At 37.8% G+C, this 50929-nt stretch overlaps 3 protein-coding genes across 6 annotated transcripts; 2 read left to right on the top strand and 1 right to left on the bottom strand.

The window, feature by feature from the left end:
- The first annotated feature begins 2304 nt into the window (after positions 1 to 2304).
- On the top strand, positions 2305 to 10640 carry LOC131775785 (RNA-binding protein 4B). 3 transcript variants are annotated; one of them, XR_009339495.2, is made up of 8 exons: positions 2305 to 2650; positions 3103 to 3186; positions 3798 to 3862; positions 4402 to 4428; positions 4794 to 4997; positions 5905 to 5961; positions 7925 to 8039; positions 9234 to 10640. XR_009339495.2 is itself a non-coding variant. In XM_059091915.2 (7 exons), exons 1-7 carry the CDS (start codon positions 2375 to 2377, stop codon positions 6843 to 6845), a joined length of 720 nt encoding a protein of 239 aa, XP_058947898.1. In that variant the 5' UTR covers positions 2305 to 2374; the 3' UTR covers positions 6846 to 7270. The 3 variants fall into 3 exon arrangements, 2 of the variants coding, with proteins under 2 accessions (XP_058947898.1, XP_058947897.1); XM_059091915.2 differs by lacking the exons at positions 7925 to 8039; positions 9234 to 10640 and adding an exon at positions 6839 to 7270; XM_059091914.2 differs by lacking the exons at positions 7925 to 8039; positions 9234 to 10640 and having other exon boundaries at positions 5905 to 6013.
- Positions 10641 to 11587: 947 nt separating this feature from the next.
- Positions 11588 to 18745, top strand: LOC131775764 (26S proteasome regulatory subunit 4). Its single transcript, XM_059091888.2, has 13 exons — positions 11588 to 11684; positions 12212 to 12265; positions 12731 to 12827; positions 13207 to 13331; positions 13923 to 14108; positions 14409 to 14537; positions 14878 to 14974; positions 15615 to 15703; positions 16344 to 16444; positions 16666 to 16762; positions 17387 to 17441; positions 18068 to 18222; positions 18531 to 18745. Exons 1-13 carry the CDS (start codon positions 11682 to 11684, stop codon positions 18663 to 18665), a joined length of 1323 nt encoding a protein of 440 aa, XP_058947871.1. The 5' UTR covers positions 11588 to 11681; the 3' UTR covers positions 18666 to 18745.
- A 311-nt stretch (positions 18746 to 19056) lies between these two features.
- On the bottom strand, positions 19057 to 42887 carry LOC131775763 (thyroglobulin). 2 transcript variants are annotated; one of them, XM_059091887.2, is made up of 31 exons: positions 42736 to 42887; positions 41374 to 41431; positions 41198 to 41216; positions 40527 to 40655; positions 39749 to 39916; positions 38856 to 39047; positions 37641 to 37841; positions 36453 to 36602; positions 35429 to 35665; positions 34868 to 35023; positions 33838 to 34062; positions 32579 to 32734; positions 31126 to 31281; positions 30651 to 30851; positions 29874 to 29909; positions 28945 to 29106; positions 28214 to 28450; positions 27434 to 27577; positions 26975 to 27133; positions 26391 to 26582; positions 26067 to 26258; positions 25511 to 25699; positions 24344 to 24529; positions 23819 to 24022; positions 23303 to 23315; positions 23099 to 23170; positions 22797 to 22860; positions 22381 to 22473; positions 21921 to 22133; positions 19813 to 19854; positions 19057 to 19483 (listed from the first exon to the last, which is right to left on the bottom strand). In XM_059091887.2, exons 2-31 carry the CDS (start codon positions 41416 to 41418, stop codon positions 19466 to 19468), a joined length of 4251 nt encoding a protein of 1416 aa, XP_058947870.2. In that variant the 5' UTR covers positions 41419 to 41431; positions 42736 to 42887; the 3' UTR covers positions 19057 to 19465. The 2 variants fall into 2 exon arrangements, with proteins under 2 accessions (XP_058947870.2, XP_058947869.2); XM_059091886.2 differs by having other exon boundaries at positions 19057 to 19435.
- Positions 42888 to 50929: the final 8042 nt, after the last annotated feature.

Here is a 50929-nt window from a genome sequence, read left to right as displayed (position 1 = left end):
TTGTTCTTTTTGAGATCGTCCGTGCTTTTCAAGATTTCATTACTTTCCTCTGTGTACGTGAAGAATCGATATTTATCCAGTCATTTCAGCTATTGAAAGGAAATAAATGAAAGGAAAACAGAAAGATAATCAGTGTGCTAGTCTGGAGTGGGCTCCTTTGTCAGGAATAAGGACAATAACTTGTATATGGTACCAAAGAAAGAAGCACCCCATTCCTCATCTAGAGGTCTAGGCCAAGATTTAATAGAAAGAATTAAAAATATAATGTTCAGGTCTAGGAACAAGTTTATTTGTGTGTAATTGGGGAATAACAGGGAAATAGGACCAAAAATGGGAACCCCACTTCCCATTAAAAACATGGTCCATTGTTACGTGTACAAAGTGCAAACACTTTATACAGACAATCATTGACAATAAAATTTTGAAATCAACCCACACCATTTGGACTTTTAGTTTTCTGCCAACCATTCAGTGTATACTGTTAAGTGGATGATGATAAACATGAACCCCGGAGAGTCCAGATGATCCTCCAGAGTGTTCCCATCTCAAAGAATGCAGGATGCAGGGCAACAGCAAGTAACCAGTATATTGATATCCAGAGGTTTAAATCCCTGACATCAGCTTCTTCTAATGATGAGTAGATTCCACATCTTCCCTAGTCAGATTTGAAGTCTTTGTTTTAGAAATTTCTGACATCAAGAAAATTAACTTAATAGAACTTAAAGGATTAAAAAAAGACCACAGAAATTAAAAGCTGATATAAAGTAAAGATTCCAAATATGGCCAGACTATGCTTTCAGTAACATATCTCAAAGAACAAACACTGTAAGTGGGAGCATTTGGGGTTGATTAGGTTGATGAAAGAGTAAAAAGCAAAAACAAAATAAATTTACTTGCATGGAGATTTTTAATCCCTGTAATCATTATCATTTTACATTTAGGGTATCTTGGTTATTTTATAACTCCTGATCTTTCTTGGGGGACTGGGCACTACCACAGGTATTCTCCCACCAAAGAAATTGTTGCTTATCTTTGATACTTGAGAAATGTCTGCTACTTGCATACTGAGCAGATTGTTTATACACTGTTTTAATGCCACTGCTTTACTTTGAAGTAATGGTCCACTTTTTAAGCTACTAGCATCATTAAGAAACAAAAGGGGGCAGTTTCCAGTAGTAAGACCATCCAGTAGAAGATGAAGAAGATCCAAGAGCATTTCACCACAGTCTTTTTCACAGCATAAGAAATTGGACATGAAGTAACACATGAGTAAATGCTTCAGAGAAAAAGTGTCACAGATGCTTATACTAGCAGAAATAGATGTGTGTTCACAAGCTTCGACAAAATGAGTTTCATTAATCAGTTTTGCCACACGATAAACCACAGCAGCTTTTTCATTTTCACTGAAAATATATTTCAGCATAGTTATCTCTGCTCTGGACCAAGAAATTCGCCAAATAGTTCCAACCTTTGTAACTGCATGAAAGCCTGAGCTCTTAATTTTATTTTTGATCAAGAGGGCTGGATGACCTTCATCAATTAAACTGTCAAACATTCCAGACAGCAAAGGCCATCCTTTGCATTCTACAGCCACACATAAATCTACAGACACCTTAAGATGATCTTTCCACAAAAGATCTACTTTTTCTGAGGCTGCAGTTTGCATGGCTCCTCTTAATTTCAACCGATCAAAGGTAAGACCAGTGGAAGAAAGCAACTTTATATTTGAAGGCCAGGTTATCGATTTAAATGCCTCTCTTAACAAGGAAAAAAACCTCTGCTTCAGCATGCTACTGTCCAAACAAAGAAAGGTGTGGCCATCAGCAGTAGGAGCGGTGTCGAAAGGATCAACAACATTGTGTACCTCCTCGCAAAGTTCTGACCATGAATTACGTATTTCATCCTCGTCAAGAGTTGGAATACGCAAGTAGATGTAACGCTGTTTTCTATCCTTATAAACTACATCACATTTTCCCGCAAGTTTGGAAAGGCACACCATAAAATCGAACTCATCGGCTTGCTTGATTTTTGTACCCTCGTAAAAACTACCTGACGGCTCAAGTTTGCTTTCGAATCTTGGATCATTAGAGGCCACATTTAAAAGCAGCAAGGAAACTGTTTCCTCTATGGCCTTTTGGATATCTTGAATCTCTCTGTTATCGGGTAGTTTGGCGTAATTTTTGTCCAAATACCCAATACACTCATTTAAACTCATTTTCCGTTGCCAGTAAACAATTTCTTTCAGGTGGTTACCTACTTGGTGCCAGTCTTTCCCGTTTATTCACTAATCGCAGAGTCTGACGGGACGGCTTGGTTCCATCACATGTTGTCTACCATATTGTCGTTCTTCATCTAAAGTATATGTTCTCGAGATATGGCCAGTGAAGAAAGCACAAATAATGATGCTGCGGAGGTCAGTAATGAACAGAAAGATGAGAAGACAGAAGATAACGAAGCTACGACGTCGGAACCCAAAGAAGATAGCAATGACACCCAAACCACCGGAAAAGATAGTAACGAAGACGAGAAAGAAGTGAAGTTGTATGTTGGAAATCTTCCAGACCGCTGCAGACGAGCGTCTCTGCAGGAATTGTTTGAAAAATACGGAAAGGTTTCACAATGCGATATAGTAAAGAATTTTGCATTTGTGGTGAGTTTGAAGTTAAGGATCAATAAATATTTGCACGTGACATCTGACTATATCTGTATTAGTGGTATAGACAATGGAAAGTTGGCCACACTAATGTTGGTGGTGCAAAATTGTATAATTCTGAGTCCTTTGTTTTCACTTTAAATCAGTTGATATTTAAGGATAGGTAACTGTTAACTTTTGTGTGGCCCTTATTCCAAAATTCATATACAGATTTAAGTGATAGTGTAGTCTGATCATCCAGGTGAGAGTAGTCCTGAGAAGTGACTGACGTTTCAACAACCTGAGCAGAAGTCATCATTAGATTCAAGTGCATAGTTGTTGTTAGTCGAATGTTCTAAGTCTGGTTCGTTTTTTTAAAGACTGCAAATTCAATTGTTACTCTTGGGGTCACACCATGGACTGTTCACTACCTATTTGATTGCCAATTTCGTTTTTTTATTTATTTTCAGCACATGGTGGGTGAAAAAGGTGCAGAAGAGGCTGTTAATAAATTAGATGATTCAGAATTTTCAGGAACTCACATACAAGTACAAGTAAGACATTAGAGCAATCTTTATTTATATAAATGACCTTCAACCACTGGGAGTGGTGTCATTGAGATTGAAAAGAAAATTAAATGTATTTGGTTAAAAAAATGGGGACTGATTTTTTGGTAGACTAAGGAAAACTGTAACAAGGTTCTTATCAATAGAAAAGGCATCTTCTTCATGAGTTACATGTTAAATACAATTTGACCTTTTCCATGGAAAAAATTGATCATTTTCTCATGGGTTCAACGCACTTATTGTTTAGCATGAGCTTTCAGGGAAGTAAACAATTGAGAAGGTATTGCTAAATTTCACCTTACTGTAAGGCCTACTCTGCACACCAGATCAAATAGATTGTTTGCCAAAACTACATCCTTGGGAACCACTCTGCAAATGAAATAACTTGAAAATGCAACTGTTGCATTTTACTTTTATTACATTTTCATAAACCTTTTTGTTCACAACTTTTCGAAACATCTTGGTTTTACTAGCCAACATGATAGCTCTTCTCTTAAATTAAAATTCTCATGAGTTAATTTTATATATGAGTGTCATGCAAGTTGCTTGATTGTACATGTTTTCAAATTATTAGTCATGTGAGCACTGTTTATTTGTAGTATGCAAAAAGTAAAGGGAAGCCATCTGAGGATGAGTGCTTTCAGTGTGGTAAACATGGACATTGGTAAGTGTGGATGCTCCTGTGACAACATATAACTTAAACCCTCCTCAGTAAGATTGTTACAAGAAATGAAATGGTGGACAATGCAAGAACTTTTGAATGTGAACAAATTCTCCTTTTCAACTCCAAAAGAAATGTAAAGAGAAGGGTATGGAAAATATTATTGATGTTGTGGTGTAAAGGATTAACTCTCATGGGTGACCTAGACAGGATTTTCCTTACAATATGAATACATTAGCAAGATAAGAGTAAACTCAAGAAAAATCTAAACAAGGGGACTATTACAAGTTGATCCAATACCAAATTCTCAGAACTAACTTCAGTACAGTACAGTACAGCAGACAGTAAGGAGATTTACTTAGTTGCTCACACATTATTTTGGATTGTCTGGGGTTGAATATCAATTGGGACATCGTCCTGTTTTCTTCTCCAGTTGCCAATACTATTCTGCACATGTAACAAATTTCAATAAAGTAAAGTATTTGTATAGTTGGTTATAAGATTCATTGACTGATGTTTTCTTCTTAATTTTAAATCCACAGGGCAAGGGATTGTCCAAAGAGGCGAAGGTACATGTCCAAATTATAATTCATAGAGATACAAAAATTTTTGTGTGCGAGTTATTTTTACCATCAGCCTAAGCACAACATTTCTTTATCAAGTTACAAGAAAAATAAACTTTACAGCTAAACTAAAACATAGTGTCATGACTACAAGTACCTTTTTTCTGATTTTCAGTTTAATACCAGTGAAACATCTATTCCTTGGGAACAAACAATGTGGCATCTCACATGCATAATATTCAGACTTTTTGACTAGTCAAGCTCTCTCAGATTTTGAATAGATTTAAAATTGAACTACACTCATAATATGTCTAATTCTGTTTGCCAGTGATACTACATTGGTTTTATAATTTGTTTTTGTTTTCTGCTAGTACGTACAGGTATGATGATCGCCGGGACAGATACGACTATCGTGGATACGATTATGGACCTCCCAGAAGAGGACCATATGACCGGCCCCCACCAAGAGGGTATTATGACCCCTATATGGATAGACGCCCTCCCCCTAGCAGAGATTATTATAGTGGTTATGGTAATTATTACAGAGGTCGCAGCCCTCCAAGGTCCCCTCCAAGGTATTGATCAACCAAAATATTTGTACCCTTAGCCTTTTATTTAGACTGCAACACACAAGCCTTGAGAATGTTCATCTCATGCAGTGCAACAATTGTTTCCAGGGTGGTTTACACAACAGGGACCAATCAGATTAAAGGAAAGTGCACTGAATTCCACCTCAGCTGTTGTGTCCTTAGTTTGCCATTACTCTTTAGTTAGAATTTTTGGAGTGATTGCTTATTTGTTGAAAATGTGGTGGACTCAAGGTCAAGTGGTCTAGGTTGGAGACCTGGCTAGGGGACTTTGTTGTGTTTTTTGGGCAAAACTCTTTACTCCCATAATGCCACTTCCCACCTAGGGTGGATTGTTCAAAGCTGGGTAAAGATATCCAAAGGTTATTATGAAATTTTATTTCAGATCTGAAAGCTTTATAAGAAAATTCATTTCACTTCTTTTTGCCTACAATTTGATGATTGGATATTCTAAAAAGAGTAGAGAAAATTATTCCAAAAAGACTCTTGAATAGAAGAAGAAAGCAACCTTGATTAAAATTTAACTGTGAGTTAACACTAATTGGCCTGCAAACAACTGGGCCCAGGAGTTTAAATGGGTACTGATTACCAAGGTACCAATTGTCAGGGAAGCCTGGTGAAATGCTGGGAGATTGCTCATCCACGAGGGGGAAGTAACACTCTTAGTCACTTCATACTATGGAAACTGGGATAGGCTGCAGCTAAATGGGCCACATGGCTCAACTACAGACTACCAATGCATTGCATATTTCCTGTAGTGCTGATTAATTGAGTGATTTTGTTAAATGACCTAATTTCAATTAGTCATCATTGAAGCTTTGAAAAAGCTATAGTGTAACAAGAAAGCTTTTCATTCAAACAAGTTTGTGACTGTCAGACCTTTTTTTTTTCACAGATATACTGGAGCTTATGAAGGTTACCCAACACCTCGCGATGGGTATGGAACTCGCAGGTACACTTGCTTTCTTTATTTAACTTGTCTATGTTGATTCTCTTGTGGCAAGTTCTTCCTAAGAATAAATGAAAAGGGAAATGTACAGAAAAATCTAACTTAAAATGCACATGTATTGGTTTTTTGTTGAAAATATTTTGGCTGAATCACACAACCTTTAGTTTGGCTTTTGGAGTGTAAATGGTTACACAGCGTTGAATTATGTAACCACTCCTTCAAAGGGCCCTCCAATGGGAGGGTCAAAATATTTCCAGGAAATTCAATATATTCCAGTCAGCTTCTTGTACAGAATATGTTTTTACAGTGTGGAATGAAAATTTTGCTTCTAAAAAAAGGTAGCTCTGACTTTTTTTGAAACAACATGTGCAATAGCTGACTGGGAACCTGCTAGTGATATAAAAATTGCATCAAAACAAAAAAAAAACTGCGAGTCTATCTGTCTGTTGTTTGCAGTCGTCGTTAGTTAAGGTGTCTTATCCTTCTAGTATGACAAATTGAAAGTGAAAATTTGAGGCATCTTAACTTCCATTTGAATTATATCATGTTTTCGTCAAATCTGATCTGTTCACGATCTGTTTGTGATCCCGAAAACATTTGTTCAAATTTCATTGAGGTTTTTGTCTGTACATGCGAAGGTTCATCTAATTTCTTGATATTTGACTTGGTGTGGGAGAATTTGCCACAAAGAAGTGTTGAAATTTTGTGTCCCTTACTTTGTTAGGAGTCATGAAAAAAAGTTAAATCTGTCACCGAAGTTCGACCAATGAAATGGGGGAATCTTTTCTTTCTCACATATCTACAAAGCTACCATGGCTATGAGTTAAGCAGATTCTGTGCTCCGTTTGCAGATTTTCCATAGGTTTCTTTTCTTTCTCAGGTATTAAGTGTCTGGAATTCCTGGGCGGTTGACGGAGCAATAATCTTTCGTTGTGCGGTCGGTTTTGAAGAACCTGTATGTCTTGGAAAACATCTCTGAGAGGATCGTGCAGATTGACTGTTACTCTTTTTTTACGTTCCCTTATAATGCAATTTTTTTAGAATAATTTTTTAAAGACACTGTCAATTACCCGCCAAAAAGTGTTTAATTGTAACTGGTTCGAGATTGGTTTTTCTTGAGTTTCTGCCGTGTTTTAATGTCTTATGTAAATCCTATTTGCGTTTAATTCAATCTTTGTTAGTAACATTTACTATATCTTAGTAAGGGACAATATTTACGGATGCAAATTGTAGAACAATTTTCAAACCTGTCTGAAACAAATATTAAACTTCACTGGCAAGAGTGTTCTTTTGTCTAAAGTCTATAAGAAAATAGATGGAGAACTTTTAGATGATCCTTGCCGGTTTCCTTCTCTCCTCTACGTTGTCCAGTACTTACAGGATTATTCTTCAGCATTTTCCTGTGATATCAATTACTTGTGGAATTTCAGTGATCATCATTTCAGAATCGTGAGGTTCTTTCCAGCGTTTTCCTACGGTGGATAACACTTGTGCGGCATTCCCGTGATCTTCGAGTCAGAATCGTGAACATTCTCTGAGGCGTTCTACTGGCGTGGATTTTAATTGTGTGTGGCATCCCGTGATCATCGTGTCAGAATCGTAACCATTCTTTGAAGCGTTTTCCTGCGGTGGATATTAGTCGGGTAAAGCGTTCCAGTGATCATCGTGTCAGAATTCGGGAACGTTCTTCGCGGCGAGACAATGTCATGTCATTATCGGCAGCGAAAGCGTGAGTAATCGTCTTGTCGCACGGAATCAATCTGTTGTGTTTCTCGTGAACCATGATTCGCTATGAAAACGTCCATCCAAGGTGTTCTGATGACAAACAGTGACAAAAATGATCAATTTTTCTCAGGATTCCTCTACGTTTTTCTTCCTCTAACAGATCTTTCTTTCTCTGGATATAGCTCCAGCTTTATTTTGGTCCTATTTGTGGTAATGCAATTTTTCCTCACTTTCATTTCAGATAGTTTCTTTGAAGCACAGTTGACAGACTAAGAAATTCATGGCCATCCAGTCATCATCTGATCCATTGGCGGAATTGTTACCTAACCATTAGTGATGCTGGTTCAGCCTCTGAGGTAACTCTCTTGTGAATATTTAGATACAGAGACTTCATTTTATGTACTGTAAATCATTTATGGACTCTTGTGTCACTCGTATGAAATTAACCCTTGAACTCCCACGAGTGACCAAGACAGAATTTCTCTTCACAATCTTAATGCAATATCAAACAGACAAATGATAAAAACAAAGAAAAGTATCAGTAAGGAGATTATTAGTTGATCCAGTAGTAAATTCTTCTAACTAACATCACAAGAATTCTATGGTAGACAGTAAGGAGAATTACCTATGAAATCTTGGGTGTGAAAGCGCTAGGGAAAAGGGGAAGGGAATGAGGCTCTTACTGATTTTTTTCCTAAATCGTAGCTAGGTACGATCATTTTTTTTTAATGCACAGAAGTTGTGCAGGCACAACATTATGAGGGTTGTATTATTGTTTGAAGCTTTAATTTCAATCGAAGCAGAGTTGGGACTACTTGTAATGAAGAGTTAGGCTAGTATAGTGCAAATGTGTATGGGTGGGTGACAGTGATGTAACACGACCAGTACAGTTGAACTCCGATGACTCGAACCCTCGGTAACTCGAATTCTCCGCTAAATCGAAGCAAAACTGATTTCCCTTGGATTTGCCTTACATATATTTACTTTAATTCTAACCTCTATAACTCAAAACTCCACTAACTCGAAACGATTTTCACTTCCCTTTAGTTATGTTTGTTTGTAATTTTACCTTCGATAACTCGAAGTCGATTTTCACTAACGAGCCGTAACATTTTGCACCGGAAGATTACATTTAATCTCGTCCATATGTTATGACAAAGTGACCTTTGTCGATATCACACGTTTGTATGTCCGTAAACATAGTCCTGATATTTCTTCCCAGTGAAGAGAAATAATGGCGCGTAATCTGGAATCGATATGTTGTCATTACTTTTCAATCTTGCCCAGTTCATCCTTGAGAACAATGACACGTTTCTTCTTCCCCTCAAAGACAAAACCCCTATAACCGCGATAACTCGAAGTAATTTCAGTTTCCCTTGGCAGTTCGAGTTACCAGGGTTTAACTGTAAAATTTTCGCTGTGTTTTTGTGGTTGTGGAAGTCGTGCTTTTTGTAAAACCTTTGAGTAGTGGTAAAACCATTGTAATTACATGTATCCAGCCAGAAGTGTGAGAGTAACTTTCCTTACCATAAACCCACTTTCTTTTTCAGATGTGGGATAGAGTATCACTCTGTCGTAACTAGAATGGTCGAGATTTCGAAGAGGCGTTTTCCCTCACAGCATTTCCCTCCAGTTTTCATAGTCTATTATGGGAATTAAGCAGTGGACGTTCCACAAGGGGAAAGTGGATTCCAGCGAATCGAACACGAGCCACAGCGGTGAGAGGCGAGCGCTCTAACCTCTGCGCCATCCGCGCTCCCCGAGTCTCTTTTATGTCTCCTAGTGGCTTACTTTCTAAAAATCTCTTTCCACTTGACTACTAGTAAATCCCACTTTAAAGCGCAAAAAGTTGGAATGGACAAATAATTTTAATCATTTAAAAACGCTGCCAATAAAAGAAAACATAAACGAAAGCGTGCGAAAATATTACAAGCTCAAGCTGGTGGCTTTTCTCCCTCGCCTTAGGTCTTTCACTGACTAGATCAATGAGAGATTCGGCGTAAGTAAGACGGCATGTTGCATGACTTTCAAACAAATATGCACGAACAATTTTTTTATTCTGATTACATAACTGGGTACCGTCGACTCCTGTAATTGCGGACACCCTCCGGAAGGAGAGTTAGTGTTCGTAATAACGTGAGTCCGTAATAGTGGGGTACGAGAGAAAAAAAATTGTTTTACTCCGGACATATGAAGTAATATGTACCTACACAAACATTAAACTTCTAACGTGACCTCGCGAACGGGAAAAAGATGCGACCGCAAGAAGGAGATTCTTTTGACCTATTAAAGAATGGTTTCTTTATTTTCCTTTATTGTAATGTAGCTTTATATTATGTGAGTCGGGATCTTTGACGAAGTACTGAAGTGTCCGCTATAGCGAGAGGGGGGGGGGGGGAAGGGTACATGAGAGTGTCTGCATTTCCGTATTAACGAGATTCCGTAACAATAGGAGTTTGTTTCAGATATTTCTTAATGCGTTTCGTCGGGGGGGGCACGCTCTTGTCTGCAACGGCGAGGTTTCCGCTGGGCGAGTCGATCGTTGCCTATTTCCGTCCCTCAGTCTGTAGACGGGGGCTGTAGAGGAGCAGAGCAGAAAAAGGTGGAGCTCTTGGATGATCTCGAACCAAGATCTCTTTTGATTGAAATGTACCTTCCTTTGCCCTGGTAATGGTTGGTAGAAGATCAGGCTTAGGTCAGGATGTGACCAGTACAAAAATGCGCTCACTCTGCGCAGCTACACCGCTTTGTTTGGCACGTGCCCCATTTACCAAATAAACCTCTAGAATAAGCTAAGTTTTGTAATCGTCAGTCGAGGAGCGAGTTATGATTCTCTCTTTCTTTTTGGATTATTAGAAGCCGGATCAAATAAAAACTTGTAACAATTCTATCCTCATGAAGTTTTCCTGTTCCTTGTTAGGGGGAAAGGATCAATGTTGGCCTATTTCTAACAATAATAATGACCCAAATCTTGGGAGGTTTTTCAGAAAGGCCTTTGTTACTAATGGTGTAGACCGATTTGTTTAAAACGAGTCAGACGGGCGTAACCTAGCCGCGCTGTATGCTGGTCTTTTCGCTCCCAAAATCACTTAAACTTGCTTTGTGGCCCATTGTACTGGAGTTTATCACAGTTTTATTCAGCGCGAAGTGATTATTGTATGACCAATCTCCCAGGATGAGATGTAAGTTGCAGGTTATCCCTAAACATTTCGTTTTATTCCCCTAGACAATTCGCTATAGTCCGTTTACTTTCCACAGGAGAGAGAGAGAGAGGTTTTGTGAATTTGAAGTGTCTCGCGCAAGAACATCGGAGCCAGACCCCAGTATGAGCTCGAATAAGGACCTTTTGACTCTGGGTCTGTCACGTGCAAACGGTAAGGTCACATTACACATGTTCCCCTGGAAATGAGACAACAGGTAGAAGTAGAAGGGAAGTAATTTATTCCCTTCCATACCACAAAGCAGGAAATCTCATTCCTTCCACGTAATATTAGCCTGAAAGAGGAGGCAGGGTACTCCGTTACGATCCATTAAAGAAATTCACCCCCGTACATTTAATTTTGTCCCTTGTCACGTGCTCTTGAATCGATTAAGAGTGACATCAATAATTTTTCTAACCTTTTTCGGGATCACATCTGACCAGGTCTTTAAATTTTTTAAACCTTCAAAGGTTTGTTGGGATAGCCGGAGCCGGACTCACAATTTCTAAATGCTTGTCTGAACTTTGCGTAAGCTTTACAGACACACTTTTCGTAAGGGCGTTTTCTGTGAAAGAAGCTTGTGCCGAAACGTTTACATTATTCAAATTTGCGATAAAAATAAAAAAGTATCAGTTGGAAAGGTGAGGTGAGTGTCAAGCCAGCCGCTGTGTCAAGCAGTACTGCAGTGAGCATGAGGAGACGAGGAGCTCTGGGCACTAAGAGTGAGTCAGCAACAGACTGCGCATGACCTCTTGCTCAACATGAGCCTGCGATATCTAGCAGATCTTCGGAGACAAAATGGTGAGTTCTACTGAATCTTCCTCGTTTCTTTCATCATGAATGATGAGAACCTTCGGAAGGTTTCTTTTTTTAATAGTATAGAAAGTTCCTTCACGTGACTTTTATTGTTTGTGTGATACGATTTACCCTTAAACTCGCCAGATTCGACAGTAAACATCACTTAAACGTTTATCTCGTCACACGTTTTCTGTCAAAACCAAAGTCTTTCATGCTATTTTGAAAAGCAAGTCCAGTAAGGACTTATGGCTAAGCGATAATGTAAGTCACAAGTATTCATGCTCTGTGATTTGTAATGATTAGAGTTTAAGAATGGAACACTGAGTTGTTGAAGCAAAATTCGCAAACGTTGTTTTTCGTTAACCTGATCTATTTCATTAAATTAAGCTGACATAAGCTTTGCTGTATCTTGTTAAGAAGTGTATTGTGGAGGATAAATGCACATTATTATCTGTGGAAGAATGATTGTGTTATTGTAATTTTTTTAAATTTGAATGTAATATTTACTAAAATCGTGATTTGTTACACAGGGTCAAAATCAGTCTGGCAGTGGGGGAGCTGGAGGAGACAAGAAGGGAGACAAGGTGTGGAACTAATGAAAAATATATCAAGACTCGTTTTTAAATGCAGTTGTTTGCCACTGCAGCTCATCTTTGTCCTTAATTCAAATTTTGTTGTACATTGCCAGTACAAAACTGTATCAAACATGTTTGATCAAATAAGATTTGAGCTCCAGAAGTAAGCATTATTTATATATACAAGTATTTATATATACAAGTAAAAGAGCTAGCTAAGAGCATTTCTTTTTGAAAAATATGTTGAACAAAATTGTGTTGAATAATTTTTTCTTTTGGATAGAGTACCAATTCATGCAACTTTAATTATGTGGAAGATTGAGGGAATTTAATTTTGAATCTTAGTTTTTCTTAGCATTCATTTGAGGCAGGCATCTTAGTGGGCTGGTTCCACCATTTGTTTGATAAGATACACCAACGAGAAGGCTTCTGATCACTTGCTATATGTTTACATGTACTGGAATCTTTTTCTAGGACAAGAGAAAGAAGTATGAACCACCAATTCCTACTAGAGTAGGGAAGAAACAGAAGAAAACCAAAGGCCCTGATGCAGCCAACAAATTACCTCAAGGTATTAAAAATCCTTTCCTGTACCAACTCACTCTTGCTTTGTTAATAAAATTAGCCAGTGTTCTCCCTTATTTGAAGCATGATAGATAAAATAAATTTTCAAACAGGTAGAGCGATCCTTTTACCTTATCATAGGCAGTCATAAGAGTTACTGGTAGTGGTACATTTTACTGGTTTTCTAAGAAAACTGTCACCCAATTATATGTACATTTTTTGTTGAGCTTAGTGCAGATCAGACAAAGTGCTTATAAATTATTTCTCTATACAAATAAGGCTATGTTTTCCGTGAATTATTTGAAGTTTTAGAAATAAAAATCTTTGCAGAATTATGACTTGGAGGCATTAACAAACAAATTCTTTGATATTATTTTTTTTTAAAGTTACTCCACACAGAAACTGCAGGTTGAAGTTGTTGAAGTTGGAAAGAATAAAAGATTATCTACTACTTGAAGAAGAGTTCATCCAAAACCAAGAGAGGCTCAAACCTCAAGAGGAGAAAAATGAGGTTCAGTCTTCTGTAAACTTTATTCTGTAATTAACCCTTTACACCCCAACAACAGTATGCATATTCTCTTTTTTAACCTCTATGCATTTCCTAAGGTGCTGACTGGGAGAGTTTTTAGAACATCGAGAGCTTTGTTTGATGGTGATCGTTTTCTTTGTTCTAATTACCTTAATGTTTGATTCAGGGGTGATATTGTAAAGAGAAAATTCATGCTAGTAATCTAAGGGGTAAAGGTTTAAGGAAGAAATTGGAGTGACAGTTTGCCCAGTATAAAATTGAAACTTTTTGTAAATGTATCTATGGTGCATGTATATCTCTGTAACAGATATTCATATTTGTAACCAGTCTCACAGATTCAAACTGCTTGAATTCAGGTGACTGATTGCAGAGACAAAGATTTAAAAAAGATTCTTTGAGTCACTGTAGACTGCAACTTGTCTCCACAACATGTTGCATTGTGTCTCTCAGTTGTCAACCTGCATTTATGTATCAACCTAGTAACAGTTCTTCAGTTAATATGGCTCTTGGAGGAAACAAAATCACTCAAATATTATTCACGCAATACAAACATTGATGTAAATTTGATTGTAGGAAGAGAGGTCAAGGGTTGATGAATTACGGGGCACTCCCATGTCAGTGGGAACTTTAGAGGAGATCATTGATGACAACCATGCTATTGTATCCACCTCTGTTGGTTCAGAGCATTATGTTAGTATTTTGTCATTTGTTGATAAAGATATGCTGGAACCTGGCTGTACTGTATTGCTGAATCACAAGGTAACTATAACATATTTTTATATGCATTTCTCCACTCGCTTTTATTATATTTCTAAGAATCAAGTGATATATTTCTTAAATGCTATGAACTTGAGATCCATGTAATTGGCAACATAAAGACATGAGAGAGGTAGTTGTCTGAAACACATTTAACAAAAGAATACAAGAATGGCTACACTATTATGTAGTTCACTCTTCTCTGTCAATTGCCTGGAGCACTTCATTTGTCTGATGCTATTCTTTAAATTGTAGTCAAAGATTGCAGTTGTGATGGAAGAATAATTGAAATGTTTTGTTCAGGTGCATGCTGTTGTCGGTGTGCTGTCTGATGATGCAGATCCCATGGTAACTGTGATGAAACTTGAGAAAGCACCACAAGAGTCATATGCTGATATTGGTGGACTGGATCAACAGATACAGGAAATCAAGGTACTTTGCAGATAATTCTGTACCCCTGTCTTGAGATTCATTTCCAAGAGATTTTATCAAATGTCAACTTTAGATTTTCAAGCCAAAATTTAAAAAGTGTTTTCAAGTTGTTCATATGGCTACTTGTGCAAGTAGTTTTCATCATAGGTTTTAACATCTTATATTATCAATAATACAATACTATCCATAGTATTAAAACAGTGAAATTATTTAATCTGGTTACTGTATGACCACCCATCTTTTCTAGAATTTCCCAAGGTTTGATTGAAAACTGTTTTTGAGATAATTCCAACATTCTGTGAACAGTGTTCTCCTGATGGAGTTATGTCATGTTTTTTAGGAATCTGTAGAACTTCCATTGACTCACCCAGAGCTGTATGAAGAAATGGGGATTAAACCACCTAAGGGTGTTATATTATATGGCCCACCTGGTACAGGTGAGTTACACAATCCAACCAAATGTAAGAGAAGCATTATATTTCTAGACAGGGAAGTTATTATGCTGAGATGTAGACAGATCTGAGTCCTGATGTGGGCCATTGGAGACATCAAGTAATCACAACAAAGATTGCTAATCAAGAATTAATCACAAAATGACCTTCAGTTTTCATTAGAATTTTGTCTGTGGCTTACCATTTTCATTGTCTTATGGTGTTTGACTCTACATGAATACTGTTAGTCTGGCTACGTCCATCAGGGCTTCTGCTGTTAGGCAGAAGATAAATATTAATGAAACATACAAGTTTTAAATGCTCATCCACAGCCATTGCCCTGCAGGGGAAATCTTTTGTTTTACCATGTTCTCTGTAGAGCTGGTTTGGTGGTATGTGAAGGTCCCTTTAGTGTTACATTATATTTAAAATAATGGAAATCTGTAGCTGTCAGGAAACCTGATTTTTGGGATTACAAAGCATTTTTTTTGCACACAGATTCAGAGTACTAAGCAACAAAAAGTTGATTACATTTTTAGTTACATTGTGATTTTTCTGTCAATCTTTGGACTGTCTCAGCACTTAATGCATGTTCTCACTCGTATTTGTTTTACTCACTAAAGTTTATGTTTATTCATGATCATAGGAAAGACCTTGCTAGCAAAAGCTGTAGCCAATCAAACAGCAGCAACCTTTCTCCGAGTTGTGGGATCAGAGCTCATTCAAAAATATCTGGTAAAGGAAAAAATCTTGTTTCTGCTTCTTCCTAACAACTTAATTTTTTTTTAGATTGATCAAAAAATGATTTTAGTAAAGCAAGGGTAATATTGACTTTATGTGATGTACAATGTACTGTTGCTTTCTATGTGGAAGAAGAGTATGGAAAATGTTGAGTTTGAAGCTCACTCATCAAGTAAAGAAATCTCTCTTTTCTTGATGAAAAAACTCAAAATGAATCATCCTTTATCTGCTGTCTTCACTCAAGAAGACTTCAACATGGTTGAACCTACACTCTCAGACATCATATGTTGGGACACTTCTCCATTTATGATGTTCTGTCATCCGTCTTCTCCTTCCAGTGTTAATTGCCAGTGTGTCTATGTCATCTTGCAGACCAACATTGAAAGGGGCAGGGGAGGTAGTTATTATCCCAACAAATGTGTCTGGGAGTGTAGCTGCTTGCAAGATACTTGTTGCAAATTTATCTGGTTAATGGCCAAATGAGCTGGCCAGCAAGTGGTCTGCAACTCAGTTGTTAGAGCATCTGATGACAAAATAGAAACTGGGTAGGATTCAAACTCTCAATGTTATCTTACATGATCCATGCCTCCTTGCTTTTTTTATTTACCTTTCACTGTATTATTTTCTGTTTTAGGGTGATGGTCCTAAGCTAGTAAGAGAAATGTTTCGAGTTGCAGAAGAACATGCCCCGTCAATTGTTTTCATTGATGAGATTGATGCTGTTGGAACCAAAAGGTGTGTTATGCTAATACAACTTACACACACTGTTCTTGCTCATCTAATAACTTGTACAACAGGATATAAATGATCACATCCCACGAATGCATAAACTTTTTATTAATTAATTTGTTTGTTTGTTTGTTTTGCTTCTGAAGTCCAGAAAACAATGGTTTGCTGTGTTTTAATGGCATGGTTCCAAAATATTTTGCATCATCTCTCACTATTGCTCTTTCTAGGTACGAGTCTAATTCTGGGGGTGAGCGAGAAATTCAGAGAACAATGTTGGAGCTTCTCAACCAGTTAGATGGATTTGATTCCAAGGGGGATGTCAAGGTAACCTTTGCAGCTTGTGTTCAAATCTGATTGTTTCTATTTTTTAATTTTTTTCCATGTTCTTTTGTCCACCATTGTTAAGTAACCCTTTGTACCCAGCATTAGCATTCATTTTCTCCACAGTTCTCTTTTAAATTCATATGGTGCTGAAAAGGATAATTTGTTTGACAACTAGGTGCTTTTTAAATTAGTGATCATTTCCTATTTTCTCATGACCTTAACTTCTGGTTCAAAGGTAGCACTATAAGGAGACGTTTTTTGATCAGTCAGTCTCAGTGGTATAAGGGTTAACATTCAAGTAGAGTTGGTAACCTGCTGGTTAGATGATATAAGGCAAATTTACTTTCATGTCATTCAAAATGTAATCAGTATTAGAGAATATTCTGTACCTCTGACATTGAAACGTGTCTGCATAAATTATAGTAAACAATCTCTTTATGGTCAAGTATCAGGTCATGTGACCCCATAGCAATGTCATACATGGTGTGCATACAGACTCTAGCAAAATCTTGGGGGTCTCAACAGAAGTTATCTAGGATTTAAAAATGTTTCAAAACAGTAATTTTCAAAATTATTTGTAGCATTTAGCTTATATTGACTGAATGTTGGCCCTATTGTTTTTAGGTTATTATGGCCACAAACAGAATTGAAACTTTGGATCCTGCACTTATCAGACCTGGTAAAAAATAGTTCTTTAGAGAGAATGTTATTGTTGTTATGTACTTGAGTGAGTGATAGGGCTAGACAGAAAATATATATGGCTAGTAGTCAAATATTTGGCCAGAGGTCAAATATTTTCCCCATCAGATCTTTATGTCCTTTAGTCAATAAGCAATTTTATCTCATGAGTGTTGTTCTTTCTTTTTCTCCCTTTCACAACTGGTAGGGCTTTACAGCTTTGTATGGCCTTGCTAACCCCATTTTGTACAGCCTTATGTGGGGATCTCTGTGTACCGTTTTTCACTGAGAACTGAAACACTCCTCTTACTGCATTTCCTATGCCTGTAGAACTGAAAAAAATTATTCCTTTACCCACTTTGCACACTCCAAACTTTAGTTAAAACGTGCTGATGAGCTCGTAAGGCTGACTGGCTAGCACTCTCTAGTCACCTGCACGAATGCTGGAGAAAAGGTACGAGCCTGAAGGGACAAAGATGGGAATAAATGGAGTTTCATTTGATTGTAGTTTGGTGAACTAGGAAAATGTCAGCCTCCTGCTATGATTATTATAAGAGGAATACAATCTCAGCTTTTTTATTTGTTGGGTCTTCTCACTGACAAGTTCTTTTGTATAACCCTCCAAAGGTCGCATTGATCGTAAGATTGAGTTTCCTCTTCCTGACGAGAAAACAAAACGTCGCATATTCACGATCCACACTGGTCGCATGACACTATCAGAAGATGTCAATCTGGAAGAGTATGTGATGGCCAAAGATGACCTCTCTGGAGCTGACATCAAGGTGAGAAGGCGATATCAGTTGAAGCTAGTTCACCACCAAGAAGTCACCTCTGGTAAAAATAGTAAAATGTATTGTGGGCAAATTCCAACAGCTGACAGTCAACCTTAATTGCCATGGCCGCGCCTCGGCAGAAACGAGATCCTGAGGACGACATTTGAAGAGACCACAGATCCAGCCTAAACCAGGGCTGACGTAAACTTTGTCTGGATGATTATTTCTTTAAGTTGAATGATCATTTCAATTCACCTACATGCTGCTAGTATTAATATTGAGATCAAACTAACTTGTGAATTGTTTAAATCACGCAGGCCATTTGCACAGAGGCAGGTCTGATGGCTTTAAGAGAAAGGAGAATGAAGGTGACCAACGAGGACTTTAGAAAATCCAAAGAGAACGTGTTGTACAGGAAGAACGAGGGCACACCAGAGGGGCTCTACCTTTAATTTTGGATTTCGTCTTTTTTAGTAACAATCTGTTGAGAATTCTTTGTGTAAAAATTAATAAAATCGATATCAGTAACAAATTTTCTTGTAATGTGCTCTGATAGGTATTCTTAGGGAGAAAATACGGGGAAACAAAACCCAAATTACTGATAGGTGTGACCCAAAGATAATTTTTGTTTTGTTTTGTTTTTTTACAGCTAGTCACCTTTAGACACGCTGTAGGCGAGAGAGGGCCGTGGGGAAGGGAAAATAGGAAAACTTCTTATCCTTTCCCATCACACCTAGCGCTCGTGTACCATCCGTTGTATGCCAACGACTTTCTTTTACCGAGAAGTCGCGGTGCCTTGAGCGAAAATCCCCACGCGAATGTTAAAGACAATAATCAACAACATAAAATGTTCGTTATTTATTTGTTGTAAAAAATATATCTTATCATTTCTTCGAATTAATTTAGTACAAAAAAATGTTTTTTCAAGTAAAATTCCAATGTACTGATCAAGAACGAAAGAGTATTTTCGTCATCCTTGATTTTTCCCAGAACATTGGGTATGGACTTGTAGTGTCACGCAATCACAAACACGTTTATGACCGAAATTTCATCAAACCCCTACGCAACGTTGTAACCAACCTCCTTGGAGAAGGTAGATCTTTACGTTGTACAAAAATAATCAGCAGTTGAGACACATCCGGTTCAGAGTCGAGTCCAAAATTCAGGCATCTGAGAGTGCGGTGTTCATCTCAGCGCCTCCATCTTTGTAAACAAAGTTGGCCTAGAGGTAAGGATGAGGGGCACCTCAGGTTTAATTCAAAAGGTACCGCTGGAAAAGGAGCCACATGTTAATGACATAATACGAACACACGAGACAAGGTAAGTCATCGTTTGAATTCTTAGAGCCGGCTAACGTCCACACCGCGGTTTTACGCGATCAGGCCTCAGGCTCTCTCTATAAGAAGATTGATTTAATGAAACTAATGTTCTTCCAATATGAGTTTTCGGCCTTCTTGACACCGTTCACAAAGATAAATGTTCAGATAAAAGGTTCAGCTGAACTGAGGATTGTTAAGGACGCTATTTTGTTAAACTACGGCTACACTTTGTTTAAATGATCAAACGATGAAGTTCCTACTCTCAAAGATCGTTACTTACCCTCTCCTCCAGACCGGAGCTTCTCCGTTTTTTTTGAATTAACTAAAAAATGAAAGGAACAAAGTCAACAAAGATAGTAAATGTTGAAGGGAAAAATTGGAATCTACCTAACCTTTAATGTCAACGGGTTTCACAAGGATGAAAAGATTTTGTTTTCCCTAACACAGTTCGCTTAAATTCAATTTCATACCAATATCAACTTCAAACTGAAGTTTGAGTAGATCCAGGAATTACCCCAACCCTTTACATCCTAACATCATCCATATTCTCCATACTGTTGTTCATACATTTACAAGGAAAATCTGATTAACAATCGAGAGCTTTAGTTGTTGATCATTTCCCATCTTCTTGTGACCTTAATGTTTTATCCAGGCTTGACATTGTAAGGAGAAGTTAGATGCTAGTCACTCTTGGGGATCAAAGGGTTAAGACTATTCTGCACACAGAATTTTCTCACCATTACCGCCAACTCCCTTCCAGTCTCATCTCTTTCTTGACTTCGAAGGGGGAACAGAGAGGACCGTGGAAGCGAAGTTGCATTCACATGCATGCAGCATGCTTGTTCGCCGACACACTTTCGAACAGTGAAGTAAGCATTGCGACTAGGGTTCTAATACTGCTTTATGTTTAAGCCAAGACCATGCACTCGATTCAAAAGGTTAGGGCACAGAATAAGCAATGTTCTTTTTGGTACCCGCCGCTTTCGCCCCCTATCGAGTTCGCCCCTACCTTATACCACACTTTTCGGGTTCGACCCCACCAAGTCGAGTTCGCCCCCAGATTGATTCATGTCTAAATTAGTTGCTATCGAACATTGCAAACAAGTTAAAACCAAGACAAGTTTTGAATTTTAATTGACCGACGGCCATTTTGAAAGTTTATATGTGCGTGGGAGCTGGGGCGACCGGAAACAAGAAATAATGTGGTCAAACAGTGAAATACAGAGAACTTTCGTTGGTCATGACCTTTATAGATTGGGTGGCTCCTACAAGAGCCGTTTTTGTATTTGACCGAACCGAAAGGCTACAAGGTCGTTCGACGAAAACCCTATGAAGCGTGGAACGCATTCTCTTAGTCAGTCTTAAATAATCAAAAGCGTGGTGTCGTAAATTCTTCAGTCTTAATTTCATAAATAAAGCTAAACGAGGTAAGTATATGTTACACATTTATTACAAGTCTAACAACTTAAGCAATGCTGTCGCGATGAAAGTGTGGTTAGCATCTTTTCAAGTCTGGTTGTTATGATCAACACAATGCGATGAAAGCGTGATTTGCGATCCTGGTTTGCATTTTCTCAAGTCTGGTTGCTATGACCTTAAAACACAATGAAGTGTGCAACGCATTCTCTCAAGAAGTCTTAAATAATCAAAAGCGTAATCAAATCGTGGTTTCGTAAATTCTTTAGTCTTAATTTCATAAATAAAGCAAAACGAGGTACAAGTCTAACAACTTAAGCAATGCTGTCGCGATAAAAGCGTGGTTTGCATCTTCTTTAGTCTGGTTGTTACGATCAACACATTTCGTGTTCGTTAGATAAACCGAGGTTGTTTTACATCTTTTCCAGTCTGAATAATAAGTTAAGCAATGTTGTTTTTATTAAGTGTGGTTCTCTTTATCACAAGTTCAGTGTATACAGTTATTTCTGGTAACCCCAGATCCCACGCAGAGTATTTAGTTGATTCCGTCAACTCAGTTCCCGAGCGGGTTCCGCGCAATTGCCGAAATTCAAAACGGTCGTCGCTGACGTGACATTTGGAACATTCTGCTAGTGCCTTCGTCACAAATCAACTCATCTGGATATCACTCAATCAAGGGGCGAACTCGACTTGATGGGGTCGAACTCGAAAAGTGTGGGGGCGAACACGGTATAAGGTAGGGGCGAACTCGATAGAGGGCGAACGCGGCGCAATTCTTCTTTTTGAGTCTATAAATGTATTCTTTGCAACCTAAGAAACTCTTCGGCATGCTGAGCTTTTCATGATGAACTTAAACATTGCCTTCACTCCTCCATGACACCAAGACTCGTCAGAACAAAAAGTAAATTTCACTTGGAATGAAAAGGTTTTTTCTTTAGTATAATATACGCTCAGAAAGACAAGGCTACCCACCTTAAACGCTACAAGAGCTACAGCAACTACAGCTAAGGTGCAGAAGACAGATATGAATGCAACACTAGTAACAGACACACTGCTGCTTGCGGTTTCCTCTTGTTTTTTGGAAACAGTTTTTTCTTCCACATACATGGGCGACGCTAACATAACTTCGGGTTCAGCTACAAAGGTGATACCGCTGAATTCAATGACCAGTTCGTGATTGCGAGCCTGTAAAAGGAAAAGAACGCTCTTCTACACAAAGTAACATAAACAGTTTTCACTCCAGATATCTTTTGGCTAAATAACTCGTAGTTATCATAACTGACTGAGTCAAAATAACATGAGCTGTTGTTCCAGAAATTTGTCCCGAAAATCCTTTGTTACATCCAAAACTCTTTGTGAACCACGTGGTGTTCCTGTGACCTACTAGGGTTGACTGTTGTTTTTGTCAGATCAGTAATGAGATTCATCAAACCTTTTCAGTTATTTCATCTGCAAAGTCTCTCAGGTCTTTTCCCCCGCTGGCTGGTTCAACGCTAAATCCAACTAAAATACTTCCCTCTTGCACCTAAAAATATAACGGAGAGGAACTCAGAACGAAGAGGAACTCAGAACGAAGAGGTGAATCCATGTGCGACAGACAAACAGTGACGAAAACTACACAGCTATGAATTAATGTATTTTTACCTTAAACATAATTCTCTCCAGAGGAAATCTTACTTTAAATCATATTATTACAAAAGAAGTACCCTTGGGGTTTTTGTTTGATGTTTTGTCAGAGACCCTCCTCCCAGTCAACTTTGCACGCAACACGCTCTCTTTTGCGTTACATGACGGGACGGATGCGGAGGAGACTACCTTCATCCAAGTATATATCAAGAGCGCACATACCTCAAGGCCATGTAGTTGATTTTCCTTTAATGAAAACATTGTTATCATCTGTGTCTTGACTGATCTAGAAAACGAGACATGAATATTTATTTTAACACAATCACCGGTACGATCTACTAAACGGACCAGCTGACTGACTTATGACTACGAACGGACGGACGGACGGCCAAATAGATGGAAGAAAAATAGAAAGAGGCTGAGACAAACAAACAAACGCAGCTACGAAAAGCTGACGGACCGGTCAAGTACAGATTCATTGCTTAAAAGTGATTAAAAAAAAATCGAACGAACAGTGCACTCACTCTTTAAATTGACCCAAAACATCCTTCACTAAACCTAGGCTGTAGTTGAAGGTAAGTCCAACATGGACGCTCCTAGAAAAAAAAGGAAAACTCAAAACAGAACCATCAAAACAAAATTCCAAACTGAGGTTACAACAGCCAAAAAATAAAACAGCAATTTTATTTGGAACAGAACGATTACTTTAAGGCAGAAAGCATACTTACAAAAGTTGTGGACCTGTGAAGAAATAAGGAAAAAAGAAACCATGAACATTTCAAAGCCTTGTCAACCAGATTAACGTTGGAACTGGAACGATGATGAATTTGGACTCAGTTGTTTTGTCTCGTGCGGGGTAAAAGAAATAACTTAGACCTCCGGATCACGAAGAAAAATCTTTCTTTACAGTTGGAACTGTTACTTTTAGGGACTTTTAGAAAACCACGACGGCGACGGAAACAAGAAAATAGATCTAATGATCTAGAAAAATCTAAACCTATGTGCATTTCTAAGCCTTCCTCTGTAGAACACCAACTTCGCACGGGAACCTCTACATAAATTTAATCGCGTCTTTATTTTGAACTCCACACCATATTCACATGTCTTGCCGAAAGAAGAAGTCGCACTGCCACAAAAAGTAAATACATCAAGCAACTGGCGAAATTCTATGAAATTAAGTCTTTACATATCAAGAAATTCTCAGGAAAAGTAAAGAGATTTATCAGGGTTGGTAATATCTATACCTTTGTTGGCGTCACAGTTGGGTTTTCCCCTTACTCTAGTTCCAGGCCACTCGGATCCGTCCTCTGACGCGCACCAACAATATCCAGTAGAGCCCCAGCACTGCACAAGCGCATAGCTACCATCTGCATTGCACTGGGGTATGAAGGCTCCTACCAGCGCGGGGTGGGTGGCTTGATAAGCTTTCTGTTGGCATTCTGTGAGACCTGAAAGTAAAAAAAGATTCCAAGGTACAACCCATAAGTTTTTCTACCCTTGAAATATCACTGCTAGCAAGCAACGTCTCCTAATGCTATAGTCATTTCATCATAAAGGCCACCGAAATATTGGAGAACAAACATAAAATGGATTAAGAAGGATCAACCTCGCTGTTCCTAAAAAAACTGTGTATACACTGAAACTGTGAGTTCAGATCTGATTTACAGAATCTTTATGGTTTGAATATGAAGAGACCTCAAGCGAACCAAACATAGACACAATAAACCACAGTACAACCACTCTGTATTTCAAAGTACGGTGCCGCTTACATTGCGCCTCCTTGCCCATTCTGTTGTAGAACTTGGGTTTGCAAGCATCAGGGCCACAGCCTCCCATCGGGGCTACACAGTTGGCGTCAGGATTGCTGGTACAAGAAGCATTCTTACAAGTATCACCGCAAAGCTGCCATGTTTTGCCGTCATCACAAGAAGGACCGATACTGAATGTGATGGCACCTACAAGGAACAGTGACTTAATACTGTGCCTAATGGCAAGATGTTAAATTCGTTAGAGGCATCAGATTGCTGGAAACGCGGATATCAACACTAGTCACTCTCGATCTCGTTGTAATATATAAAAATATTAACAGCTAAATCACTCCTAATGTCTCAAATATGACTCATTTACTTATTACAATTGCAAAGGAAACTTCTTAAGTACACTCTCAATGAGGTTGCTTAGGAAATACGATTTACGTCACCTTTAAAAGGTAAGAGACATTTGTTACCTCAAAGATACCTTTTCTTTCTTTCAGTTGAAACCTATATGTAACATACGTGGCTACTTTGCCCCATTGTCAGATCGCCCCCATAGTCAGGGCGTTCCATAAAGAGCGAGATCGCCCCGCCGCCGTCATTTCGCCACAAACAAAAGTGAATTTGCTCCAAACAATTAGTTGGCGAACTAATTGAAATCCTAAAACGCATACGACATAATTCGAAAGAGAGTGAAAAGGAAAACGAACGACCGAAAAGAACACCCCCTGGAAGCACAGATAACTTTGCATTCTCCCAAATCTCAATTTCATGTCGTTAGCAATTAATATAGTTGAAATGAGGCCGGTGCGATACCGGTGCAGCGCTCTACCAACTGAGCTAACAAGCTAACTGGGATTGGCAGAGGTCATAGGTTCAAATCCCGTATGGGCCTGAATTTTTTTCATGCCTTATTTCAACTACTAGTTTAGTAGTGTTCATAACTGCCAGGATCGCTTCTATATCCGTTTCTTCAATCGCAGTGCACATACACGATTTTCATCTATTTTAAGTCATCAGCAATTAATATAATTCATAAAGAATTTATACAACTTAAGGACTAGGGTAGTGGCTGAGAGGTCGAATAACAAAACGTTTTGTTCACTACTGTTGGGAAATGCTTGTTCAATTGCAGAAACAGATTTGCTGTAAGGGAAATTACTAAATGGATTGATCACTCACACGTTGGTCGTCCCCTGATTCTGGTGTCAGGGATCTCTTTTCCATCTTTATCAACACACCAGCAGAAGCCTATGGAGCCGTGACACTGTACTGGGGCATATGAACCGTCAGCATTGCACTTTGGAACAAACCCGCCAATGAGAGGGTTTTGAGTTGCATTTAAATTCTCCTTTTGACATTTCGTAGAGCCTGAAAATGGAAACAAAAATAAAACTTCTCTCACCCATGAGAATTCTTGAAATTTCTATAATTTCAAACTTGAGGTCTCAACAGTTGATTGATTCAACTCTTCCCTCAAAAGCCCCGACTAACTTGCCTTCACCCTTTCTGTAAGCGGCTTGATATAAAGTAACTTCAATGTTACGGGGAGGGGGGGAGTCAGGCGCGGTGGGGTGTGGTGCACTTGACAAAAGGGCATTTTGGTGGTAAAGTAACGGTTTCTGTTTTGATTTTCTTCCCCTTAGTTTTGAAAAACATACAGCAGCGTCAGACCTGAGATTTAGATAAGCATCAATCACAAATTAATTTCTTGATGCAAACGATTTTAAAAACGTACACTTTGGTTGTCCCCGAACTCTGGTGTTAGGGAGTTCCTTTCCATCTCTATCTACACACCAACAGAAGCCGATGGAGGCATGACACTGTACTGGGGCGTATGAGCCGTCAGCTGCACATTTTGGAACAAATTGGCCTACCATTCCGGGGGATGCTGTTGCATCCAAATATTCCTTTTGGCATTTGGTCGCACCTAAAAATAAATAAGATAAAAAGTGCTATTAAAAAACTTTATTTGAAAAACATACAGCAGCGTCAGATCTGAGATTTAGATAAGCATCAATCACAAATTAATTTCTTGATGCAAACGATTTTAAAAACGTACACTTTGGTTGTCCCCGAACTCTGGTGTTAGGGAGTTCCTTTCCATCTCTATCTACACACCAACAGAAGCCGATGGAGCCATGACACTGTACTGGGGCGTATGAGCCGTCAGCTGCACATTTTGGAACAAATTGGCCTACCATTCCGGGGGATGCTGTTGCATCCAAATATTCCTTTTGGCATTTGGTCGCACCTAAAAATAAATAAGATAAAAAATGCTATTAAAAATGACGCAGTACTTGATGACATTTTTCAATAAGCTTCCTCCGCATTTGTAAAATCTTGATTGCCAAGCTGCAGTTCACATTTCACATACTTAGAATCTTCAAGCACAATAATTCCAAACTACCCAGCACAACACGTATGGTTCATTTAGCAAAAACAGAAGATGCGACAAAAAAGTTGACTTTTCTGTCATGAAGATCAATTATTAATTCGTCTCACAATTAACAAAGAATGTATTTAATATCATATCTAAGGATGTTTGAACTGATAGACTAACTGACAAATTACTAGACTGACAAATTACAAATATTTCCAGTAGGTACCCGAGCACGAAGAAATAATCAATTCCACGATACGTACTCGCTAAACAGTCCACAATATTGTCGTTGTCATCAAAGAACTGTGCGTTGCAACCGCCACAGTTATCCGGAAGGCATTTGGCTTTGGGATTTGCAGGGCAGCTAGCTCTTTCACATGGGTTGTTGTGACACATAATGAAAGGGGCACCACGGGGACAAGCTGCAAAAAATGGAAAGAAAAGAAAAGAGGATCACACTTTACACCTCAGCAAATTTTGGATGAACAGTTACCTGCTGTGTAAAATTGAACTAACTGCCAATTAAAATAAACTGTAGCGCACTATCTGCAGTCAAAGGACTTAAATTAAACTAACCAAGATATAAAGCAACAAAATGTTCTTGTTTTTCAGATACAGTCCCAGAGTTATAATTATATTAGTTCTCCTTTACTAAGGAAATATTCTCTTTAAATTCCACGATACGTTAATTAAATGAGAAACTTTGCCCTAAGGAAGAGTACCTTCTCGGACAGGTGCACTACAGACACGCCCACATCCATTACCGCAACACTTCTGTTCTCCTTGGCAGTCACGGTCTGAACTGCACTCACTTTTACAAATACCGACATGGTGGATATCAACTGCTGGGCAATACCCCGGTTTAGCTGCAGAAGAAAAGCAGTTATTTTATTTTTGTGCCATACAGTCAACACACGATTGTCACAATTTAATGCAATCGTAAGGCATATGAATAAGTTTTAATTACTTGTTAGTTACTTGCATGGATTCATTTTCCAATCAATTTCTTTCTCAGTCGCTCAAACAATTATTTCTTCACAATTAGAGGGATTCTTCCAGAAAGAGGCATTCTTTTTTCTCATCAGTTTTAACAACAATGTAATGACATTGAACTTGAATCATTATCTATTTTGACTTTTGACAGACTCCCCAAGCTTCTAAAATATTTCCCTATGAGAGTCAGCCCAATAAGTTGCCTTCTCCACAATCATTTGTGCCATAACAAGGTTGAGCATCGTATCTATGCATAATTAGAGAAAAGCCAGTTTTCACCTGAAAGCCTTATTTAAAACGGTTCAGTAATTTCACCTGAACTATGACCTTCTTGCGATCAGCAACTAAATCCACACCATATTTTTGATGCATCATCAGATGTGACAAAGCAGCAGCATACAAAGCATATATATTTCAGGAAGCTTGAGAGTCCAACTTCTAGAACATTAACGCTTTTTATGAATTAATTGAAAATATTTCTGACCATACAAGGATAGATCAACAAGTACCTTTATATTCTGGAGCAGTACAGACACGACCACAGTCATTGGAGCAGCACTTTTGATTTCCTAGACAGTCATTGTCAGTGCTGCATTTCTCTGTGCATGTAGCAACTTGATCTGGCTCTACCGCTGGACAGAAACCAGGCTTGATGGGAACCTCTTTGCATTTACAGATATCACAGCCATCTGGACCCTGAGCCCAACCAAATTCACAGTACATTCTGCACACTACAAGCGCACACACTGAAATAGTGGAAGTCTTTTATGAGCTTACAGAACATTGAATCAAGTTTTTTTCCTGAGCAATTAAAAATTTAGTTGAAAATTGGTCAATTCTATATCTGAGAGGTGAGAGCTAAACAGTGTTTCATATCTTTTGTCTCACAATGTTAAAACTCAAAAAGTTGAGGTGTTGGATGATTTATTTACCTTGAGCTAGCAGTTATAAATAATGAAAAGAACATAAAACAGTGATCAAATCGAAACTGACACATCACAACCAACTTACACCACTTGAATCTTATGGCTAATAACATCACAGCCAAATGACAAATCAGTTTATACAAACTGGACTTAGTTCATTCAGCTGATAACATCTATTCACTTGACTCTGTTGAGGACTTACATTCTGAATGTCAAAATGTTAGTCACTACTTCCATCGACAATCCCTCTCAGGACTACACTTACCCAGATGATCAGACTGCACTGTTACATGTGATCATCAGAAATAAATTACCTTTACTGCAGGTTGGTCTTCCTCTCACTTTAGTTCCTTTGATTTCCCACCCCTGTGTGTTAACACACCAACAGTAACCAGTGGAAGGGTGGCATTGCACTTCTTCAAAGCTGCCATCAGCTTTGCACTGTGGTATATAACGACCAGGCATAGGAGTCCCTCCTTTGTTCCAGAGATAAAAGATATATTAAATGTTATCAATACTACATTGTTTAAACACACACACCTGCTATGCAACATTTCGGTGCCAATTATATACCATTTCAGCTATAATAAATACAAGAATTTTGGGGTCAAGATTGAGAATTGCATATCTCTGAAAACATACCATCTAGCTGTTCTAATGTGAGCTACTAAATTTGTTCAGGTTCTTTTGCAATACATTCACTTGTAAAGGCAGAGCTACTTTGAAAACATCCTACAAAATGAGTCTCCTAACCTCCCATGCAACATCTCTTAGTCTATTGAAAGTAAATTTTATCTACAATGAGAAACATTTCAGGGTTTTCTAAAATAACATATTTGAATATTTGTGATATTTTTAAATGGTTATTTCAATCATTATTTTTCATATGTTATTTTTCATTCCCATTTGTTTTTTCTTTTTTTCTCTTTTTTGGAGTACACATGTCACTTAGCATGTTCCATTTTGGGGAGAGATTGGGGTAGTACAGTCAAAAAGACAAACTTGGGAATGAGAGTGGAGATCACAAACAAATCTCTGCATATCAGATTTCCAGAGGTTAACATCTAGTAAGTAAGTAAATAAGTTAACTCCTTATTTAAAGAGGGTTTCACTTAAAGGCCAAAAGGTTCATAATTTGTGGCCCTCAAAACTTGTAGCCATCCCTGAAATGATGGTCAGTTCAATGAATACCTGTAATTTACACATTTTGTTTGGGATCCCAATTATTCATAATTACACTTACCACTTTGTAGCGTCTGTAACTGGCACAATGTTAGACCTACCAACAAATTTTAAAAAGCATCATGTTAAAGGGCACTGATTACTGACACGTTTTCAGCAGTGGAATTATTATCCAATACCTGCAGTTAGTCTACCTAAACAAGTAACACTCAACATACAGGACTAAGTTATTTGAAGGAAGGATATTGGTGTCTGAATTAGGTTCACTGACTACTCAAATATAGTTTCCTTTACAGTTATTGATGGTGGTTCAGATTGGGTTCTACCAAATCAGCCCAATTCATAAAACAGTCTTGAGAAAATAATCAAGGTTTTCATTAAGAAATTTAATACATGAAGCACTCTTAACAGAAATTTAATATTAGCCACATTATGACATTTTGTTTTTTTGTAACTTTTGATGCACATGGATAGCCCTGGATAGTTGATAATTCTATTTATGGTCTTCTAATCAACTAATCGTGAGTTCATGAATTACATGTGTTCTATTGGGATCCATCAATTTGATTGCACCTGTTTTGGCTGACAGGGTTGAAGTCTCCCCTCAAATCACCATACCAGTTGCTTTTGATTGAAATGCAGTCACTCCTGGAGATTATCTAACCTAAAACAACTGATCCTGAAAGACCATGACCCAAGATACCTGAAAAATTCTTAATGGAGTTTACGAGAACTTGACAATGATTCTAACATCCTGGCATTTTCAGACCATAAAAACCAGGTCATTCATGCTCTCAACACCAACTAAATGTTAGATATGCAATTTTTCATAGCTTACTACTCTTCAGTTGACTGAGACATGTTGGTTTCTGGAAGTGTCTCCTTGTCCCATTCACTTCCTTTCCATCAGCATCAACACACCAGAAGTAACCTTCATGGGACTGTACTGGCTCAAAACTTCCATCACTCTCGCACTTGGGAACAAACTCTCCAAGCATACCAGTTGATAATTTTTGCCGAGCTTGACACCGAGTTAAACCTAGACAATAAGATGAGCCAAAAACTGTTACTCCTAAGTAAATTTTACAAATATCTAAGTAGTCTGGACTTTGAGAAAGGTCAGCTTGGGTATTTCTGCCCAATATGTTCCAACTAAAGGTTAATAATTCCAAAAAAAAAAGGTGAGTTCAGACAAGTTTAAGATTGTTCTACTGTTAATGTAACACTCTTGGATGGAATACAGGTTAAACATGTGTGAAAGAATAAATAACATTTACCCTTGACACAAGATTGACTACTGACACAGAACAAACCTTTAGTGCAGTTGACAATATTTCCTTGTTCATCATGAAATTCAACCTTGCACATCTTACATGGATCAGAGAAGCAAGTAGCTTTTGGATAAGCAGGACATCTAGCAAACTGACACATGTGTAGACACAGCAAGAAAGGTTTTCCATTTGGACAAGCTGAAACAATGACAATGACAACAAGATTCTTTCTTTGTCCCACCCTTAAACAATCGCTTCTTATCTTTGTTAAATTAATTGATAGAGCTAAACAATTTCTCTCAGTGTAGCATAGGATGATGTCAATATTGGTGATACTAACAGCACATAGAAAACTTTCACATGTGACCCTGATATATGGCCTAAATGACCAACAAGTCTTCTGTGGCTCATAATCAGTGTAGAAGTTGAAAACAAGTGGGCAGCATGGTAGCCTGGCAATCAGCATGCAAGATTTACCAGTTCCAAGACCTGACCCCACCACTGTGCTACATTCTTGGGGTAAGCACTTAGCTCTCACAGAGCCCCTCTCAACACTGGAGAGTAAGTGGGTAGCAGAAAACAGTCAGAGAAGTGTGACAAATTGTATGGGGTCATCTGCAATGGACTATGATATCCCATCCAGGGAGGAGTGTCAATACCCAATATCCCATCCAGGGAGGAGTGTCAATACCCAGCTGGTCACTTCATGTTACAGAAAGCTGGGATGGATCACTTGGCTCAAAGACAGACTTGCATGTAACCATGATTAGTTTATGGAGCATCTGATCCTGAATCAAGTATGGTTAGGCTTTGAACCCTCACACTTAACTCAGATCATTATTTGCCCCACACTTGTGAGAAATAATGAACATCATTGTCTAACTATTTCCCATGAACAATACAATCAATACAATTCTTGAGTTTTTCTACTTATACAAAGGCAAACCAACTGTCTCAAGCATGTTCTTTGAAAACTCCACTTTAGACATTTTACACAGATTTATGTACAAGAAAACATAATTATTGTCTTAAAGTGGCTCAGAACATTTATTTAGCCCCTCAACAAAACTGATAACTCCTCTTTCTTCAAGCACCAACCCAATATTTCATATGAGGTAACTGTTGTAACTGATGTTGTTGTTGTGGAAGTAGAGACCTATATCTCATTTTGGAGGGGGAGAAATGTCCCCCAGGGCAAAGTTTACTGAGAGGACATTACAAAATTGTAGGTTGAAAGAATGCTGATAAGAAAATAAGAAAAAAGAAACAATAATAATAATGAAAATAATTTATAAACTCATATAATGCATGCTACATGAGGCAATAATCCAGTGCACTTTATCAAAAATATGATAAAATTGGCAGATACAATATGATAGCAAACAGTGAGATTGCTTAAGATTACAAGAATGAAATGCTGTGAAAAAAATTTAAGACTAAAATCATGTGACAACTAAAATGGCTTTAACTAAAACAGCTTAGGAAATTTACATACTTGTAAAAGAAGGTTCTTGGCAGGTTAATCCACACCCTGAGACATTACAGCACTTTTGCATTTCTTGGCATTCATTATCTGAACTACATTTGTTTGAGCATGCCCCAGTTCTTGGCTGTTTCACAATTGGACAAAAGCCATCCTTGATAGATCGTTCTGTTGAGAAGAGAAACATATCAGTGTTACTGTAACATTCTCAATGTTTTGCACTGGGTTTGATTTCAATGACATTGATAAACCTTGCTGAAGTTGTTTGTGTGGGTGTGACCCATTTTGACCAGGGACTGAAACAATAATGTTGCTAGCGCTATTATGGGTAACCAATCAACAAAAGAACATAAATTAGTGAAGACTTCTTTCAAATACCCAAAGCAAATAACACAATACCCACTAAAAACAGACTGACATTTAAATTCAAAACTCTTGTTTCAAAAGGACATATGCCAGAAATAGTTGACAAATTGCTTAAACACACACAAACTTTTCTAACTCTTAAAACATGGAACCATACAATCATATGACCCACCCAACATTTTGATTGATTATGACTGACATGTCAATTCAGAGTCTTCACCCCTCCACACCCTAACATAAGTATGCATGTTCTTCATATTGTTCTCTCAACATTTCCTAATTAAGTTGCTGCTGATGGGAATTTGTTTAACAATCAACAGCCTCTTTGGTTGGTGATCATTGCTTATTTTTCTGTGATCTGAAGGTGTAATTCAAGGATATTGTAAGGAGAAATTAGATGTTAGTCATGCTTATGGGACAAAGGGTTAATTAAATACATTACCACCAAGTGAACATAAAATCTGCTCCATCAGTCCAGTCAAAAGGTACCAGCAACAGGCAATTTTGTTGCAAATAACAAGATATCTGCTGCTTACTTTCTACTAAACTTCATTGACAACAAATATATAGTCCCTACTGTTTCAAACTGTGAGCAAGAAACAAAAAAGATAAACAGAAACCGTTTCTTCTAATGAATTGACAAAGGCCCCATCATTTGAGCAAATGTGTACAAGCACCAAGTGGCAGAAATTAATGGGGCCAAGAAACAACTTGAACATACTGGCAACTGCATGAAAATTAGCCACTAAAGTGGTCAGCAGTCAATGTTCTTGCAGCCATTGTTACTGCTGCCTTAAGCAATACAGGCCTTCAACCTTTGCTGCCTACTACTCAACTCATCTTGCCTACCACTAAAAAACCTTTGGACTGGGCTGCTTCATACACCTGCATTAACATGTACATACTTGAACGTCCCTGAGAAGGACAGACTGGCATGCCTCTGACTCTTGTTCCTTGCAACTCAGTACCATTCTTGTCCACACACCAGCAGTATCCAGTAGATGACCAACACTGAATCTTGGAGTAACTACCATCTGCTTCACACTTTGGTACAAACCTGCCAACAGGTTGTAGGCCACTGCCACTGAATGCTGAGGCTTTCTTTTCCTGCAGTTTACACTTTGAGAGACCTAAAAATATAACAGAACAATTATGGTGAGCACTTAATCATCCTGTAAGTAGCAGGAACTATAATTAGAAGCACTTAATTTATAACAAAGGGTTAAGAGTTTCTAAAGAAACTATTGTGCTACAAAGGTGGGGGTGGGAGGGGGGTTATACAAGATAATTAAGGTTTGTCAACTTAATTGAGTGTAAATTGGTGACCATAAAGAGTTTCTAAAGCTGATATTTTGAGTGTTAACCCTTCATCAGCTCGAAATGTCAGCTTTAGAAACTCTTCATGAAGACCAAATTGTATCATCAACTCAGTTGATAAAACCTAATTATCCTATTTTAAAACAACCAATTTATGTAGCACTGGACATCCAGTTATATCATTCAGTTGTAAAGAGCTGAATCGTGGACAGAAAATTGCTGAATGGTTTTTATCTCAGTGCACATCCCAGAACAGGGTTCAATAGTTTACTCAAATACTTTTTGTCTTGGAACCATTTCTTGCACAAAAAAATCAGCTGATATGAAATTCAACCTCATTCAAAGAGCAATTATAACGGAAATCTTACCATAATCTACCAAGAATGCAATGATTTAACCCTTTAACTCCCCAACAGAATTTCTCCTTACAATATCAATACAATACCAAACAGACAAGTGATGAGAATAAAGAAAAACATCGGTTTAGGGATTATAAATTGACCAATACATAATTCTCCAAACTGACATCACAAGAACTCTATGGCAGACAGTAAGGAGAATTACTAATGAGATCTTGGGAGTTAAAGGGTTCAAGCTTCATGTAAAATTTGGTAATACCTTCATGACAGTCAACCACTTTGCTGTTCTTATCAATAAACTCAACTTTGCATCCACCACAGGGGTTAATACGGCATTTTGCCTCAGGATGGGCAGGGCATGTAGACCACTGACAGAAGTTGCGTAAGCAGGTGAACATGGGTTTCCCTGAGCAAACTAGAGAGGAAAACAGTGACATAGATTTTGTTTCACACTTGTGTAAGGCTCTCATCAGTAAATCATTTCAGTATCAAGAACAAACAGAGAGTAATTCCTCTTTTCATTATAATCAAATGTATACATTGCAAGAAAATAATGGAATTGAAGAACAGAATCTTGATCAATCAACTGATAACAAGACAATTCTCTCTGCATACAGATAAAGCTATAAATTTAAACATGGACTTGGATATGACCTATTCATACAATACTACTATAATGCCAAAAGTAAGATAAGGTAAAATCTGTGATTGATTTCTGATAATCTACTGTATCTCATTATATCTCAGTTGTCAATTCACCAGTCATGATATTTCACACTAGTAAGGCAAATTAATTATGTGAGTTCAACTGTTACAGCACCTCCCATAGCTGTCTTGTTACAATGTGGTAAGCCACGATTCATGGTTCCGACCACAGGGTTTCCTCCAACATCAACACACCAACAATAGCCAGTGGAGCCATAACACTGTACTTCCTCATAGCTTCCATCTGCCGCACACTGTGGTACAAACCGTCCAATAATGGGGTGAGCTGGTTTTTCATCCAGAGAGTGAGTACCAAGGGCTTTCAGACGTTGATTCTGGCACTTGGAGAAACCTGGTGGAGAAATAAAACACAACAAAAAATGAACCAATTTATCCAAAAATAATGGTTAGTCTCTAGTTTTCAGAGCAATTAACAAAGTATGGAGAGTAAATGACTGCTAAATGCAAAAGCAAGTAAGAGCCAAGAGACTCTGAGTTGTGCAGAGTAAGTTAAATCCCTGCTGGCCTGATCATGGTGTTATATTCTTGGGCAGGACACTGTACTCCTACAAAGCCTCTCTCCACCCAGGAATGGATGAATGGTAACCGTGAACCATCCATGGAATCTGACAAAATGCTGAGGATACACTACCATGGGCTAGTATCCTGTCCAGGAGGACAGGCTTAGAGCAGCTCTGATCTGTCATGCCAAACCCCAATTTACCAATTTTCAAGCACAGTGATGATTTCAAAATAGGGAAAAGTAACAACTGTATAATTTCTTACAATTCTTTTGATAATTACTACTTCTAAAATAAGCTCCATTCCACCAAGTTGCATTAATTCACAGATCATCAATGGCCAAGCAACTGGGGAAAATTTTAGCCTGAACAACAAGATAATCCATTCATGAAGTTTATCTACACATTCTGTCTCACTCAATCTTCAACCCAGCTAAAGTAGTTTTTAAAAATTATTAATACATGTTTCAAATGGGCAATACTTGAAGGACTCAAATCCATCACTTCCTTTAATAGCAATTACCATAACACTACAGTAGTGTGCTACACTTCATCTAATTGTACAGTAGCATACCAAGTAACGAAACCTAGTTGCTCTCTAACAACTTCAATACTTACAGTCAACCTTTCTGCCATTTTTATCAAGGAACTCCACTTCACATTTGCCACAGGTGTTCACCCTGCAGGTAGCATCTTTGTGGGCGGGGCATGAGGCTGTATTACACAGCATTGGATCACAGTCAAACCCTCTAACTGACACTGGGCACACTGAAAATAAGATCAAATCTCTCTGTCAGCAATGACCATACAGTCCTCTACATTATGGGTTAAACTCTCTACTATGTATGTTTGTACATGTGTACCCAAATGACCACTCCCCAATGGGCCTTTTCATTCACTAACAAATGGTAGGATGGAGATGCCTCAAGAGCAGGTGTCTAAGCTAAACTTTACATTGAGATGCCATTTGTTGACCTAACATGACGACAAGAAATTATTAACAGATACACAATTTCAATCATCAGAAAAAAAAAAAGAGAATATCATGCACACTGCTGATGGCATTGTATGTCTTTGGAGAAAGTGAAACATTAGCTGGCAATCAGTTAAGACATTCATGCAACATTTTCTAGCTTAATAGTCTAACAATTCAACAATTCATGAAATGAGCAGGGGAGATCTTTCTTTCTCAATCATTCAACTTGTTTAACTCCCATGAGTAACCCAGACAGAATTTCTCCTTACAACATAAATACAATATCAACCAGATGAGTGATGAGAATAAAGAAAAATATAAATTTGGGGATAATTAGTTGATCCAATACTAAATTCTCTGAACTAACTTTATAAGATGTGTATGGTTGACAGTAAGGAGAATTACAAATTTGAGGTGGGAGTTAAAGGATTAAGAAAAGGTCATCTAAATATTGAATGAATGTTAACAAAACATGTGACATTCCTGAGAGTCTAAGAAGCCACTTTTTTCAATTCATATGATCACCACAGATACCTAAAAAAACTGTTAATCTGATAATCAGTGAGACAAACAATAAATTACTACAAAAATATCACATTTGCAATTGATAACACAAGCAGAAAAGCAACTGGCATTGAAATGAATGCCAACATTAAAGAATGTTTGCTGGTTGAAAAAGAAATTCTTAAAATGAAAGCTTTCCCTATTAGTCTTGGGCCTTTTAAACTAAGCTGAAGGCTTGCATTTTAGAGACATTTTTAACCAGAAAATGCATTTCTCATGTTTGTGGCTAAAATTTGCAAACTTTTGCCAGTAGCGTTTAGATATACCAGAAGTTGTACAATCCAGGTCTCCTCTTGTTCGCGTTCCACTCCATTCATGTCCATTCTGATCTACACACCAGCACTGTCCAGTTGATGAATGACACTGTTTCTCCTTAAATGAACCATCACTCTTACACTGTGGCACAAAACTACCCAATGGAGGAAGTTTTTCAGCTTCTTTCCTCTTCTTTTGGCACAGAGATAACTCTGAAATATAAAAGAAAAAACATTATTTAAGAAATTGTTTGTAGCAAACCTCAAAAATATTTGCAGCTACTCTATTTATTTATTTTGCTTTGTTTCTATAAACCATCTAAAAATATAAGAGGCTGTGAAGCACTGACTTTAACAACAAAAAAGCTAGCAGCAGTAACTACATTAGAGTAAGTGGTTTGAACCTGATTGTGTAGTCTGATCACTCCTGTAAGAGTAGTCTTTATATGGAGGCTGGTCAGTAGTAGTGACTGAGATTTTGTCAACCTTGATGGAAGTCATAATCTCTGCTCAATTTGTTTAAACATCAGTCACTACTATCAAAAACAGCCCTTTTCAGAACTGTTCACACTGCATGCTCAGTAACTATGTCGGAATTCTCTTTGGCCTCAGGCTCATAAATTACAATCTTTTCTTGTTTTCTCCCAATATCCCACATAGGTTATTATGCCATTATTATCAATATATGCGGCCAAATAGAAAATCGGCCTCTTCAAAACACACGCTCAGCGGGCCGCAAAAGACTGACAGCGGGCTGCTAATGCATTATCAGCCCTACAGCTGATCCGTTAACTTTGTGATGATTCTGTTACCAGCATGGACATTTTTAAGGTTAACTTTGTGATATGCCTATCATTTATAGACGATTTTAAGCATTTTTTCGGTAATTTTCAATAAGTTCACTGGACTGAGTTGATTCTTTAATAGCTTGTTCAATCAACACTTACATGATGATTTGAAGTGACTTTGAATTCGTCATTCACTTAGCTTGTATTATTAAAACTCGCATTCTTGATATCATTTGGCCTTGTTCATTGATAATAATGATAATGACATGACTTTTTTTTCGGGAATATTGTTTATTTGCGCCCTTGTAGTGTTATTGCAAATGACACTACACGGGCGCAAATAAACAATATTCCCTCAAAAAGTCATGTTATTCCCTTATTAAACAGATAGAAAGTGTGCATTATTACTCAAATAGTTATATAACACATAAACATATACCTGGACATTTGGGTTGAGTTCTTGATCTGGTGGAAAAATCAGGAATTCCTCTGTCATCAACACAAAAGAAATATGCCTCGTGGGACTGAACTCTGATAAAATGTCCATTTGCATCACAGGAAGGTACATACTGACCAAGAAGAAGGGGCTTTTTATGAGTAGCAGCTAGCATACGCTTACACAAAGTTTCCACTAGAAAAAAAGTGTAAATGGCCCATCAGGAAATTAATAATCCAGTTCAGTCTGAGGGTCCTTTTAACCACAAGTTTTACTTTTAAATTTTTTCCTTTGTTTTATCGATTTTTTTTCCATGATATTACCTAATATATATAATACCTAATTTTTATTTTTCTTTGCTTAGGAAAGGTTCTATAGAAAAACAGGAAGAACTAAAACATCAAACGGTTCAAAACTAAAATAAAATTTTCAGCAAGGATCATGATGTGAATATTGGTTATTTATAAAACTGATAGCTCCCTTTCAAAGTTTTTATCTGATTTAAGAACTTGAGGCCAAGAGTGACTCTGGCATCTGAATTCTCCTCACAATATGACCACTGACTCACAAATTAGGGTAATGAGAATAAAAGAGATGATCATCAACTAAAGAGGCTCTTGATTGTTTAATAAAAGTAATTCTCCTCTTCAGAACCTTAGGAAATGTATAGAAACATGTAAAGAAAATAATTGCATATTGAAGTTAAGGTACAAAGGGTGAAGAGTTTGAGGCATATAGTAAACTATAACTTCTTGAAGGGTCTGGCAGGATATTCAAGCTGGTAGACCAAGTTACAATTCCTTTCTCGAACAACTGGTTTTTTTTTTTTTGTTTTTCAGCCAGAGTAAAAAAAAGTTTCTAATAGTCAAGTGACATGACTCATTTCATTTATCTACCTGGACCACAATTTACAGTTTGTCCTGTTGTCTTGTTTATAAACTTCACACTGCACTTGCCACAGGATTCCACCACACATCTCAAACTCTCTTGAGGTTTATCAGGGCACCCAGCGTAGTTGCATAGCTGGGCAGGGCAGTCCACATGCTGTTGACCAAATGGACACACTGGAAGGTTTCAAGTAAACAGATTTATTAATTCATATAAAATTGAATAATTCAAAGTAACATTAATACCCCTGGTTGCTGAATATTATATCATTTAATCCTGTTTAAAATTTTCCTTTGACAGCACAGTCCACTACAGAACCATTACAGATTGAAAAAGATCTCAGAATATTTTCAAACATAAACATTAGATCTCCATTTTGGTGGAAAGTACTGAGCAGACATTGCTATACTACAGTATCACTTCAACATTTATTTCCTATGAATTTTTGTCATATTAATAATACAATCATTTGATAATTGAAGGTCTTCTGAGGCTCAAAGCTAGAGTACCTCACTTACATGTAGGTGGTAATCAACAGGTCGTTTTTCTCAATCACACTATTCTTTTCAGGGTAGTAGGAGATTCTGATTTTAACATTTTCTATGGAATATGCACCCATCCTATCACACAAAATGTTCTAATAGGCATTCCCATGGAATAAGTGCCTTCTCCTCTCATAACAGTGACCATACACAGAACAAATCATACTAGATTTCAAACTAGTTTGAATCACAACAAACTGTGATCCATTAAGGAAAACTACACCAACAATTACAATGTTCTTACTTGGTTCAAGGCACCAAGAACCACAACCATTACTACAACACTTTTTTGAACCATCACAGTCTTCATCAGCCCCACAGGTGGTGACACAGGGGCCATAAGGTGATGCCCTTGGGCATAAACCATCTTTGACTGAAAACAGGACATGACAAATTGTAAGCCATACCAATTGAATTTGGATTAAGGAGGTTTCTAGGGCTTGAATCAAATAAAATACAGTATTTTAAATCCTTCTTGATAGCACAATGCTCCATTACTAGTCAACTCCATTTAAATTCCTGGGTGCAAAGTGGCAGTGTGGGTTAAGAACAAGAAACAATAACTTGACAAGGTTTTGAACACAACATTTGCAACTTGTGCTGCCTTAAGTCACTGTCTCTCCATTGTTAAAACTTAACAAGTAAACCATCTGTGATACAGGTTTTTATTTTTTCTGTGTGTTCCATGATCCATGTTCCATTGGGTGAAACTAACTTAAGTAATAACCAACTGAAATTACACATTACACTGAGTCCAAAAGTAACTTAGGGAATGTGTAGAAATTCTTTGCACTTGTTGACTAGAAAATCCAAAAATGTAATGCATGTATTAGCAATTTAAAATTTTCAAAAGTTCAAGTAGAAATAACGTTATGAATGTGCTCTCCTCAAAAACAAATTAAGATTAAAACTTACCAGCACTCAAGAGAGTAGCCTAAGAAGAAAACAATTGAAAATATATCATTAGGTGGAATGTTCACCACATCTTGGATCCTTTAACAAATTCTCCTTATCAGCACCAAAGAAAATATATGGAGAGCAGTATGGAGAGTATGTTTATTGAAATTTAACATATAAATGACTCCACTAACCTGAATTATGACAATAAGGACAAATCCAAGTTTAAGGTTATTCATGGCTAAAAAAAGCCTGCAGAAAAAATTTTGAAAAAGTGGTGAGATGAAAAAGGCATATACATTGTTTAAAGGACTGCATTCAGATGTAAATGTACATTTATAAATATGAGCAAAAGTATATCCCATCAGTCATCAAGTCAAAAACTAATTCTGTGATCCTTTCAGATTCATCACTTCCTTATAAAGTTTAATGTTTATTCAGTTTAATACGAATTGAAATCAGCATCTAGGATCGCACTTCAAGAAATATGTTCATAAAAAAAAATGCTCATGTCGATCGAAGAAGATCACACTCAATTTGATGCTGTTACTAGTGATTCGTTCACTTCCTCCTTCCATTTATTCCAGTTTTTAAGATAATGCTCTCCGCTGGTCGAGATTAGGAAATTTTCTTTCATTTTCGAAAGTGAAGAATAAAATTTTTCTGGACTAGAGTCAGTCTCGTCCGTAGTCGTTCTTAAACTCGTCACCCAACACTTCGCTCCACGAAAGGATTCCTGTAAAGAGTCATGGAAAAGCCGCGAAGCAAACTTGTCCAGTGTCGACACCCCAAATTTGTATTGAAATGCAACATGATCCTGAGTTTATAAGATTAAACGGTCATAATTCTCGATCGTGACAAAAACAAAACAATCGCCTTCACTTGTGCAAAACAGCGGCATGCAATGAGACACGCTTTTACACAGAGACAAAAGGTCAAGCAAGCTAAACAATAGCTGTCATAACCTCTCTTGAGCATGTCCTGATTTAGAGTATACAAAGATTATTACAAAACTTCAACGGTAGCAATAAATTGAAAAATTCCTTTTCAAAATAAAGTCGTTCCCTCCAAAACATGAGTTTCTTCTTACTATTCATTACATAGAGTTCATATTTACAGGCTGTACCCGATCGAGATGTACAAAGAGCTATTGGAAATGCTAAAATTGTGTAGGTTCTACAAGGTTTCATATTTCATTTTGCTCTAGCGCAGCTGATAAGATTGCAAAAGTTGCCTCAAAGCTAATTATTTTAAAAAGTTTGAAGTTCTACCTATGTCACTCAGCGTAGCCCATGAAAATTACGAGTTCTAGTTAGCTGTAAAATACACATCATCGCCGATTCGATCGCTGAAAAAATTAAGAAATTTCTACACAGCGCGTAGCTCTCTCCGGGTATACTAGCCAGCGTCGATTCCAAGCGCAAAAACAATTTACACAAAGTACGCTCCTAAAATCCTTCGGGAGCCCTGCAAGATTTGTTGAAACATTTTTCTAGACGCATCAAATGCACTTTGTTACTTACCAGTAGAGCTATCAAGGAAAACGTATTACTTACCACACGCTGCAACGACAACGTCGAAAGTCAAGGCCAAGTGAGGGCGAGTAATAGTTTTTCACACGTTTTGTATCCGCCTGGGCCTGTCACGGTGCGGAACTGAGAGCGCAGTCCAGTCAGCGGTGCGGAAATTTTCTAGTTTACCTCGGCAAAATCGTTTCTTTCAAAATACTTTTCTGCATCTAAGGCTGCTTATAAAAAGGGTTGAAGTAAACTTGTCCTAATTGCAATTCCAAAAGTTAAAAACTATAACCTTACCATGGTCAATTGCATCATTATGGCAAGTTTCCAGATTGCAAAAGCGTCAATCAAAGGCTCTCTCGGGAGAACCTAATGGAATATTGGAAGAGACGGGGAGTGTATCGCTATAAACTTCGGTTTTGAACGAAACGAAGAACGAAAGTTGGCGACCAACGATTTTACATCATGAAAAATTAAGGATCATAGAAACTAAAAGGATTGAACTTATAAACTAACCAACTAACAAGCTACCATTCTTACGCAACATTCTTACATTTCGCTGTTGATTTCTTTTAACGGTTTCGAGCACCTCTCGCTTATTGTCTGCCAATTATAATCGTAATTGCTTTCAATTGTATTTATTTGCTTTTGGTGAAATTTCGACCTAAGCGCAAAAGAGAAGAGAAGTATTCCACATCAATTTCAATATTACATGCCACAGCTCCACGGGCTGCAACAAATAATTAATACCCCCTATTGATTGACGCTCTATGGGTCAAAGATCATTTTCGTACACCCAAACACGTACAGCGATCGAAGGCGGTACTACTCGACATTCTCTGTACTTCTCTAAATCGTGAACCCATTTCAGACCAAAAGATTGTAACACGTTTCTTTCTACAAAAACTAAATACATTTCTCAGCGAATAAAGAAAAAGCTAGTTGATTCGAAGACTGGATTAATGTCTCGGACTTCCTTTCGCTTACACGCATGCGCAAACTAATTTCTACTTCCTCTTTTGTTGCTTTTTTAAAATCACTGACATTTTTAGGTGGATGGAAATATTTATTTTCTTTCAGTATCTTACTTCGCCGAGTACCGCAGTAGTTTGAGGTTTTTGCCATGTTTTTCTCCATGGTGACTTAGCATCATTTCATACTACATAAGGTTACTTCCCACCTTTGCGGGTGTCCTCAGCGATAAAATTCGCACACGCGTTAGTTTCGCTAAAATTCTAGCAAACTATACATCAGGACAAAGCTAAATAACTGCTGTTTACGATAAAAATATAATTTAAGCGACTTTTTTTTAAAGAAAGTGTCAGGAGCTGGTAAGGCGTGAAACAATCGATATTCTGAGTGATTGTCTAGAAATCGGCATCTAAAGTTGGAGTAGCTAAAAATAAGCGAGGCTTGTTGCGTAAATGGAAACCACAGGAAAATTGTTTAAAATATCAAAAGTTACCCAACACACTTTCGTTTTTCATTATTCTTGAAATATTTTGGCGAAATTTGATGAAAATCGGACGAGACAACAAACCGACAAATAGTTTTCAAAATGACGATTCGAGGCCATTGTTAATGTTTTTGTACCAAGGCTTCCACAAAGAAAAGGAAGCTCGTCTCCCCTCTAAATCTCAATTTGACCCAACAAAGGAACACACACAACCCTTGGATGCGGCTCACTTCAAGCTAAGCGCTGCCCGTACCGAGATGTAACATTTTTTTTTTGTTTGTGATTTCTTTTTTTTTTTTTGGATTTTACAAAACATTACTCTACTTACAATACACTACAGGGCTCAGTTACAATACGTCACTTACAATAATTTGCTGAGAACAAACTACTATAGTATAGTTTACAATAAACTTGATTACAGTAGATGACTGTCGCGGAATCAAGAGGACTGTATACTTCTTTGTTTTCTAAACGCGTTTATTTTCTTCCATCACTCCTGACAATCTGAACATACTAACACTCTAACGATCTAATACCAATCTGCCCTTACAATTCAGTGCTACTTCGTTTTACAGTTCTAGATGCGAAATAAAGTAATTTTCCCACAATCACGAGTTCAGTAAATTCCCAATCCCAAAGTACTGTAACATACCCTATTTTAGTTGCAATTTCACAATTACACGTTTCTTTCCCTTATTTAGTTCACTGTACGCATGCAAATCAGTGTTGAACTTTGTTTACAACGTTGTGAAATATCATGTCACGAAATCTTCCTATTCGCGTTACAATCAGTCTAGTATTTCGTTACATTGTGTGACAATTTATAACATTAATCATTAATTATAAAGAAATCGTTCTCGACAATGACTTACTTTCGATTAATTACACTAACTACACAATAATCCACATTTACATTATTTTATGACATATTACACTACTTTCAATATGTTACGGTAAATTACTTACAGTATCTTACAAGTTGTATATAGCGAAATCGTATGCTTTACAACAAAATTTGACTTCTTGTTCAACTCTGCATTGTTTGGACGACACCCAATCCCGCAAACCGATATGGGGCAAAAGCTTATCCCATTCCGAGATGTATCACGACGTATGGCAAACTTTGGTTTGACAGCGACCTCTTTGTTCGAAATCTGGACGCCAGCAGTACAAGTCGCTTTCACAAAGGAATTTTTTTCTTTTCTCATAGTTGACAGAATGGTACTCTTTCTTTCTTATTCGGGCCTATTTTTTTTCTTTTTTTTTTTTTAACCAAGGACTTTCTTCCGCTTTTGATTTTTCTATAAGCAAAGAGCTTCTACGTGTGAATTTTGTGATGCGCGATATACAAGGTTTGATTTCAGCTTAGTCCAATAAAACAAAAATCGATTTTTCGGCCTCTGAAGGTGGGAAGTAAATTTAATTTTAATATCATTTAAAAGTGTAATTTGATCGTCCGAGTGAGTGTAGTCCTGAGAAGGACTGTTGTCGGTGGTGGTGACTGACGTTTCGACAACCTGAGCGGAAGTCATCATCAGAGTCAAGCGAATAGATGTTGTCAGTCGAATGTTCTTAGTCCGGTTTGTATGAACTGATTGGCCAGTTTTGCCGTGATGTTATTGGCTGTAAGACTCAAGTGGCGTGGGTCGTTCGTGATTGGCCGTATCGATCGGTCGTGATTGGTCGTATCGATCCGTTAGTGAAGTTAGGTCGTTCTGTTCGGTTCGTTTGTAATGTTAATGTCGTGAATGCTTCGTTTGTATGGTGCCGGTAGTGGTTGGCACCTGTTGAGGGGAGTCTGTTCCAAGTTAGTAAACCAGCTTTCCAGGGTCAGTCGTTGAAAGTGGTTTAATATCATTGTTATATTTTTCACAGAGTCTTTACAGAGGGTGGCAAGGAGGGGGGCGGTCTGTTGAAGTCCTAAATGTAATAACTGTCCTAAATGTAATAAAGTCCTAAATGTAATAACATTTGGTCCTAAATGTAATAAAGTCCTAAATGTAATAGCGTTCGGTCCTAAATGTAATAAGCCTCCTATGCAATCGTTTAACTGCGCTAACATTGAAATGTTAAAGTGACAGCTGTTGCGCTAAAGAATCCTCTGTCCAATATTTATGGAATATTGCAGGCTCACTGATATTAATCAGCGTCTTTTTATTTGTTAAAGAGGTAGGTTGAGAAGCATTGGCTACAAAACCTTATACTGATACTGATGTGCTTTTGGCATCAAATTGACGGACGCAAAAGCAACGAGAACGTTGACTAATAGCCCTCTCTATATCATTGGCTCAGACTCTTCAGTGTAACAGATTTTGACGAAATACTTCTGTCTTCAGTGCTGAAGTTAACACTTGATGAACCGAATTACAAGGAAAAAGAAGTCCACCGACTTATACGTTAGACATATTCTGGGCTCAGAGGGGCATTCTTTGTACGGTCTTCCCTTGCCAGATTTGTACGGGTCTGCATAAAATATATTCATATATTATTGACCGAGCGTGAGGTCAAAATGGCTATATATTGGCTGAGTTTTTTTTTTTGCGTTTTTATGGACGGAGACGAGGTCACGGTCCATAAAAAAGTAGAAAAAGAACGAGGCTAATATCCAGTAATCTTGAAAATACCAGCATGGTCAAGAGAGTTTATATTCTCTTGGCTTAATCATTAAAGGATTCATTGTATAGCAAAATATTTCGCTTTGATAAGAATCAAGAATGGCCTGTTTATTTCGAGAGCCGATAGTGAAAGCCAACTGTGTTTGCAGTACAATAAACCCAAGAGGGTCGTTTATTTTTTTCTATGTATATGCAAATATTGTCCAAAAGTTACGAACTTTGTAAGTTTTCTTGCGTGGGATCAATACGGGTATCCCGAGCGGGCGAGGGTGGGCCCATCATGCCCGCTCAGGTAGCCAATCAGAACACAGGATTCACTTCATCTTGCCCACGTGCGCTGCTAGCTATTTGATAAAGTGACTAGTGAGCAAGATATCGACTGACCAATCATATGCTATCCCATTTCACGATCACAGGTCTTGACATGTTACCTTTTTCCACGCAAGAGTCAAATTGAACCATTGAGCTACACCAATCAACACATGATGGTCAGTTGACGGTCTAATGAACCATTCATTTTTTTCCTTTAGCCCCTTATGACGGGTTCATCAGTTCCGCGAACCGAAATATTAGGAAAACGTATATTTTACAGTTGATCTCAAGTTTATATTTCATTTTTTGTCTTCACCTCTTTTCCCCGCCGTGAGGGGAGAAAATGAATAGCTAAATAGATGAATGAAAAAAGAAAGCTCAACAGTTTCCACTTATAGTCATATGGTACATGAACTGATTACTGAGGTGGAGTAAAGCCATAGAGGGCTGGAAATGCAATACCCCAAGTTCAAAATTGAATAAATCAGGATAGTCATTCTTAAAAATGAACTCAAATGCTTCATCAGAATCAATCGACACTGAATAACATTGATGTGCAAAATTTCAATAACGCTACTAATAATAATAATTTTCTTTATTGAATGATTTCTGTGTGACACAGCGAAATCATTCAAACTGCTCTAAAATGGTGCATCACTACTAAAGACTTAAACACGAAAGATAACATCATTCAGTTCATCATCAATTGTAGTCAATTTCTTTTCCAAAAAGTCTTAATGGTTACGTACCAATCGATTCCATCCTATTAAGCTTCCAGCCAAGCACTAGCCCACTTTGGGCTGGAAATGATTTTCTTCAACTCGATTGATAAACCGCTTTAAGGACCATACTTCGACTGCTGATATTTCTTATGTCTAGCAAGTAAAAAGACGCTGATTGATATCAGTGAGCCCATAATGTGGCATGTATACTAGTCAGCGGTTTTTTGGTGCAACAGCTGTCACTAACATATCATTGTGGATGTCCGCCATAACAACAATGCACTGCAGGAGTCAAACGATTTCATTGGAGGCTTATTACATTTAGGACTAAATGTTATTACATTTAGGACTTTATTACATTTAGGACCAAATGTTATTACATTTAGGACTTTATTACATTTAGGACAGTTATTACATTTAGGACTTCAACACGGTCCTGATCCCGTTTCACGCATTTGTACTTTGAACAGTATTTCCTGCGTCACGAAAAGGAAAAACTTCAAATCTCACCCTACACTCCCTTTCTATAAAATTTGCGCGTTAGGTATCAACTTTTTTGCTTATTTACACGTTATGTATAAACCCTTTTTCACCCAATTTAAAAAACAAAATTCTTTTAAAAACTTGCCCCGGCTCCATCAAAAGCTAAAGGAGGTAGCTAGGGTTTGGGAAAGAAAAAAAAATTAAAAAACGAATGATGAATTATGAAGGATGAATGAATCAACGACGCTCGGCAAGATTTGATTTTGAAAAGTTCGACTAACTTTCCCGCGACTAAATGAAAACAGATCTCTCAAAAAAAGAGAAACTACTTACAGGTAGGTAAAAATCTGCACGCCGATTTCATGATCGGTATAAATATTATGTTTAACATTGATGTGACATTTTAAGGTCAATATCAACATCTGAGCACAAGATACACACTGTATGTAAAAATTAACGATCAACACAGACCCCTGACCTTAAGATTTTCCGATCGTGGATGCTTTCGTTACATCCAGGGGTGTCAGATTCGTATCTTACATCTAAGGGTTTTCAATTGTTCCTCTGAATAGTCGCCCATGTAACAATGAGGATTTATACAAGGGGTTTTTTTATTCAAATTGTACGGTAGTTATATATAAGGGTCTGTTCCCAGCTACTGATGATGATCCCACATATGTACCCTTTATGTCGAGGTCGGGCATGCATGCACTCGTTTGCGTAGGACTTATTATGCCGGTTTTAAGGATGCCTTGGACCTCGGCGGGTGCCCTTCGCGAAATATTTTGCACTGTTTGAAGCATGAGAACCATAAACTTTATATCAATGGAAAGGTTATAAAATGCGCTGATCGTAAACCGACTGAGGTGCGATAATTCGAAACGGAAGATGTTTCTTTGAGCGAATTATTCGACCGTGCAAATAAAACTTCAGCACATTTTCAATGCTGAGGGGTTGGTCTTCAAAACTACGTGGAAGGTTTTCTATATTCTTTGTGGTTCCCTTGCAGTTTTTCTATCAAGTTTTCCTACGAAAGATTTTTCGATACGCGTTACGTCAGCGGCCATCAACAGAGACGTAATCTTCCTGTCCTCAGCAAGGTCATTTAAGGGAGATGGACAATCGACATGGTATTCGTTGATCCAGTATTACATTCCCAGTGTCGAATTCGTCGCGCGAGCACGGCCGGCGGCACGTCAGCGCGGCTGAAATACTTGTGCAAGCCGCAAAGCTAGTTTAAAGTCATGTTACTCAAGAAAATTTTGGAAACGTTAACTAGACCCTGTGAGCAGGGTAACTGGGATACCTGGATGGTACTGGATCCTTGGAATCAAGTGTGGTGATACTACGGGTGTCGGAATAGTATACTGAAATTGTGAGCTCAAGTTTGGCCAAGGGCATACACCTATTTCAAAACATAGGTATGCTATGCATGCAAGAGTTATCTTTTGTAGGGTGGGTGGATTACTTGAAACATTGTAAGTGGTCTTCATTCTTACAAAAGGAAAGAAGAGTATTAACGCGGAAAAGAACGAAAATGTCGAATTACCTCACACACAGGTATTTTATGGTAGATTATGTGTGTTGTGCGAACAAATGTAACCAAAAATAAACTGTATTGGTGCCACGGATACCTGTTAGTACAAAATGCAGACAGCAGACTGCAGACCGGATAAAAAATATAGACTGCAGAGTGCAAAGTGGGTACAAAATGCAGACCGAGAATCTGAAGAGTTTTTACGTCTGGTATATAATAACATGTCATCTTACAGCTTACCGAGCGTCACGCAATCGCTTTTCCGCGATCAGCCTTCACGATTATTTGCACTATTGTGGAAAATTCCTGGCCCACTTCTTGATTAAAATCGATCGTAATATAATTTCAAGCCTTCAATACAGTCTTTTTACTTTGTGCGCGAGTTAGTTGGTGTGATGTCTGTACAGATTTTACCAACGTAATAAAAGTAGATGACGTGAATAACAGTGATGGTAAAGCAAGCTTAAAACGGCAGAAATCGCCGGAAACTACTACGGATACATAAGGTTTGAATAAGTTTTATTAATTTTACAAAAAAATTGTTCATATTTCGAAATATTTATCGTTGTAAATCGACCATATTTCGTTCCCTATACTATTCCTTATAACGTGTTCAAATTTTCAATGGTTCCTCTCGTAACCTAACACCGAGTCACACAACGCGTGACGCGTTCATGAATTAATCGTTGGCTTTTTCTCGAGGCGTGAGCTTGGGCCGCCTGTGACAAGACAATTGCGTAAACAATACTTAACATAATAACATTATACACAACAAACACAGGATTTTGGATCATGTATTTATTAAAAAGAATATTCATACAGCTACAATGAAAACAAACATAGGATTCACCCTTCTGATCGTGAAATTAAAACCATTCGCACTGTTATCGTGGCTACGTTCCCTAGCATCAAGTGAATCCAACATGGCGTCTTTCTTCACAAGCAGTTTGCATCCATTAGAGTTTTGTTCTTCAGTCTCACGGTAGTAGTGTTGTTCAATAGATTGCATAGAGTATATGCAGTTTGGTTTCAGATTTCAGATTTTGCTTTTTACAACAAGTGTACGTTTTTCAACTAAGACATTGGCCTACTTGGCCTACTTGGCCTA

This window comes from Pocillopora verrucosa, chromosome 7 (assembly GCF_036669915.1).
Source record: "Pocillopora verrucosa isolate sample1 chromosome 7, ASM3666991v2, whole genome shotgun sequence".
NCBI classification, from domain to species: domain Eukaryota; kingdom Metazoa; phylum Cnidaria; class Anthozoa; order Scleractinia; family Pocilloporidae; genus Pocillopora; species Pocillopora verrucosa.
The sequence above is the reverse complement of the archived record's forward strand: the minus strand, read 5'-3'. Positions and strand labels throughout refer to the sequence as shown.

Bases quoted from the DNA above. Each gene is read 5' to 3' on its own strand.
- LOC131775785 (XM_059091914.2), top strand. From the start codon at position 2,375: ATGGCCAGTGAAGAAAGCACAAATAATGATGCTGCGGAGGTCAGTAAT. The intron at 3,187-3,797 runs GTAAGACATTAG...GTTTATTTGTAG, and splicing joins GAACTCACATACAAGTACAA to TATGCAAAAAGTAAAGGGAA. The intron at 3,863-4,401 runs GTAAGTGTGGAT...TTAAATCCACAG, and splicing joins TGTGGTAAACATGGACATTG to GGCAAGGGATTGTCCAAAGA.
- LOC131775764 (XM_059091888.2), top strand. The intron at 12,266-12,730 runs GTGTGGAACTAA...ATCTTTTTCTAG, and splicing joins GAGACAAGAAGGGAGACAAG to GACAAGAGAAAGAAGTATGA. The intron at 16,763-17,386 runs GTAACCTTTGCA...TATTGTTTTTAG, and splicing joins ATTCCAAGGGGGATGTCAAG to GTTATTATGGCCACAAACAG.
- LOC131775763 (XM_059091886.2), bottom strand. From the start codon at position 41,418: ATGAATAACCTTAAACTTGGATTTGTCCTTATTGTCATAATTCAG. The intron at 35,666-36,452 runs GTAAGTATTGAA...TTTCTCCACCAG, and splicing joins AAATGGCAGAAAGGTTGACT to GTTTCTCCAAGTGCCAGAAT. The intron at 29,910-30,650 runs GTAAGCTATGAA...ATTTGTTGGTAG, and splicing joins TCTCAGTCAACTGAAGAGTA to GTCTAACATTGTGCCAGTTA.